A 72,089-nucleotide genomic window follows, 5' to 3' on the forward strand; every position below is an offset into this window, starting at 1 on the left:
CCAGCTCTATTTTCATTCTGCCACTAATGCAAACAAACACCAATTCTATAACACCAATCCGCCTACCTCAGTGCAGCATTTTTCATAATTTAATAAACTTACTTAAACTTATCTTCCTCTGGTTTATTCCTTCTTAAAACAATTAAAAGTTCTCGTAAAATTTCTTTAGATATCGAATCTAACACAAGAATAGATAGGCATAGCTCCACAATACAAATAACTCTTATAATGTTATATCTGCATCTTATATCTCTCTATTAATATCTACACCTATATAGCTTAGATTCGCCTTAGCTTATCTGTATACATATATGAATAAAAATAATAATTAAAAATATTAGCTGACAAAGCTTATTTAGCATCATAAACGCTTCATAACGTTGAATTGATTTCAATAATTTTGTTGGCTATATAGTCGTATATACCTATGATTATATTTGATGATAATTAGATTTATATTTATATTTAGAGTTGTTGAATCTACAAAAAATCTAACCTGACATCGGCACTAGGGCATATTTTTAAGAAAAAACAAAAAAAAAAAGTTATATTAAATTTGAACAAATACCACCCTTCACTTTTTGGAACTGTCAAAAAAAATTACGAAATTTCGTCATATGTTAAATCAAGCACTATTAGTTGACATAAATATAATAATTTGGCTTTATTTTTCGATTAATTTTTTCATGTTGGTACGTGGTTTAAAAAACGAGGTAACTTCATAGTCAATTTTAAATTCATCGGATTGCTGACATTCTGCTGAACATTTTAATGCAAGCAAATGAAACAAGTCTGACATTCCCCCCTCGCCAGGCAATACTTGTATTTATACATAGATCCAAACAAATTCTGCTTTCATTGCAACGTTCTTGTTCAATGAATCCATTTGTTTGACACTCATGGCTGTAGAAAAAAGTGCTGCATACATCTGGGGTGCGACGCAATTGGCACACAAAAACAAAAAACAAAAGCAATAACAACAACGAATTGCTACTCTTGAAACTTACCTCTAGCGCTGTTACGTGCCAATTAGCAGTTGCGCTTCCAATTGGAATGTTCACGTGCTATATCGCTGTCATCGACGTCGGCGTCGGCGTCACTGTTAGCGTCAGCTGCAGCTTCAGCGTCGTCGTCCTTTCACAAAGCGAGCGACGGCGACTCGTAATCCAAAACTTGAGTGCCGGTGCCGGTGCCGTTTATTGCAGCAGCCAAACGAAACGCACAAAAAGCAATTGTTGTTGTACTAGGATAACGGTAATTAAAGCACAGCGACGACTAGCGTTAGAGGGCAGGCGGTAGGTGGGCAGACGGGCGGGCGGGCGGTCTGGTAGGCTGGCAGGTGGATAGGCCTCTGGGGTCGCTTTCGTTGACACTTTTCAATTTTTTTTTTCCCAAACTTTTTACCCACACTTTTTGCACTCACACACACAAAACACACACACACACGCGCGCGCATACACACTCGCACAACCGCTTGACTATGCGCTAATTTTTTGTGCGCAAATTTTTTCCTTATTTTCTTGCTGCTCTGCTGCCTTACACTTTTTGCTGTTTGTTGTAAATCTTTGCGCGTTGTTTTATAGAAATTCTTTTCCTCAATGGCAAATGTTTAGGCAGCCGTCCTCAACGGCTCTTTACTTTTTTTTTTTTCTTTCTTTCTTTTTGTATGCGAGCAACTTTGTGTGTTTTTTGTTGTTGTTGTTGTTTTGTTTTTTCTTCTGTGGCGCTTCAGCAGCCGCTGCAATGCCGGGCTTTTGGCCTGGGCCTCTTCCGCAGAAACGAGTCGCAATCAGAGGCGATGGCGATGGCGTTGGCTAAGTCGAAGGCGCCCAAGCAGGTTGCCAGAGAGGTTATTGCGGCAATTGTGGGGCGCGGCCGAAAGGGGGCGGCGCTGGTGGCTGCAAACGCTGTTGCAGCTACAACGAGCACAATCTGCAATCTGTTTGTGGCATTAAATCAGTGAACCAAGACGCGCAGCCAGATTTGTTTATACGCGTTGACGAGGCGTCGTCGTCGTCGTCGTCGTCGTCGTCTTCGACTTTGAGGCAAGGTAGTACAAAAAATTTCTTGCTGCAATTTGCGCTCAATTGCCTGTGTGCTTCCTCTTCCAGCTTTTTGCCTGACTCGACTGACTCGTTGGTTGCTGCTGCTTTTTGTGCATGCTAATTTGTACAAATCAGCGTACGAGTATAGGCAACTTCTCTTGCCAATTCTTCCCCGTTCCACCTCTTCAAATTCAAAAGCACACGCGGCGGTCTACCTTACCAAATTTGCACTTACAACTCAATTAACACAACGCACTAATCCTTAAGATCATTGCACATATCCGTCAGATACAAACGGCACAAAACACCGAACACACGCACAATCAGGTGACAGATAATTTGTGTGTATGATGCGGATAGGAGGAGGGGCAGGCACACGCGTTTGTTTTTGTTTTGCCCTCTTCTTCTTCACGTTATTTATTTTGATTTTTTTGAATAGACCAATTTTGGATCGTCGTTAGCTAGTGGTTGCTGTTGTTATTGTTATCTTAGATGTAACTGGCTTGTTTTTGTTGTTGTTCTTGGATCTGAACGTCCGCGCGCCGACAATGGGTTCGCAACGATTCGAACCGGTCTCAAGTACTGAATAGTCCGCACTGGGAACAGGTCCGTTGAGGCTACGATATTGTGGTTTGTTTGGCCACCGTTTCGCAGCGGAACGCTTGGCATTGGAACGGTCGAGTATGTTGTGAGTGAGATTCCTTGCTTTGAGTGCTTATGCTGCAGCGCACAGTGGGCGAGAATCGAGTGTGAATATAAATGTGAGTTTTTGTTTAAATTACCGAGGGTGGAGCTATAATTCGAAGAAATTTGGTTATGTTCAACAATTTTGGTAAATAAAATACAAATATTATCTAGATTCACTACTCTTTGTAAGATGATAGTTTATTACCTATAAAATGGAAAATTTGCCTAACTCTTGTCGTACAAACTTTTTAAAATATCTCTCAGCCAAGGTAGATAAGTAACATTATATGGATATTTGTACGCTTGTTGAATTTAGATTATCAATCTTGTTGGCTGCAATAACTTTATATAAACTGTTGGTTCAAAAATAACAAATCTTTTAGTTGCTGATGTATCTGCAGGACAGTTATTGCAAATATGAAAACATTTTAATATCTGTTCCAGATTATTTGAAAATATTGAAAAAAATATGAATTTTTAGTTCACTATCAAGCAATTGAATTATTAAGATTTATTGCACAATGTGTACATAATCTACTAAATACATTGCTGTTCCGTGTATTAACATTTTCGAATGATTAGTTACGACACAATATTTTCTTGTTTTTCAGCCGTGTTATAAGTTTTAGGATGTGTGATTTTATTTTCTGGAATTTTAAATAGGGTTTATTTTATTGCAATATTATTCTTCATGCTACATTATCATTGTATTTGTGTTTTTATTTGTTATTATCTTAAAATAGGAGAGAAAAAGCTTGATTTTCCAATAGCATTAATAAACGCAGTTTTACATACAGTTTTTGGTTTGCAAATTTGAAAATATTATATTGGAATATTATTTTTTTTCCTTCAATATAATATTAATATTATATATATAATATATAATATTTATAAATTCAAATTCAATCATATTCAATAATATAAAAGAAAAATTCAAGAAAAATCAGTGACTTTGTCTATAATATTTAAAAATTGAGTGTAAATAATCTTCGAGTAGATGTCCCTATGCTACCTATTCTACTATATAGTATGTTCATCTAAATGTGAAATATAAATAATTTCTTAAGTTTCTAAAGCTTGCTTTTTATATTTCATAATATTGTTCACTGTTTATTTGAAAAATACGGGTATATGCTGTTTTTTAAATGCATGAGTCACGACTTCTGCCAGGAGGATAGGCACGGTAAAAAATGACACTAGTCTTGGTTCAGGTTTACTTCATTATTCGAGCCACACTTGAAGCTCAAAAACGACTCCACTGTCCAAGACCGAGTTACACTCGGAGGGCGACTCCAATTGGAGATGTGAGTGAAAACTTGAGGCAGCAAGAGTCGGTCAGGTGTTTGATGCTTCGGAAAAGCTGCAGCCGCGTCTAATTGTAAATGATTTATGTGGGTTAAATTTGAAGAATTCTTTTGGGTGAAAGTACACACACACACACACACACTTACACACAGACAGGCACACACTGTGTGTAATCACTTTTAAACGCTCAAATATTTTCTGCACTCTGATTCGAGCTGCAGAGCCGGCCATAGCTTGGCATAAAGCCATAGTAGTAAGTGCGCAACGGCTGTGCCTGGACACCAAATTGAAATAAATATTCATATGCAGAGCATCGCGGTTAAGTCCCCGACACACAGACATATGTATGCGCTACGAATGCCGAATGCTGAATGCTATGGCGTGTTAAGCGTCCACCATAAAATAAAAAACAAAAATAAAGTAAATAAAAAAGCTTGCAGGAGCCGTGGACACAACGTGCAGAAAATTGTTGCCAAGCTTAATCCCTTTCGGTCGTTGGCTTTAAATTATCAGGACAAAGGACACGGCATTAAGTGCAAAGGCAGACAGAGCCAGTCCATAGTCGAAAGCCCGCTTGGTAAACACAGGCGAGCGCTGACCGTGGCAAATAGGCGACATCGCCGCCGCACGACTAACGGTGACTCAGTCTAGAGATGACAGCGTGACACAGATTGCGTTTCTGCCAATTAATTACAGTATCGGAGTCACTAAATCAACTGCTTAAACAAACTTGTTTTCTACACTTTCTTTCGATCATAATTTTGCCGCAAATTTTATTTACTTTATATGTAAATATCAAAAATATGTAGTTGATTGATTTATTTCAATCAGAAATTTTATTCTTAGAATTTATTTATTGCCAAATAATTTACAAACAATTTGTTCACAGCTAGCTTTATGTGAAGTATCAAAGCTTAGAATATTATCTTTTCAATAGATATGAGTACGTTAATAATTATAAGTATATTATGGATTTTAAATTTAGTTTATTTTTATTTTTTTTTTAAAATTATATTTAAATATCAATAATATATTATTTTATTTATTTATTTTTACATGAAATATGTGCAATCAAAATCTTTAATCCTCGAATTTATTTATTGCCAAATAATTTACAAAAATTTTGTTTTTTTATTTACTTTATATTTAAATATCTAAAATATATTGTTGATTGATTTATTTTTACATGAAATATGTGCAATCAAAAACTTTAATCTTACAATTTAAAACAAATATTTAAATGAAACAATTGCAAAGAAAATTTAAAACATGTTTATATGTATTTCATCTTGGGCAGTTTGCTGCATTTTAGTTAAAAGGGTTCGTGCACTACTGACCCATTTAACATTAAGGATACAAATTTTGATTTATATTAAATAAATCTATAATAATATTAATCTATAAATTTGATAATGTGCTTCGAGAAAAAAAACCCCTATTATCAAAATCAATGCCGAAATAGTAAACACAACTATTTTATTTCATTTCTTGTTTTCAATTTAAGTTCCAAGGATTACCCTTTTCGTATTATACATTATTTTTTACCAGCATTTAGCTCAAGGAAAAGTAATCGAATAGAGAGCTGATTATAGTTTAAAGTTCATAAAAACTTCACTCAAACAATATAGGGTAGTATCATCTGTAAAAATGAATCTACTGCAACTTTTAAAACTGATCCTAGATCAGACAAAGAGTTTTACATAAGAATCTCTTCGAACCGAACCATAAGATACTGTTTGGGGATCGGTTTTAAATGAATTAATGGATGTTTCAATTTTAAACAAATAATATTTATTTATCTTCTGCAAATGCTTAACAATTACTTTATCTTTCCAATTCGTCTTTGTGCTTCAGAAAACTAAATGATTTACGGTAAAAATTTTGGATTTCCTTTAAAAATGTGACCTTATTCAGGCGGGAGTTCCAAAATACGAAAAGTCTCCTAGGATGTTCCCAATTGCTGTCATTCATACAAACAACTAGTTAATATTTTGAGAAAAACTGCTTATACTCTAGAAAGAGCATACAATTGCTAAGATAAAAACCCTTTTCATATTAAAGGAGCCCATGTAGCGATAGCCTGCTTATAAAAGTGCTTAGCACACCCCCACTTTTAATCAAGACTAACACACTAACTAACTAACTGTGTACTCTCCCTTCTCTAGCTGAGTCCCTGTCTGGCGCCCTTCCGGCTCAGTGTAGTGGGTAGTGGGTGTGTTAGGGATGGGGCGTATGGTGTGAGTAAGTGGTTGGACCACAGGAGAATCGTGCTTCAGCACACCTGCTTTATTATGCGCATTTCACTGCTCCACGGCTAGCACTACAATGTTTTATGCCCAAAGAACATAACGCTAGTTTCATTTCGGTAATGTGCTCGCACGAGGTTGGCAACTGCTAAACCGCAGGTGTCCTCTGGAAGAGTATGTAAAGCGCTTGAAAGTGCATTTACAGCACTGTGCTGTGCCGTGGAAAATGTTAAGCCAATTTTCACACTCCTGGCTGGGCACCTTTGGACAGAACAAAGGTTAATTGGGAAATCAGTGAAAAATTCGAAAGCCGCTTAGTTCAACTTATCAGGTTAGGAGGATCCTAATGAAGCTATCGATAAAGCCACATTTAAAATACTTGAACATATAGTTGATGATATAATTAACCTTTTTAACTTCATATTCGTATTCTTCTGAGCAATTTTCACTATTAATTCAAGTTGCTGTGCAACTTATTGGAGTTGTCCTATCTTGTTGTCTCGCCTTGTCTTAGTTAGTGTTGGATTCGAGTGATTCCGCCGGACCCTGCTGTTTTATTTCTAGGACAGCTTGGATGATTTCTAAATATTTAACAGTCAATGGAAGTCTACGAACTAGTGTGAGGCATAATCTATTTTTTTTTTTCGACTAACTTTATCTTTTATGTCGCAATTTTTTGTAGGTAGACTGATCTTTCCTGTTAACGTTTGACAATTCTTAGTTTTCTTTTTGCCGTGCAAGCAGAGGAATTTCCGATTTGGATTCGCCAATTACAGACTATTTGGGAAGAATAGGAAGAGGACCTAATGCTTCTCCTTTTGCCCCGCAAAGCAGCGCTTTTTTGAGTTTCGGCTTGGAGACACTTTTTTCAGACTATTTGGGATGAATTGGACTGACTTTTCTTTAATCTTTCAGTGGCAAGTTCAGTGCCATTTTACTAAATCAGTCAAAGTTCAAAGTCCAGTATTAGCGGCCTCTTCCCAATCCAAACTTATTTTCCAAGATCTTACAAAGTCCCCCTTCATCGTCATTTGTTCGCGATCGCAACATGACCCGCATTATGGCAATTTTTGTTACCAAACTTATGAGACAAAGGATCGCTTTCATTGCTCGTCTGTTTTACGAGGATATCAATTGCACATATATTTTTAGTAGACATTCTTAGTTTGGGTTCCATCTTAGCAATTTTATCAACCAAACTTGTTCTTAGACATAATCTGGTAGACACTGGTCATCTTTTCTCGAGTTTGTTATAAATTATTGAATAATTCGGCAACTTCAATTATACGTCAAGCTGGCACATGCTCGCTAAGAATTGCCAGAACTACTTAGATGGTATGGAAATCTATAATAGAATATATCTCAGGTTAGACTTAGTCCCAATTTAGCATCTTCACGAGGACATTTTCCAGAGCAGGGTAGACTGGGATTAAGACTAAGAGAGAGTAGATGAGTTGAGAGCTTCTACTAATTAGTTAGCCCAAATGTCTCGTATAAGTGAATTAGGACAGTATCCAGCTACCGAATTCGTCCACTTATGGGTCCTCGATCATTATTTGCTTATCCAGCCCAGCCTACCATTAATCAGTGTTTCCTTGTAGGTACACACATATCTCGTCTATTTTCGAAATTGCACAAATTGTTGGGTCTAATGCGCCATTACTTTGACACTGTCCGAGTCCTGGCGATGTCAAGCAATGATGTGAGAACGCACACTTTCAATTGGCATAGTCTAACAGGGTAGGGAGGGGTTAAGGGGAAGGGGAAGGGGGAGGAGCAGGAGGGAATCAACGGCGATTGCACGAGACAAGTTCAATGCCATTGATGGCATCAAAGCGCACACGGTCTGACAGGCACGACATCGTAGGCCCAGCAGTGGCGAGTTCGGAGCTGATGTAATGCTGCACAGGCTGAATGATTTATGAGAAATTGCGCCGCAATGTGGCAGGCAGGCAGGCTGGCAGGCGGGCAGGCGGGCAGGCTGGCAGGCAAGGAGACTGGCCAAGTAGGACGCGGTTGAAGGTGGAGCGCCGAAGTCGCCTCAGCGACAAACAATTGACATTTGATGGATGCGTAACTTGTGCATTCAAATGCAAGACGTAGCCCGGCGAAGGAACATAAATTTGACAGCCTGGATGGCTGGCTGCATGGCTGGATGGAATGGGTTGGTTGGTGGACGGGTGCTGGACGGGTGGTGGCCGCCTCTGATTGACGATGTGCGCCTAGTTTGTCGCAGGCGTTCGCTAATTGTTATTGATAATCGCGCGTTAAATTGGGGCCGCACTACGGCAAGTATACTCGTATGTTTGATGTAATTGGTGCCAACTCTCGGACAAGCAGTTCAATTAATTAGTCAATTAATAAACATGATTTTGTGGAGCACGATGGACAGCAGGAGCAGCAGCAGCAGCAGCAGATAGGCAGACAGCCAGGCAGACAGACGGACAGACAGACAGACAGTCAAACACTCTGGGCTCGAGCACCGACTGTGCGCTAATCAGATACGCGAGTCAGCTTCTACACGAGACCTTTAACTTGAATTATGTTTTGGCATACTCATTGTCAGTGTGGAAGGAGTGGAAGCTGGGCAGGCAGGCTGGCAGGCTGGCAGGCATGTAGACTTTTCCTGAAAATCACGGCTCCCATCGCCAACGTCTGCGGCTCTGCCTAACTGCCTAACTGCAAACAAACTTCTCTATTATTGATTTATACCTTTCAACGATTCTCTGTATTTATCATGAGTGCAAGGCACATTTATCATTAATAATGCTCAGTGCGCTCAGTCGCTGCTGCCACCGTCTCCAAAGTGGTAGCCAAACGAGCAACTGCAGCCTGAAGCGTCCACATCTAGGCAGCCAGGCAGTCAGGCAGGCAGCTGCGATGACTCTGGCCAGGCACAGCCACAAGCAGCGGCCAGGGCACCCCCGTTGTGCGCCAACTGAAGCTGCTGGCTAACTGTCCGGCTGTCCCGACTGTCTGACTGTCTGACTGCCTGGCTAGCTGGCTGGCTGGCTGGCTAGCTGAGTGGCTGGCTATAGTGTGCGATCATTTTCCGTACATCATTTCTATGTTGTATTTATTGCCTTGCATTCAGCGGCAGCGCAATGATCATCGCTCTGCATCCGCTGCTCTGCCTGCTCTCTACCTCCTGCTCTTCCAATCTTCCAACCTTCCTACCCACCTGCCTTCCTGTGCGATTTCAATGCAAAAGTTCAGGCCCTGCACTCAAAGTGGAAGTCGCGTCGTCGTCGACGGCAACAGCAACAGCAACGGCAACGGCGGCAAAATCCATTTTAGGAAGGTGATCTGTGGGATTGTGCTAATGTCAAATCAAGCTGTGCCCCCTTGTTATTTAGTCAGCGTCAGGCTCGTCCAAAAGGAGGAAGCTCTGGCCATCCGTTCCAGCGCTGTGAGTGTGCGCCTCAGTTTTGTTGTTGTTTAACAATCACACCACAGCACACCACACCACAGTACACAAGAACAACCAGCACCACCACAACTAGCACCACAAACAGCACCACCACCAGCAGCATCAGCAGCAGCAGCAGCAGCAGCAGAAGCGGCAACAGCGGCAGCCTGCACTAAACTCCATGTTGATTTTATTGTAAATTGCATTAAAAGATTGGATATAAAGAATTTTATTTATCACCTAAGTTGTTAGGGAAAACGCTGTTGGAGACAAAAGTTCTGTGTTGTTGGTTGCGATCGTTCGCTTGCTCCCTCCTTTGTGCCTCAATGTTGTCAATGTAGTTGTTGTTGTTGTTGTTTGTCTTGCATTATTTTTAGGCATGCTCAAGGTCTTTTGTGGCAATTCGTTCTTAGCCAAGAAGACTATCGAGAAGGTGTCGGGTGCACGCTTTTTTGTTTTGCATGATTGCGCTTTTTATTGTTGCTGTTGTTGCTGTTGTTGTTGCTGTTGTGGTTGATCTTTGCCAAATTTGTAAATGTTCTTTAATGGAATTTGAACACTTGCTCGCCGCTCGTAAGGGTCTCTTTTTGTTTTTGTTGTTGTTTGTTTGTTTATTTTGTATTCGATCTATTCCATTTTTTTGCACTCAACATTCGTTTCGCATATTTGGCCACAATTGCTGAGATTTAGTGCGCGTTGTGTTGTCGAAGCCAACATCGACTTGGACTCTGTGAACTCTGCTCGGCAACACCAGCTTCTCATTGCATTGGAAACCAACCAGCATTGGAATCCAATTCTGTGTAATGTCTGGCCATGATGTAGCCGTGAGCGATCAAATAATACTGGTAGTGAAGGGCTACAAGTGCTTGATAATATCGATGCCAGAGTCGAGCTCTATAAATGCGTATGTTAAGGTTGAAAACGGACATTAAATATATAATATGTACCATATATAGTACTACTGTAAACTTAACATCAAAGAGCTTGGTCCTTCACAATAAGTGTGTGCTGGGAAATCTGAAAAATTATTATGAGTCGATGGTAGCCTAGAACCACGGAGATACCAGTAGCAGCTTAGAGATATAAGAGCCATGTTAGCAAAAACCTAAGATAAAGTGTTCTTTTTATTTAAAAAAAATAGATTTATGTAAGGAATCGGCCTGCAAATTTGGCCATAACAAAACAGTTAAGTAAAGAAGAGTTGTTTAAAACTAACTTAGGGATCAGCAATCAAAATGCCGCCATTTTCTATTGCCCACTAAAGCGCCTACAACCTCTCAGGATGTACAAGTTCAAGTATATAGCCGACTTAAAAAAGTGAGCTGCAAAGCTAGACTCCCTTGGTTTGAAAGCTTGAATAACGAACTCTTTGCCATCATTAAACTAGCATTAAACTAGCAATATTTTGTTTCGGTAAAAATTAATCAAAAAATCAATGTTCCAAACTTTAAATGAGAAATAAGTAGCCAGATATGAGAGAGCTGTGCTAACCACTTAAGCTTAACTGTAACTTCAGTTGTATTTGAATAATCAGAGCTATTAATTTTTTTTAAATGTAAAACTTTAATTATACCGTTATTATTTACAACAAGCTAAATTAAACTTATAGAAAAATACAGATACAGCTTAAACTAGGAGTTTAGTCTTATGGATGAAGAAGAATGATGACGAAAATTTTGGAATAATTCCATTAGAAATGAGCTTTGTTAGGTGTTAACTCTGAAACCTTTTTATGTGATGTTGATGGTGAACGAATTTAACGTTCGCTGTTTCTTTATTGAAATGACAAAGAAAAGAAATAATCTTTATCCTAACAATTCTAACATTCCTAGTATAATCGGCAAATATTTTAGATATTTGTTTGTTTTTAAATGAAATATTTCTCCTTAAACTCCTGCCATCTAGTACTTTTCATTTCGACAACTAGCAAATAATTTTTATTGACGATTGTAATGTGCGTACAAGTTGTGACTGGAAAAATATGCATATAGATTTAAATTTGTGCCACGATATGCACATATTGATGGAGCATTAATTTCCATGGACTTTATAGCTCGTTGTCGAGAAATGAAACCTTGTGGAAATGGCTTATATTCGCATTTTGGTTTGCTGGCCTGGCGCAGAGAAAGGCAACAAATCTTTTGTCATTTTTCCATAACTCAACTGCCATTGATATTAAATGAAAGCCGGCGAGCAGAGCTTAGTCATTGCGGTGTGTGTGTAAGACTGAATATTCAATAAAAGGAGCTCGAAGCACACTCTCAGCCAGCCAGACAGACAGGAAGACAGGCAGACAGACAGACAGACAGACACTCGCACACTACCCAGGCTTATATAACACACGAATTGTTGTGACAACTTGGCCGCGTTCAAGCGTCGCTCGAACATTTCCTTAAGCAGTTGGGCGAGCCAAATGTACGAGTAAGGCTTCAAATGCCTTTTGAGAAAGCGAATTTGCAGACAAATAAATCAAGGCACCTATTGCCAAAGAGTGTCCATTGTGTCCTTCCCGGGTGCCGCCGACCGTTGATGCCTCTGAAAATGGCAAAGGCATTGCCTCGAAGCCTGTGGAGATTGAGAGGATTTGCCGCAGTTGTTGTTATTTTGTACAATGCAATTGTTAACAAGCAAAGTTATGCGAATGAAATCGAAGCAAGACGTTAGTGAAGGGGCGGGGGCAGGGGCAGGGGCAGGGGCAGGGCCAGGGGCGAGCAGTGAGTTGGGAGCAACATCAAAGGGCAGAGCCAAGGCAACGCCAATGCCAAAGTGTTTTAAATCTAGGCAATGAAAGAGGAAGCCAGCAGAGAGCCAAGCTGCGCGCTGACAGAGAGATACTCGTAGAGCGCAAGAGAGGAGCAGGGGGGGAGAATAAGGTGGGGGGAGAGAGAGGTCAGCAGTTGCCGGAACAGGGACCGTGGTGGGGACCGGGGGCCGGGGGCCAAAACAAAGTGGTCGCTCGTAAGGCAGTAAGGCATTAAATCTTTTGCCGGTTTTGGGCGCGCGCAATGCAAACAAACGCAGGCAACCTGAACATGGCAAAGGATGTGCAGGCAAGGACGGACTGACCGACCGACCGACTGACCGTCCGACCATCCGACAGAACAACGGACACCGGACAATTGGACAGCCAGAGAGACAATTCGATGCGAGAACGTGTAGACGAAGGTGTTTAACAAACAGCAAAACAAACAATTGTAAAACGCGCCACCAACAACAACAACAACAGCAACAGAAAGCGGTACTGCGACGACAACACCAACGACAACAATACCGACAACAACAGCGACTTGCAAAAGGGCGTGGTCGCCTGCACGCCCCAAAAACAAACCAAGACACCCGAGAGAAAAGCAGGGAGTGACCGATGCACGCGTTCCTCACGGGCGGGTGGCACTGGGGGACACTTCTCCTACACGCTGCAAAAAAATGTGCAACAAACTTTTCCGAAAAATAAACTTAAATATACCTAAATAACATTTTTTGAGAAGCAGGATGTGCAACTTTCTTGAGCAGTACTTTTAATTTTGTTCTATATTAAGAGGTCACGATCAGGCAAGTAAAATTCTCGTATCTGCACAAAAGGTTGTTTAAAATTGTTTTACAAAATTATTTTTAACAAATTGTTGAACAAATGTATTGCCTGAAAAATGGATGACTTGACGGCATGGTATAATTTGTTTAATTTAAATCCTTTAAATCCTTTACTAAAATACAAGTTTCGGTATCATATGCTAATGTTGGTAGTGCTCTAGAGTTTAATAGAAATGTATATGTTATTTCAACTCTTGTGAGAAAGTAATATTAATAGACAATAACAAAGACATTATAAAATGTGTCGATCATTTCGTTTGGAAATAATATTTATTAAATACCTTGTTTGGGGTAACGGGGCACACGCTCATAAAAAGAATTAGGAACATATGTCAGCTGGTTCTAAGCACTGCCCTTGAAAATTGTAATTTTATAAACGAAGGAGCAGACTCGTCCAAAGTAGAATGTAGTTCGATTGAGAACTTTCAAAACTCTCTTAAATTTTCTTTATAAAAGTAGTGCGTCTATGTGGTTGTGTTCGTTCGTTATTATTGGAAAATACATATTTTTTATGGTATTCCCTGTAAAATTAAAATTAACCTTAGAAAGTTATTAACTCTCTATATTCTCGCCTCTCTTTCAATAAATAAAAATACATAGAACAGAAAAAAACTTTAGGAAATTCCCTTTGCATAAAATATTGGAAAACATGCAAATAGACCAAGTCCAATATATTTCAGTAGAAGATAGTGTGAACGCCACCTCAGTAGAACAAGTATTTCCATTTCACATTTAAGTTTAGTTTCAGGAGTTATTTAGAATAGTTTCTCAGTGTGGCTTTAACGCTGCTGCCACATTTGGGGGCGCATGCAGCATTTTGGCTGCTGCGGCCGCATTTTATCAGCGATAAAAAATCTGAGACAAGCCACAAATAACCCACAAAAATAAATACGCAGAAGAAGCCACGGTGCGGCCTTTGGATTTCGGCTTTAGCTTTGGCATTGCATTTTTATGCGGAAACACACAAATTGAAATTCAATGCGAGGCAACAGTCCAGATCCAGGCGCTGGCGCAGGCCCAGACTCAGGCCCAGGTTCGGGTTCAGACTCGGGCTTAGGCTCAGGCTCAGCTCAGAGGCAGCAGATTAAATTGGCTTTCGGAAATAAATAAATAATGGTAAGCGTGTGTGTGTGTGTTTGTGTGTGTGTGTGTTATTTTAACGGTGAGAAACAAAACACAAACAAATGGACGCGAGGTCTCTGCCCCAAAAACGGCTTTCAGAATAACTGCCACATGCACGCCCCTAAACTGAGACGGCCCTTAGTAAAGCCCATGACCACGTCCATACCCATACCCATGACCAGGACGACTTTTGTTGACTTTCGTTCGCTGCCCCTGCCCCCACTACCGCAACGAAGTCAAAGTTAACAGCCACAGATCGAGCAGCTCGAAAGGCTGGTAGCCAGGCCCGAAATGCTGATAACTGCCAATGCTGACCATTCCGGCTTTGTGGCATTGTGGCGTGGCAGGCGCTTAAGGCGTGATTGCAGCTTGTTAACAAGTGTTGGCAGTTTAATTGACTCTGCTGAGTCGCCGTCGTCGCTGATCCTGCCCTTCTCTGTCCTGCTGCCGGATCTCCAGCCACCACCAGCAGCAGCAGCAGCTGTCCATGAATGCGATTGGTGTCCTACTTAAGCGCACGCATGTCTCACTTCCTGTTGGAAAATTGAATGTCTGTCAGCGATGATTACAACAAATGCCAATTTGTGTTTACAGCCACGCAACGCGCACAATTCCAAGCCATATTCTAAGGCGCTAATATGACAATAATAGACAACATGTGCCGTCCTTGTTGCAATTCCTATCCGTTGGCAAAATTCCGCAATTGTCACGTCAATCAAACGCTGGGAACTAAAGCTCTGGCCTCCATAGAGCGCGGCAATGCGATTCACACCCGCAGTCATCGCACCATGGGATATGCATAAGTGGAAGATATAAAAAAAAAAAAAACGGATAAGCGATTTGATTTTGAGATAATTGAATTGGATTTCATAAAGATAGTTTTCGTATTTAACAACAAATAATTGTAAAATTGTTAGATCCTCTACCCATAAAAATAGCTCCGAACAGAAGAAGTTAGAGTAGGCCCCATATAAAACTGCATCTGAATATTAATATATGTATTCGTCACGACTGACTGATTTTTTAATATCATACTATACAAAGAAGAGCCGCTGGCCCATTAGATTTTTCTGAAGTGCTGGTAAAATAGCGCCCCCAAATGGGGTACAATTGGTAAAAGGATTCATTGTTTTCATTTTAAACTCGTTAATGTTTAATGTTGATTCACATCTATTTATTTTTATTTCAATTTCTCTTCTAAAAAACATTTATATTAAATTTATTAAGCCAGTATGCTGCTACCAATATGGTTGCTTAAGCTAGTTGAAAATTAATGGGGAATACAATAGTTGTCCATAGTATACATCTACAGAACACATTTATGAATATATACAATGGAATATTTACAATATTATTCGATTAAATATGAAACATATTTTATGATATTATATTATATATTTTACAAAAGGGATCTTGGCTATAGTTTTCGCCAAAAAAAAATCCAATCATATGAAAATTTCTTTATGTTGGCTGATTTACAAAACAATCCCCAATACCAGCTAAGGTAGCTCAGAAAATATTTTGTAGTACATAGAAAAACTACAAAGCGATGCTAGTGAGAAGTGGCGGTTCGATTGAGGCAGTAACATTCTGGAGGAATGAAAACTTTCAATTCACGCTCTCATATGTTGCTCTCATTTCTGGGAAAATCAAACCTATTAAATACCATTAAACAATAAAGTCCATTAAAACTAAATAAAATATTTTAATATATACATAGGGCGAACAGAAAGTTAATGAAGGATATGCAAAAGTAATGCTGCAAGACTTTTCTATCACACTTGGAATGTAAAGTAAACATTGAATTGCCAAACTTTAAACATCTGAATATTCAAATTTTCAAAAATCAACCTTTTGCTGTTATTTAATATTTTAATTTTAAAAATAATAATAATAAAAAGAAATCAAAAATAACAGATTAAGTTTTTATGAGTTAATTAACTTTTACGATGAATTATTTCTAAATAAAGAAATATTGCAAAGCAAAAATTATTTGTAAATAAATAAATATTTCAAAGAAAGACATTTTTCTAAATAAAGAATTATTTCAAAAAAAGAAGTATTTCTAAAGAAAGAATTATTTCTAGAAGAAGTCTGCTTCTCTCTCTCTCTCTCTTTTTCTCACTCTTCCCTGATATACTTATATGTACTTAGCTACAATAATATTGTTCCCATTGTACCAATTGGTCTGGTATGTTGTGTTGGTGTTCTACAGGTATGTATTCGAGTAACGATCGATCTCTAGACCGACGAACCGCAAAAGAGCAACCGATTAAGCATGCGGAGCTGCCGATTAATTGAGTTTGAGCATTTTTATTAGGCCATGCGGGTAGGCCAGCGAGACGACGGCATTTTCCGGTTAGAGGAGCAGAAATGGCGCAGAAAAATTATGGCTACCGATTATGTCGGCGCGAGCGAAGGAAGTCGCCGACACCATAGCGACGACTAATAGCGGCCGGCGATCAAAACCTGAACTAACTGTGTTATAAATGATCTTATTAGCTTTTTTGAAACAAGACATTCTAGAGATCATTTTTCAACAGCGTCTACAACAAGAGCAACCAAGACCTGGCCGCAGAGATTCAAGCACGCAACGGATTCGAGAGTCGAGTCTGGTGATCACGGGAAACGGTTTGCGTGCGGCGGCTGCAATTAATCATCGCACGCCTAACGTCGCACAGCCGAGTGGCGGCGGGAGATGCATATTTGAAAATCTGCAAATCATAACGCGACCGACTGAGCGGATGAACGGATGAACATTCTACAGCTACGATCGATCTTGCAGCCTCGCTCTGGCCTGGCCCGGTCTGATCAGAACGACCACTTGCTGGTTAGTCAGCCCTGCCAAAACGCCCCCAGCCAGGAGAGCTGCGATGAGCTGAGCTTGTTCGATTTCGACCTGATCACTGATCGCATTCCTTGATATCAGGCAGCCCATCCAGCCAACCAGCCAACCAGCCAGCCAGCCAGCGAATGCAGCAAGCCTCCTGCTTCGGCTTCCAGCTCCTTGCGCCTGGGAACGGAACGGCTTGCTGTTCGGTATGGCGCATTCGGTGCTTTGTACGTGACACTCGTTTGTTCCGCTAACTCCCGACTCCGCCGACTTCTCCCTGGTGGCAGAGCTCCTGAAGCACTGCGCTGCGTTCCCTTAATAATTAATTAATGTAATTGGCCTGTCGTTGTTGCGGCGATAATGATCTCATCAAGATGTGTGTTTGAGATTTCGAATTCAATTTTGAATTGCACTCGCAGACTCTGCAAATTGTTCCCTCTGTTTCGCTATCCAGCGAGTTAATGACTCGTCGGAGCTTTTCGGCACTCATCGAATGCCTTTGTCTGCCTGATTCTGATTCTTTTACGCCGATCTGTGCTTCTTTTTATTATTATTTTTGTGTGTATTTGTTTGGAATTTGAATTTTTAGAGACGTACATCTTGAAAAGGGCCAGCTGCTTAAGTTCAAAAAAGTAAAAGATAAATGTAAAGCTGATAACAAGATAAAAACTTTATCGGCCAACAATTTCTACGAAAGTTCATGATCTTGTTTCTAATATTTCATTTCATTTATTCACAAAAATTGGCATCATAAATTGGAGTGTATCTATAATAAGTTAATAATAAAGAGCACAGGTTATAAAACCTTATCAACTTAAATATATATAAATTGTGTTTTTACAGTTTATGACTGAACGGACTGAACTCTTTCTAATATGTAAAAAAGAGCGGGGGAAAATTCAATCAACAACCCATGAGTTGTATCTAATATAAACAGATTCCTTAGCTATAAATATTCCTTGATTAGAGCTGCCGATCCAATTACTAGTTCTGTATGCCTGATATGATTTTGATAATTCCACCCACTACGATTCATTTTCTTCGTCAGCCCCATTTGTAGACTAGCTTCTCTTGTGCTTATCTTTCTGATTTATAAAGCCATTTTAAAACTGTTCTAAGCATGTGGTTTTCATCAAAAGACTACGATATTTCACAAAGATTTTAATGGGAGCTTCTTCTTCTCTTTAGCGCTTTTCCACTTTAAGGAAATCGATGAGTACGACAACCAGTCGATTTTCAATCTTCTATGGTAATAACCCAAGACCCAACCCCACCAAAGGCCTCATCTCACCTTACTCAGGAACTCTACTCCTTAGGCTGAACTAAGAAAAGAACATGCGTGCAACACCTAGCTCTTAATCACAAACACCGATCAAGGATCAGAGGCCATCAAGTAAGCCCATATTCCTTATCTGTGATAATATCTCTGCGAAGTGAATGGCTTTAAAATTTATAATGTCTCTCTACCTTTCAACATTCCCAACCATAATTCTTGACAAGCACTTTATGGCAACCAAATCAAATGTCACAACCGAGGTCATAGCGCACACTCAGCCTAGCCTGGCCCAGAGAAACCCATAACTATAAATTTCACGCACCTAAAATGTAAGACAATAGCGCCAATTTTCATTTACGAGAGGCAGCGTTATGGAATGCTAGAACAAATAATTGAATTGCATTTGATGGCGCGAGAGCCGGAGTCAAATCTCAGTGCGCTGAATGCATTGTGGCTTAGAGGTGGAATGAAGGCAGGGGTAAGGGGGGTTGGGGATTGGGGATCTGCTGTCTACGCATACGGAACTATCGGCGGCACATGCCCCGCTCAGGTCGAATGGGGCAAATGGTCAAACAGCTCGCATAGATTTCACAAGTGTCCAAATATAGAAACGCGTTGCGTGGCTCTGCGACTCCCCAGCTCCATAGCTCCCCAGCTCCATAGCTGTGGGGCTCCATGGCACTGTGGCTCCATGGCTGTGTGGTTCTGTGGCTCGCTAGACAAAAGACAATGCGGCATACGCACAATTCTCTGGTTGCCCAAAACGGGGCAGCTGGCTGGGGCAGCGGGCAAGCGAGCGAGCGAGCGGGCAAATAAATGGGAGAGTCCCCTGTCTTTGTGGCCGCAGCCTTTGGCCAGACAGTAAATACTTTTCGTGTTTTCGTAACACATAAAAAAGTGTGCAAACTTTGACTTGATCGGGGTGCACAAAATGGGGCATGCAACTGTCAATGGCGTTTTGTACGCACGGCTAACAGTTAAAAGCCTTTTGTGGTCCCCAGAGTTGGCAGATAGGCGGCCGATATGGCATTAGATTTTGCCCAATACCGGGAAGCATATCGCGGCTTAGCCAGCTAGCTAGCTTATGAATATATTACAAATGCCTGTTTAATGCCATGGTATTTAAACAGACATGAATTGTCTTGGCAAGTACGAGTATACTCGCATGGTAGTTGCAACGGCTGCACGGCATTCCTGCCCCAGCAATCAGCAATTTCATCGAACTGGGTTCAATGTTCCAGCCAGCTAGTCGGCCAGCCAGCCAGTCGGCGCAATAATAATTCTTTCAACGGCGCGCATTTCCTTTGTCCACCGCCCTGGCCAGGCAGAGGAGGCGCAAGGCAGACATAAGTTGGTAGGCAGCAGCTCAATTGCACATTTATGCATTTTCAATGAACAATTTTTATGCAAAAAGTGAACAAGTTGCACAATTTACTCATGTTAAGTCCGAGCAGGCAGACCAGGGTCCGGTGACCAGGGCCCAGCAATTGTTGCTCTATAAATGTGGCAGTCGGTGCAGTCGACTCTTAACTTTTGCTGCATTGGCTGGCAAGGCTTGCCAGACTGGCCAGTTGCCAGTTGCCTGTTGCCTGCTGCCTTCTGCCTGTTGTCATTGGGGATTAATCTGGGCTGAGCTGAGCTGAGCTGTGTGCAGTGGGCAGCGAGCAAAACACAAGACCTTGCCCGCCTCGCATCGAGGTTGAGGTTGAGCCAAAGCATCAGGTGCGCTAAAACAGACGACGACCACGACCACGACCACAATGAGGGATACCTTGTGGCCAGCACTAGAGTCGGATGACGGTGGTTGCTAGTTGTTGTTGCTGGTGGTGGTGGTGGTGGTGGTGGCGGTGGCACAAGCAGCGACGGCGGCAAAACGGCAACGCACTTCATTTGAATTTCATAATTTCTTTGTTAGCTCCAATTTATGGTCACGGTTTGCTGGGCAATTTATGGTCATAAGCTCCAGAGCGTTTACACAACTGAAAACTAAAACTGAAAACTGAATGCCATGGTAGAAGAAACACGAAATGCAGACCAGACGACAAAAAACAAAAGGCGCAGCTAAATTGACGATAACGATTGGAAATGCATGCCAACATAATATCTTTTTGTATTGATTTGGTTGCTGTTTTAAGTCTTTTTTCCTTCTTCTTCTTTTTTTGAGCATCCAAAATTATAATAAATATCGCTGCAGACCAGTCAAAGCTGTTAAGGTACAGGCCACATTGGGTTAAGTGAGTTTTCCCCTACCCCCACTCCTCCCCCACCACCACACCATCTTAATGTGACTTGAGTTATTTAAATGGTAGGTGGAGTGATAAATTTTAAATTTAATTATGCAAACGTGCCTGAGAAAATTGAGATATTAAGAAGCATTTCAGTGAGGAGGGGCTTGTAAGACCAGCTCATTAGCTTTGTCCCAAATTTGAAAACAATGGCCGAAAGTGTAGAAGCTGATTGCCTTAGCCCAAAGGAATGTTATTGTACGGTTTCTGAATCTATGATTTCGCCAATATATCATCCTGAGTTGAGAGCTGGCAGTCGGCTAATGTGGAAAGTTGAAGAGAAGTATTTTCTAGATAAAGGCTAAACTACTCTATTGACATTCAAAGTTCTCAATATCTAGATCCATTTCCCTTGGGGAGGTTTATTATATTTGTGGAAATAGTGCTGACGTAATGTATAATCTGTTGGACTCGCAGTGCAATGCTTCTGAGACCTACCCTAGGTTAATTATTCCTCACAACACTCAAGAATCGTACTATTGTTAACGCTATAAAAAATATAAATATGTTTAAAACTAAAATGAAGAAGTTTTTGTTAGTTCTTTTAAAAATTAATTTTTAATTTGCAATAATTGTTTTGTAATTCATTTATCTTAAAAAGATTCATAGAGGGAACAATTGTATGTTATAATAATAAATACGCTTACAACTTAGTTCCTATTTATAGAATAGAGTATTTAATAGTTCGTAGTTATTTTTATATATCAGGCTTCTTAGAGCACAAAACCCAGATTTTAATCGAATGAAATATGGTGATTCTTCATACAAACGTTGGAGTCCATTTGCCCCATTTGGAGTTCGAATTTTTTCTAGTGCCAGGTAGCAGTACTGTAAAAGGAAAAGGTGTGTCCAAAAATTAACTTTCTAGTACTTACTGTTGGGACTGTGCGTTAATCAGTCAGTATCTCTTCCAGGAACAACTTTTTTATTTATACTTGTATACATAGACATCTAGGATTGTAGGACAAAATCTAATTTGTTTTGTTACATCTGGAGTCCCCTGCTACAATATTTTTGAAGCATTGCACTTTAGTCTTAGTTTGGTTATTAGTTGGTTTTTGACTGACATCAGTGAGTGTAGAGTGTAGCTATCCTTACAATATCCATAGCTCGGTACTTGTTCAATATATTATATTTCTTGAGAGATTGTTTCCACATTTTATGCATGAGTTTTTCTTATAACATATTTTTTTACACTCCATATTCGCATTTGTTCTTCAACATTTCACAATAAATTGAGATAAAATCTAGTATACCCTTTTACCCTTTGGGTACAGGGTATTACAAATGTGTCTTTTTGGATATTGACAGTATCAATACATATTTATACATTATTGTTCAGCACTCTTGGCACTGGAAACAAATAACCGATCTTCTTTCTAACTGAGGTTAGCGCCTTTTCACATTGCCAGCCCCACCTACTGTTTCCATTTGAAATGATAAGCTTCACTTAATAAGCCAAACACTTAGCCACACTCCCAATGTTGTTGGCCCATCTCAACACTTTTGTTTCTGCTCTGACAATTTAAGCGTCTGGGTACTATCTATGTAGAACACCATTTAACTGTCTGCCGAAGAGAACGACAACGATTGGAGAGTGTTAAAAGCAGCGCCCGAAACACGCCTCTGATTAGAAATAACCAACACCTGTCGCGGTCTTTGATGGGCTGGCCAAGTGGCTAGCAAGTCGATAAAAACAAAAAGTCGAGGTGTATATTTTTACAAGACATGGCACCATTAGATGTGGGGGGCTAGTTGTCATCGGCGTCGAACGCGGAGTCGCAGTCGGAGTTGGAGTCGCCGTTGCGGTTAGCTTCTGCGGTTGTGAGTGGTTCTTGTGAGCTTAGCAGCCGTGGCACTCGTTTAATCGAACATGGAACCTTGAAGAGCGCGTCTCGTCTGCAGAAATCCCTTCTGGGCTGACATGGTCATATACATAGATATATACAGGATTCAAAAACGAGGCACTTGGCAGGCATATTTTCTAAACAGCTTTGCGCATAAATCATCGATGCGGGCCCCACCTCCAATGCCAGCGACTTGCCAATGGCTCGGCTAACAGCTAACAGCTGACGATTGCCGGCGACGAAGACTTGAAGTGGAAATCTGCGTGAGCCAAGAAGAGGCACCAGAACAGACAGAACTGAGCCTGCGCCCGAAACTAATGAATTTATGATGAGATTTTGCAGGCTGGTCGGACAGATAGGTCGGTTCGAACGAGCGGCATGCCGAATGGAGCCAAAAAGCCAGTAGCAGTTGCCAACTGAGTTGCAGTTGTTGCAATTGAAATGGCAACACGGCCAGCTGCCCAAAACCAACATGCACGGCCAGTGCGTTTCAGTTTTGATTTAGGAGTGAAGTGCGTGGCTCACACAGGCTGGGCTGGGCTGGGTCGGGCCGTTGACCGTTATCGTGGCATCTTTATGGCCAGACATGCTGGCATCAAAAATTCTATTACGGAGCAGCAGCAGCAGAGTGCTGAATAAAATACGGGGACGTTGCTGAAACACAAAACTTTCGTTGCAACCGCAGCCAAGGAAGGAAGCGAGCTACAAAATCGGCAGCGGCCAACCACAGGCGGCGGGTCCTCGGTCTGAGTGGCTATAGTGGCAGCGTTCTGCCCGAACATGTGTGTTCATAGCTTGATTTCAGTTTCTGTATTTTTGTTTTTTTTTTTATTTATTTTTATATTCTTTTTCGTCCAGGCTGAAGCGGAATCTGAAGCTGCGACTGTGACTGTGACTGTGTTCCTGTCGCCATAATTCAAAAAACAGCAACATTCGCACGTAAAATGTAAACGAAACCATTCGAGTGCACAGGCGAGGCAAGGCAAGGCAAGGCATGCCAGGCTGAGGCAGTCGACCCGACCCGACCGACCGACCGACTGACTGACACACAAACAAACAAACAAGCGAGACAAGGCTGAACCTGGACAAAGGGCAGCCGCTGTTGAAGCTGCCGGCCAGCGAGGGTTAAGCGAAAACACATTACGGAGCCTGCTCATACGCATATAACAAGCAAATCCTTTGGGACCCTGGTTATCGACAACCACAGCCACAGCCACAACCACAGTCTCAGCGACAGCGACTGCGATGTCCGAGAGCTTAGCTACACACAATGCAATGCAACAACAACAACAACAATAACAAGAACGAGAGCAACAGCCACATCCAGGAAGACCAAGACCTTCATTATGCCACACAGCCACCACAACCTACCGCCATCTCTTTCTGTCTACCGATCTGCTCCTGCTCCTGCCTCTGAATCTGTTCGTACTTACGTTCCGTACACGTATTTGTTTTGCTTTTCGGCATTTTTCGGCATCAGCCATGCAACAACAAATAATTGAAAGGGTCCTCCATCTCCATCGCCTCTTCCCCCAGCTCAGCTGAGCTCAGCTCTGGTCATTCGAGTGGCCACTGTCGATTACGTTTCAAGTAGTGCAGCAGCTCTCGAGTGCCATGGAAGGGTTAAATTGCATAGACAAATTCGTAAACTTGCGTTCTGTTTATATTTCATTTGCAGAACTGATTGGAACAATTGTTGGCCAAGTAGCACGAATCAACGACAGAGACAGGGAGAGACAGAGAGTGTGCTTCGACCATTTTGTTGGGGCAACAATTAAGTTTAGAACTGATTTCCTCCATGAAAGTGAAGTGTATAGGTTGTTGTTTTCATTTTCGATACTACGGACTTTCGTTAATTTCCAGCAACAATCTAAGAGCTTTAAGGGCAGTTTACTCTGACAGTCGCAGGTCGAAGTTGACCGTCACTTCAACATTGTTGTTTATTACTATGTCGACACCATTTGGGCAGTAGAAGAGTGCAAAGAAATTCTATATTTTGAGTAATTCCTGTTGAAATCTATTTATACTCAAATAAAACAAACAGCTCTGCTCGACTTTTAAAAAAAATTTGAACAAATTTTTAATTTTAATGAACAAGTAAAACACAAAAAAAAATAAAGACAAGCTCGATCAACTAAACAATGCATGCAGGAATAAACTTATTTACTTGATTTTCCTCGGGTGTCAGTTAGTTGAACCTCCCTCTCATATTAATTGATCTGCACAATACTGGAAGATTTGAACATGATGAAGAAAAGGATACACAATTTTATAGTTTTGTGAGCTTGAGTATTTTAAATTAGAAACCGATTATCTTATTTATATAAATTCCAGTAGTACTTATTCCATTATATTTGGAATCAAAGGAAGAAGAATTAAAATAATCAAATACCAATTTCAATTGGTATCTCGGCTTATGGTCAGAATACCCCTTTTCCATCAGAAAAAAAAAAATGTTAAGTTCTTAAATTTAGGTTATCTGATTATACAGAATTTTACATTCTTTTTCGTGAGTGAATTTCTTAAATTCTGTTAATTAAATTAATAAATAGTTATTATAAATTAATATTTTATTTTATGGTCAGAATACCAGTTTTTCATCAGAGACAGAAAAATGTAAAGTTCTACAGCATGGAGTCTTCAATTTAGGTTATCTGATTATAAAGAATTTTACATTCTTTTTCGTGAGTGAATTTCTTAAATTCTGGAAATGAATCTAATAAATAATTATTATAAATAAATAAATTCATATTTTATTTTTTAGAAAATCTTTTTTTTTTTTTTGAGACTTTTTATTGACTTTGTAATTTATTGGATTCGGTGACAAAATACAGCCTCTTACTGAAGAAGGGGACGACAACCGACTTAGTTTGTATAGTAAGTGTAGATGTGAGAAGTTAAGAAGTTAAGTGAAATGGAGCTTTAGATTAGTTGGAAAGTAATCTCGGCATACTGTAGAAGAAGTGTGTAAAGTAAGATTTTCTATTTTAATTTGGTCACCGAAAGCATATAAACAGTTTGGTTTGATATTGTGGATGCGAGTAAAAACTAAATAAGGAAAAATGGAACCAAATTAAAATGATATTTTACTTAATATAATATATCTTATCTTTCCCATTCTATGTATGCTACGATTCACTGTCGTTAATAGATCTACAAAAAAAACAATTCTGCTTTTTAGTTAAGAATCGATTGAAAATAGGTTTCAACTGACAAAAGTTGCTCTCCAGTTTGAAATATATTCGAATTTCATGAAGCAATTATTTTCAATTTTAAGCAATTATTAGCAGCGTTAAATTATTTGTGTTTTACAAATATTTAGTAATAAATAAAGTAAACTAGAGATCATAAATGATTTTTTTCTGGATTTCAGCAAATATTTATTTCAATATTTATGAAGTAAGATTTTAAAAAATAAGTATAGGGCTACAATTAAATGCTTGGTTGGCAGTTTTGCAGGCACTTAACATAATTTTGACTTATATTGAAGTCCTAGCCTTTTTTTGCTTAAAGAACTTTATTGTAATGGGTGTATTTTATACTCAACAGCCTATTAAATAATAAACAAATTCATTAATAAGAACAGTATTTCCTTATTAAGTTTAACGAATGAATGCACATTTCTTAAAATGTCATTGGCAGCCTCAATCGTTTTACTTTCACTCCAAGTGAAAATATTTAAAAGTGTCGAGAATAAAAAAGCCAAGACCGTCCTCCTCAACTTACAGACCTACTTACTTACGCGTATATGTCACTCTTAAATCGCTCGTTTGACAACATTAATGAAGATTTTAGCAACACTTTTATCAGCTCAGTGCCATGCGTGAAGTCCATGTTGCCGGAGACAGTCGTAAAATGATAAAAAAAACAAAACGCAACAAGAAATGAGAAAATATATTCAATGCCTAAAGTGCCGCCACCGTACGATTTTAGCGGTCGTTTACAGCCGCTGTGCATTTTGGCTTAATTTGTTCGCGGAATCAGCAACAACAACAACAACAACGAGTTGTAAAACAAAAATTCGAAAACCAAAATTATGAAATATTTCTTAATGAAGTCATTTTGCGGCTTAGCTTCCCGCATGTCGCCATCTTCGCTGTCGTCTCTCCTCTCCCCACACACAATTTTGCGTCGGCGTATTAAAAAGTCGGCCCGATAATTTACGAACATAAAATCCAAGGCACCTACACAACCAAAAGCCCAGGTAGTTCGAGACAGTCCCAGTCTGAACGGCCGAAACAAGGCTGATTGTGTGAAGAAATTGTAACAATGTGAAAACTATGGAAAATGATATTGATTATTGCGATCTTCTCGAATCGCCGACGCCCCCATGAGAAGAGAGAATTCAGTTAATTTCTAATAAGAAGTAAAACGAGAAACAATAAAATGCATTGTGAAGATAACAGTGTGGTGTGAGCCCCAGAAAATGTGCCGGCAATTTCCTGGGTCACTCGCCAACGCAACGCAACTGAAAACCGATATGTCTCAGACAATATTAAAAGGGCGCTTCACAGCGGACCCAGATGTGCCCGAATGGAGCCTAATCTTCAAATATTTGAAGCGGCTTAAAACAATAAATTCAGATTTTTAACAATTAATTTCCGCCACACACTCTCTCCCTCTCTCCATCGCTCTTCAGACCATTTGGAGAGCTTGTGCTCGCACCGGAAGCTGTGATATTGTTAGCAACGGTATTATTAACAACATAGTCTTGAAACAACCTGACAAGGTATTAGCGTGGGCCGATTCCGAAATGTGTTTGGTGGGCGCCGCTAATTAAGTGTAAATGCCTCGTAAATAGCTGTTTAATTAATAAATCATGTTAATTGTTTTGCAAGTGGGACAGGAAATGCTGGACTGGACTGAGCTGAAGCTATGAATATGCAAATGCTACGAACACTCATAAGTATATACTGAGTAGTGTGTAGACCAGGTCGCTTTGACCCCAAACCCAAAAGAGTAGTCGGCTTTTGATAACAATCGCTTGAAATTTGATTTTGACCATTTTTGGTGCGTCTGAGCAACGGAACGAGCTTCGCTTCCTCACATACGAGTACGAATACATAGTATCCCCTCCTTCCCTTCTTCTTCTTCTTCTTTCCACTCCAGCTCATCCACATGGGCATCGTGGTAATCAAATGCAGTTGCTCCCGAAAAATTCAATCAACATATTTCAGCAGCACTAACGAATTTACAAAATAGGCAAAGCAAAGGATGCGCCGCCAGAGCATGCCATGGCCGCGGCCTCAGTCGCCTCAGTCTTAGTCTCATCACCGTCAGCCGGCCAACGGTCAAGCACCACCACCATAACCACCACCATAACCACCGCCACAACCACCACCACCACTATAACAGCAACAATAACAACAACAACAACTAACGCAAACGCTGATTTTGTGCATTTTTGGAGCAGCGTCGACTTCGACTTCGTCCACTAGTAGCTAGTAGCTACTAGCGACTAACTGCTAACTGCTTCTGACGACTGCTAGGCAAATCTTCTGGCCTAACATTTGGCCAGTTAGCTGGAAACTGTGTGGCCAACTGCTGCTGTTACTGTTGCTGCTGCTGCTGCTGCCATCAGCTGCGTCTCAGCCATATTGCAATTTGTAAACATTTCCATATTTGGCGCTTGTTTGGCCGCCGTTTCTACTTCCGTCTTTTGTGCCTGCGCGCTCGCACTCCTCTAATGGCCAGAGTGCAAAGTCGGCCGCTGACTGCGAGGTTCGCGCGGGCTTGATAATACAAATATACTACATATACTTGTATATTGAACTTATCATCAGAGAGTATGCTTAAATTTGTATAGACGGCTTCGTAGATTGTATTTAAGACATACAATTATATACCTTCCTCTTAATGGTAAAGCAGTTTTTAACGCAAGTTTTTAAAAAGATAGAACGATGTGTCATGTTACGTTGAACGGGAATGTATATTCTCAGCAGTGATGCCAGTTTTTTAATTAAAAAAAAAGCTGTTTCTAGCTGGAAGAAAGGGCAAAAAAAGCTGAAAATCTATAGAAAAAAAACTAACAAAAGCGGTCATGATTTTACCAATTTATTTGTTGTAAGGTGATATTTACATTAAATCATGCAGTTCTGCGAGGTTCGCATTCGTACGACATGGTCGTAAAATCATGCGTAAATAATTATTAGGCAATAGGTAGTCAAAGCAGCATAGTTTAGTCAGTCAAATTGACAGTCTATTTTACTTCTGGTGAATAAAACAGTTCATTGCACTTGTGTGCTTCTTTGTCGTTGCATGAGTGCGTATTTATTCAATTTGTTTTTTTTTTAATCGTGCCAAATGGAATAAAGTCGTGTAATAATATACATATATAATTTTAAATTTTCACACCGTGTTAAATCAAAACCATGTAAAAACAGAATTAGGTATTATTCTTTTGATATAGTTTTTATGTGACAAAATTAAAAAAAAGCGGGGGAAAAAAGGTAACACATTTCTAAAAAAAAAAAAAAAAAAAATCCAGAATTCCCGCTTCCTGCAATTCTCAATTTTTTTTTGCCGCAACAGGCCTTACAGAACAGCCAGATTTGACGGAAAAAAACGAAATTGGCAGCTTTGACTAGGACCAACAGAAGCACTACGACCCCCTTTACCAACACAACGAAGGCACGGAAGCACCCTAACAGCAAATTAATAAAAAACAAAAAAAAACATTTTTATCCGTAACAACAACAAAAAAAAGAAATTCTGTGATTAAGCAAAAAATAAAAAAATCAGTTATATAAAAACAAAAGATGTACATTATAAATGAAGGTTGGAAATTTTCTTAAGGAAATAAACTTTATGGGCGCAATGTTAATTGAATGTGGCCGTAACCAGTTGAGAATTTGAAAAAATGGCTTATCAAAATGTTCAAAAAGTATGCAATTGTTTTTGTCCCTCTTCACACTAGAGATGGGCCGACTATTTTCGACCCGACACGACACAGTCACGAAATGAACTTTTAGAAACACGCACGTACGATGAAAATGTTTCTAAACAACTCGAGGGACTCTTAAAATATTATGAATTATCGGGAGTTTGAAATATAAAAGGGTTCGAAATTTCTGAGAGAAAATAAATAAATTGAATAAGACACACTTTAATAATGACGTCTTACACTTTGTTTTGAATATTATTCATATTAAAATCACTAATTGAATATGGAATAACTCAATATCACGCCAACAGATTTCTCAGATTCTTTTTTTATTAGAAAGGATGTACTTCAAGGGTACTTTGATAAGAGTTTGGTTAGGTTCTGCAAAGGAGAACGTTCTTAATTCGACGATTCGGTGATTCTTTTTGGTTTTGAAAGCTGATGCTTCATGAGAAAACAACCTTAAACATAGCTCATTTCGTCCAAATAGCTGGTAATTCTATTCCTGAACAGGATGCTTTTAATTTAGAATCATCCTCAAAACATTAAGTCACTTAAAATGACAAAAAAATCATTAACCGAACTAGATCTGAAATCGGTTTTTTTTTAAATTTTACTTGTATTTACATTAAGCCGGTTAAACCGCTTAAAATAAAATTGACGTAACATCGCTGCTATGCGCTTCTCAAACCAATAAGTTCTTTAAAGTTGTATTTACAGCCGTACTTATTTATGATGTCGCAGAAATACTTTTGTTTTCGTGGAAAATAGCACTTAATGAGATAATTTCGATAAACGCCCACTTTTGACATCAATCAGATCGATGGGAACTAATGCAGTGGCTGTTGTTGAATCGAATTAACAATTCCCCCGCCTCAAATAATTGACTTTTCAGAAGTCCAATTTGCAGCTAGTATTGATTTTGTGGGAACATTTTGCAAGTGGAGCACATAAAGGACGTTGCTCCATAGACGATGTTGAACGCCACACCACACCAAGCCACGCCTAGAGTGGAGCTCATTGAGAAACAATAAGACTGTGGCGATGGCGTGTCTTTAAAGTTGAAACTGTGGCAGCTCAAATATGCCAAAAGCTGTTGTTCTGCTCGCTGTAGTTGACAATTTCTTTGTTCGGCGACAACAAGCGGCAACAATCCGCGATCCATACAAAACAAATGCCAGCAGCCGGCAGCCGGCAGTCGGCAGTTGGCAGAGGAGGGACGCAATCTATGGCGAACAAGCCCTTAATCAGAGAGGCAGAGGCAGCTTCGAATGGGCCAGGTCGGGCTTGTACGAGTATTGGCAGGAATCTCGGTAGGCTAAACAACTGCAAAGATTTAATTGCCGTCCCTGCCTGGCAAGATCTTGAAAGGAATGAAGCAGCAGCAGCAGCAGCAGCTACTGTATCTGTTGGATGCGCTAAATAGTTAGCATCATTCTTATGCCTTACTTTATCGACCCTTCCCCCCCAGCCGTCCTGAGCTTGCCACAGCCACAACCACAGCCGCCGCCGCCAATTCAGCAATCGGCCAATCCGCTAACTTGGCCGCAGTTGCCACAGCGCATGCCAATTGGCCTGGCCAGAAGCCAGAAGCCAGAAGGTATAGGACAGAGGACAGACAACAGACGGCAATGGGCAACTGGCAGCCAAGTAGCTAAAGAATTGTCATTTAATTGCGTCGCGTACGTGATCGAAGCATTTGCAAAGCGGTGGCGGCCCCCGCTGGCGGTCTTCGTCGGCTTCGACTCCAACTCCAACTCCAGCTCTAACTCCGACTTCGACTCCAACTCCGACTCTGACGCTGACTCCTTCGTGATTGTGTAGGGCAGCGATTGGCGGGCAGGCAGGCTGGCAGGCGTATAAATTTTATGCGTCTGCTCGCTCGACTGCTTGCAAATATGCCACTCTTGTCTAGAAAAACAGCCGCCACAGCAGCAACAACACCAACAACAACAGCAATAACAACACGAATAACAACAACAACAACAATTCGTTAATAATCCAAATTCCCACATTTGCAGCGCCTGCCTGTCAATTATTATTATTTTTCATAGAGAATGCTAGAGAAGCGGGAAAAAAATGAAATCAAGCAAGGAGAATGGCTTGCTGCTGCTGTCTTCATTTTTATTTGTATTTTTTTTATTTTTATTTTTTTCTAATGCGTTTTTGCCACTTACCACTTAACCCATTGTTGGCCAATGCTGCTGTGCTGCTCTCGTGATTAAATCTGCTAAAATTGGCCTTTGTTTTGAGCTGAGAGGCAACCGAAAAAATACAACAACAATAACAACAGAAGCCCAACACACGCACATCGCTTCATCGCTTGGCCGGCCAGTCAGCCAGCATATTCGGCAACAATCGGCGACCAACTTACCATAAAGCACCGTTACATTCTTCCGCCAATATTGCAGAACTGCTAACAAACAAACTGAACAATGCAATGGGCCATGAGGACGACGACGACGATGATGATGACGACAACGACGACGACGACAACAACGATGGCAACTTCGAATGTAACTGCGCATGCGTAGCCTTAGTCCCAGCTAAGGCTATATCCGTAGCTATAGCCAGCATCACATGGCAGCTTTCCACGCTTTTTCCCTTGATAATGAGAGGCAAACATTGCGTTCGTTGCGGCTCGTTTGCGTAACGACCAAAGGCGCGAAATCCCAAAACACACACACACACACACTCATATATATACACTCACATGCACTTACAACTATATATATATATATATAGTATGTATATATATGTTTGACCAAAATGCATATCTCACTTGGCTTGAATTCCAGTCGAGGCCACTTGGTCACTGGATTCTTTTTTATTTTTTTCGCAGTACTTTTTATGGTGTGTTTTGTTTTGAATTGCTGGAAAAAATTAGCCAGTCGATCTAAACTGAAATGCATTTTGGTTAATTAAGCGCGCGGCCGACGATTTCCCGCTGCTTGCCATTTCGGGATGCAACCAATTAAGACACCGCCGGCATTTCCATGCCATGCCATACCTATTTTGGCGCTCTCCGCTCTCTAGCCAGGATATTTCCTGCCTGTCACTTCAGTGTGTGCATATATGTGTATGTGTGTGTGCGAGTGTGTGTGTGTGTTGCTGTAGACGCGTATAAATATCAACTACACTGAAAAAATGAGAACAAAACTCAATTACAATTCATTTAGAAACACAATTCATATTGTTAAAGGCTTTTTGACACTGCACTTTCAACACTAGACTACAAAGAAACTTGAGCAAGAAAACGTTAAAAAATTAAGAAAACTAATTATGTCTAAATTTAGGGCGCTACAATTAACTGGGTTTGTCTAGCATTAGGAATGAAAACTTCTGTTAACAAATTTCCTTCGAAAACGCAGAAATTATTGCTCTGAAGAGCAGAAAATGTCTAACATTTGTCTTCTTTCTAATCCGCAAGCTCCATTGTTCTTTTAATATTTGGGAAATGAACATTTGTTTTGAAAATATACTTTCAGAACTAGCTGTTAGTTAGTTGTATTATTAATACAATTTTCTAAGTCTAGATCATCTAAAACATAAGATGACATATTTTTTATATTTAGAGAATAATTTTGGCTTTAACAAGTCATTATTAATAACGTGTTTTCGGAATATACTTATACATAATTAATACGAGTATATGTAAAAGGAACTGTAGTTGATTTGAAGAGTCGAATGTTTTTTCGCTTTTATGCATATAATTGTATTGTGTATTCCAACAAACTTTATACACTTTTTTTATTATACTCTGTTTTTGTTTAAGATTTTAAGTCACTCGACTATAGCCTTTGTTAATTATTTTGTTGGCATTTATATATATTTTATTATTCATTCTTTAGATTTTATTGAGGAAGCCTATTGAAATCCTAAATAGACATAAGAAGAGCCTACTTCTACTTCCTACAAGACCAGTGAAGAAGCCATCTACCTCATAGAATTTATAAATATATTTAATTTTTCAAATCTTTTGAAAACTTTATTAGCATTGGTGGCTCGTGAATTAATGAAGTAATTTTATTTTAACTTACAGTTTCCTGTGATCAAATCACACAGAGTGTTATGGGCATGCACAGGTAAGTCTTAGTCATGACTAATTTTTGTGGTGGGTTAGACTTAGACTTAGTCACCCCATAAGCTTAGAGTCGAAATTCCACGATCGACGATATGAAGTTTTGACGCACATCAGATGCTAACAAGCGCTAGAGCTTAGAAAATATATTTTATATAATTTATTAATATTAACCTAAAAACTTTAGGCCTACTAGAAGTCTCAAACGATGTATTGGATATTATCTTGCTTTACGGTATTTATTACGTATTATGATAAATATTTTACTATTGCTTCTTAACAAGTATACTTATAAACCTTTTACCGTAATGGCTACTGCAAAACTAAAATTTGTTGAACTTTTATAATTTTTAATTCAATTTAGATTTAGAATTTCAATGTAACGTCTTGTGTTCTTATTGTTAAAATTCTTCGAAATTAAATTATTCTTCACAAAAAGGAATTTATCAATATTAAGATCTCATGTCCAGTTAGGAATAACCTAGTGGCGGTCGTAGCTCTCATTATTTCTGTTACCAATTTTTTTCCAATGAATAAACTTTTTTTTTTCTTTGTGCCTGCTAGTTGTATATCTACTATATACGCCTATCTTCTATCTATAGTCCAGAAAGTTCTGCACCGGTTAAGCTGAAATTTTAACAAATTGTAGTATTTGGCGCCAGGATTTTAATGTTTTAATGTACCCATTGCTTCAGTAATAAGTTCAACAGCGATAGTCAGAAAGGAGCTATTTTTTACGGCATCGCCGGAACACTCACAATACTATTAATTGGAAGGGCAATCGCATGAGAACACGTGGTTGGGAACTCATAAGAAACGTATCTACTTGCATCCATTTTATCTATGCGATCGGATCGGATTTTACAATCTTATTCCATTACTCATCTTCAACGAGGTATTTTTGTGTGATGGTTTAGCTATACTTTTCTCTAGATCGTATGTGGACGCTATATTTTGTGAATTTTATTTTGAATTCCATATTTTTGAAGCTTTCCAATCCGTTCTGTGCTCTTTCTTGATTGTTGGCAATATGAAGTTTTGAGATCGATGAATAGAATAAAAATCAAACTTGCGCCTATAAGCCATTTGATTATAAAATACAATTATATATACAATTATATTATTATAAAAAAAATACGATAGCCCAAGATGTTTTTTAATGCGAGAGGTGTCTCGAAGTTGACATAATGATTGAAAAAACACAGTACCAAGAAAAACTTTTAGTATGACTGATAAAGTTGAATTTGGAAATACACTAAAGATTTCAGTGTCTTCTCAATTGAACCACAATTTACATCTTAATTTAAGTTAAGATAATTGTTCTCAGTGTAGGAACGACAGGCGGCTGCGACTCTGTCGGCAGCTGTGCGCCAACCAGCCCACGGCTTTTGCGACTGCTCAGCTTTAGACTCAGATTGCGGCTCAAACTGAGTCTGGGTCTGTTCTGGAGCTTGGCAGTTGCGCCTAAGAGTAGGTGTCATATTTATAATTTACAACATTAGCTCGCCATGGGGTAGCTTCGCAATCTTGCAGAATTTATGCATAAAGTAGTTGAGGTTATATATTTGCAGAGGCCCTATGCCTAGCACTCGACCCCACCACACCTGCAGCCTGCCCAGGAGCCGCCTGCTGTGCCCGAGCGGCGGGCATATGTAACACACGTTTACGAGCATGTAAAATGCGTGTATTTTATTTCGCCTTTATTTCTGTGCCTGCCCAGTTGAGGTCCAGTTCCAGGTCCATTTCTATGTCCGTGTCCATGTTCACATGGCTAGGGCTACGGCTACGGCTACGACTAGGGCTAGGGCTGGAGAGGTAAACTAAATTGGTTGTTGCATACTCGTTAACGAGCGCTCTCCAGATGATTTTGCATAAATACATTATTTCCATAATTAGCGCTGACGATTTTATTGTTTTGCTTGGAAAGCTTCAAAGGGCAGCCTGAGAAAGTACGCATGACTTGACTTGCCAGAGTGAAGATTGAATGTTTCGTCCATCAACATGCCGTCTTCAGATGGTGGAATTCTCTAAAATGTCTGACTCACCATAACCAGACGGCATGAAACTCTCTTACATTCAAAATGTTTTTATACATTAGTAGTTTAAATCTATTCCAAGAATAAGGAAGTGTGTAGAGTGATTGGTTAAAGATAGTTATGACTAGATACTGCCTTCAATCTGTCGGGTATTCCATTCTACAGTCGTGTCTTTAATATTCCACAAAGATAAAGGGTGGTTCGAGAAAAAAAACCACAAATTGTAATTCCTTGAACTTGGAAGAATGTTTATACAAATTTCATGGACGCCAAATATTCTTTTTATTTTGGAGATCGTTGAGATCATACTCATCTCGTCATGACGATCACTATAGTAAATAAATGCAATAGCTTTGAGCTGTAACCCATCAGATAATGTGGAAGAAGAAAGGTCATCTTAAGAAGTCGTATATCATCCCCAAAAGTTGGTTTGGCATACAAGTATTGGTTGTACACTGCAAGTCACTTGAATAAGTTCAGTATATCCCTTAGAAAAGTGGTCAATATATTCGCAAACTATGCGAATAATATTATTATCAGTGTTTTAAAAATTGTTTTTCTATTAATCATAGTACTATAATTGAGTATATTTTTCGATAATATGGCTTAAATGCGAGCGCATTTTACATGTTTAAAATAATAATAATAATTTAAAATAATTTTAAAAACATTTTAGTCACATTTTCTTTAACTGCAGCAATTATTGATTGATTGGGTATGTAACATATCCCAATATGGCCAAAATATAAAACTATGCGCAGTTTATTATAATTTTGAGACAAAAACGGAAAATAAAAGAAATCCAAACCTCCGAATCAATTCGATAATAAATTTTCTTTAGAAAATTTGTTTGAACTGATTTTCGAATTGTGAAAAGTGAAGCACAAAGTAAGCAATTGCGAGAACGACATGAGAATGAAAAAATTATATATAGTAAACCCCTTTCCATATGAGCACAGTTTAAATAGTAAGCGTAGGAGTTCATTCAGACGAACAAAACAGGCAGGAAGAATTGGTATTTATTTTTAAATCCACAATTTGCAATTATGTTTTGGCAATTCATATAAATATTAAAGTTCAATTTGTTATTTAATAAACAATTCAGCAGGTCGTAGCGATTTCTGATTATCGATTGATGATTTGCTTCTGCCGCTTGTGATGACTGTTTTTATAAAATATTCTGATTTTAGTATTTTTGGTGAAAAATTCACAGCTTGCTGGGGTGCATTTTGCCATTTTATATATTTCCGCAAAGGTCTCGACGAACTTCTGACTATGTAGTGTCAAAATCGAAAAATCTAAATCAAATAATCATAATATTTTCCCGATTTGTGTTTTGTGATTTCGATCGTCATTTTTACTTATCCGAATCACAAATCACAGCGGTTAGTAGGTGAAATCAGTAATGATCGATCACAAATCGCAAATCACTACAACCTGCTGAACGCGCCCAATAGCTTTGTTTATTGCTCATGTTTAATCTGAATTAAGATCCTTTTACGAATATTCAATGATATATGCATTCTACTATCAGTATAGTATTAATAGTACTTCTGCCACGCCCCTTTGGCACCAATCGACTGGGCAAAGGGTAAGGTACATAACAGAAGAGAGGATTAAAGGTGCAGTAGCAAATTATTTTCAATGTGAAATCATTTCCATCGTGATTGTTATCAGCAGCGGCAACATTGTTGAACGCCAGTTGGAATCTTGAGTGGTGCACAGAGACAACGGCTTGTAATTGAAACTTATCTCGAACAACGTTCTTTAAGTGCAGCGGAATGCAAAGCCCGAACGAAAACCAAAGCCAAAACCAAAAACAAAGCCAAGCCCAGCTTAATGTATGCGGCTTTGCACATTTTGAAAAGTAAACCTTCTCGATCATTTGCGAAACCAACTCACACTTTTGTGCGTTTGCTTAACGGTTTAAGTGGCAATCATTGGCATTGGGGCGCGCAATGCGCAATGATAACAACAACAACAGCAATCCGAACTGAACTGAGACCCGAAAAATCAGTGGAAGATCAGTTGTGGTGGATGTGGATGTGGAGAGCCGGCAATTACCAAATTCCGAAACATGAAGAAATTTTCAAATAAACGAACTGAAGTGAAACACAAGTGAGAACTCAACTGAAGTTAACTCCCCGACAGAGTTTTGGGCTGGGAGTGAGGCCAGCAATTACAGTCAAGCGAGTAAACGAAGCGAATAAACGAACCAACTCCAACACCAACACCATCTCCAGCACCAGCACTGGTTGGGGGAATTGGCGCACAACTCCCGCCATTTACTTAGCCTTTTTTCGCTGGAATTCATCATCATGCGAATTATCCAGCAACCGACGGCATCATCGTCGTCGTCGTTGGCGGCGCACAGTTTCTTGGTTTTTGGGCCACAAAAATGCGGCGCAGTTGTCTGGCTTTTATTTTTGGCAATGAGGAGCCCCTCAGATTTTCAAAGCCTGTTGTTGTTGTGGCTTGGCAGCACGAATACGAATACGAATACGGCCATGGCAATTTAGTTGTCATAGCACTGGAAGAATTATCGCTTGTGGCGGGCGACCCACCAAAAATTTTGTTGTCAACTGGCCAATTGAACAGTGCCGAGTCCCGAGTCCCGAGTACCGCTTTGGATTCTTTGGATGCGAGCCATGACAAGGTCGGTTGCGAAATTGCGAGTGTGAGTTTATTATTATTGTGTTTTAGGCAAAGCTTCAGGTTCAACCTCCGCTCCAGGTCGGTTCGAGTCGCGGAAGCGTGTGTTTAAGTAATTTGCTAACCTGGACACACCGTAGGTGTCTGGAGCCTCCCCTGCTCTGCCGCATCCCTGCGTAGCTTTCAAAAATGATTATGTTTGATGTGCAGTTAATTTGTGGTTTTTGCATTGGAGTAGGGTCCGCAAATACCGCTGCTCCTCCACCACATTGTCATTTGTTGGCTTGAGTTATTGAGTTCGAATTTTGGGTGCTGTCTGCCTCTTCCTCTTGCTCTTCTTTTGCCCGCCCCCTGCTTTTATTCAGCATTAGCAGCAGGTGACGACAGAAGCGCGAAGCCGCAACGCATTAGAAGTGTCCAAGTGTGAGCCGAGAGAGAGAGAGAGAGAGATAGGAAGAGAGAAAGAGTAGAGGAACAAGGAAGAAGGAAGAGAGCGAAGAAGCAGTTCTGCTGCCGTCTGCGCAACTATCAAACGCTAATGAACAAGTTTAAACATCGATGAGAGGCCCTAAATAGCCGTTATGCGGCATTATTGCGCCTTATTTCATTACCCGATGCGACGACGTCTTCAGAATGGACTGGACTGGACTGGACCGTACCTCCACACATGGCAGTCAGGCAGTCTGCATGTCAAGAGAAGACTCGCTCGCTGGCTGGCTGGCTGACTGGCTACAGGAAGGCATAATCTCTATAGGCCACATTTATTTCCATGGGTCAGTGATACGGCGGCTATCAAAACACGGGAACACTTTTAAAATCGCAATGAAAAGCGGCAAATGGGATGCACGCGCTAATAAAATGCCGATATTTTATGGCAATGCAGCAGACAACGCAAGCAGCTGAAGCTGAAGCTAAACCTGAGGCTGAGGCTGAAACTGCACCAACGATGCCGAGGAGGACGTTCAAGGCGCATGTGATGATGATGATGATGATACGCCGCGTCGTCGACGCATCAAACGTCAGACCGTGGCTTGGTAACAATATCCATCGACCAAAACTAGAAATCGTTAAAATGAAATTGAAAATGCAAGCATGTGGGTGTTCTGCTTGAAAAACAACTCTATATTAAGTTGAACGAAAGATGGAACATACAAGTATTGATGGATTTATAATTAAAGCGACTTGTAAGTCCAACTCCTCTCCTCGTCAGAGTGTTATATTTTGTTCATCCATCAATAGGAATGATGGCCAACATTATAAAATAGCAGCGCTACGAATATGTTTTATGTTCAAAAGATCTTGATTTTCCTACAGTTGTTATTTTTCGTAACTAAATAGTTCGGTTGCTCCATTCGGGAACACTGTTATAAAAGTTATAATAGTGCCAACTAATAGTTAGTTATATAATCTGCCAACTAAACGTCGTTATACCTATTAGCAGCTGCGGCAAGTTTCTCTTCTTCCTGTCGAACTACTTTCGTGTTTTGGAGCAACATTTTACATAACAAATTTTTACTACACCCTTTCACCCTTCGGCTTCAGGTTAGGGACACTTCATGTGACGTACAGTCTTGGGGATTGAATAGACCGTTAGCAGTTGAACTGCTTTTCATCTGTTACCAAAAATTCTAGATAATTGTGCCATTTTCTATCCCAGTCGGGTCTAAAACAACTTTCAGGTCCCTCTGCATATCTTGAGGAGTCCCCGATTAATCGGAATCTGTTCAACTCCAGAGTTTGAAGGTAGATTGACTGTACAATCCCAAATGAAAATATTAAGCCAACAACAGCCGACCCAGAAAGTGATTTTCAACCACTGTGCGTTCAATATGTGCAGTTATTGCCGGCGGCGCTGGCGGCGTTGGAGGCGGCAAGTGTGAATGCATACGAGCCGCTGGCGACTAGCTGATGAGGCTGCCTGAGTTTTTGGCAGGGGCGCCAAGTCTGTGCCCACACAGCAAATAACTCGCAGGCAGTTGAAGTCGCAAGTCGCAGTCGCAGTCTTGGTCGGAGCCGCCGAAAATGAATTGCAAGTCATCGGTGTAGCCGCGCGCGCTCTCCGCTGCCATATCCAGAACACACGTCACTCTGTCTAGGATAAAGCAGAGTGGCCTCCACGAGGATGCAGTGAATCGTCTGCTCTGCTCTGCTGTGCTGTGCTCGTTTGCTTAAGTGCACATTACTTGGATCATTTGTAATGCTAATCAAAGCTTGTTTGGTGTTTGGTTGTCCGTTCCTTGGGTCGCTCGCTCGACTTTGACTTCGACCAGCATTGGCCATGTGTGGATGTGGATGTGAATGTGGACATGGATGCGACTGCTCGCTCCTTCTGCCATATCTTGAGTTGTGCGCGGAATTAACCTACATATAATGGTGTTTTCGCTTGACAAATCTGCACGCCTACGTTGATTAACAATCGAGCGGCAACAAACAACTGATAATGAGCGATTGGCTCCACAAATACTTCTGCACACGTCTGTACTCGTATACTTGCCTGGTACGTAAGCCTCGTGCGTGGTACTTAGCGTTTGACCAATGGACATTGGCCATTGGCCTTGGAAGGGGGCTTCGGGGAGCTAGACTTCAATTAGGGCGACTGGACGTGCGACGTAGTGCTTTAAGTGTGATCACTGATTAGGTTTCTGTGGATGCCAGTGGGTGTGGGTAGAGCTGTGTTGAGACGATTTTAGTCAACTTGCGGTTGATTGCAAGAAGAGCAACTAAATGCATGTGTTGTAATTACATTGGAATGTTTCTGGGGGCAGTGATCTATATATTTAAATGTTAGGTAAGACCGAACTTCAACTTATCCAGCACGTTAAGTAACCACGGCCATAAAATTCTAGACTACAACAATCAATTGTTGTCCGGCAATTACAAGCACTTCTGCTTAACAAGAAGAATGGGCGAGTAATTATCAAAGAAGCATTGCAGAGCATAATTAAATGCTTAGTCGATATGGCCTAATCCCCTTGAATGAGCTGCCTAAGAAGACCGTTCTTTAAATCACGAAAATTATAGTGGATCTGGGTTGTCGAACAGAGCACTAGAACCACTTGAATCTATCCTCAATAAACACATTTCTAAAAAAAAAATCCAGAATTCCCGCTTCCTGCAATTCTCAATTTTTTTGCCGCAACAGGCCTTACAGAACAGCCAGATTTGACGGGAAAAAAACGAAATTGGCAGCTCTGACTAGGACCAACAGAAGCACTACGACCCCCTTCACCAACACATCGACGACACGGAAGCACCCTAACAGCAAATTAATAAAAAACAAAAAAATAAACATTTTTATCCGTAACAACAAAAAAAAAGAAATTCTGTGATTAATCAAAAAATAAAAAATCAGTTATATAAAAACAAAAGATGTACATTATAAATGAAGGTTGAAAATTTTCTTAAGGAAATTAACTTTATGGGCGCAACGTTAATTGAATGTGGCCGTAACCAGTTGAGAATTTGAAGATATGGCTTATCAAAATATTCAAAAAGTATGCAATTGTTTTTGACCCTCTTCACACTAGAGATGGGCCGACTATTTTCGACCCGACACGACACAGTCACGAAATCCAGGCGTTCATCCAGACAGACAGACGGACGGACATGTATAGATCGATTTCTCTCGTCATGCTGATTCAGAATATATATACTTTATGGGGTCGGAGATGCTTCCTTCTGCACAACATAATATACCCTTTTTACCGTTCGGGTACAGGGTATAAAAATCTTTCGATAACTGAACGAACGAACAGAAGTTCAACACCTTTTTCCTCTAACTATTTTAGTCAAAAGTTGAAAGTTAAAACGTCTGGCTGACTTCACCATCTTCGATCGAAATCGTTTTCACTGCGCCTCAGCCATTATCGACTGATCTGGGGTAGGATTGAAAATAAATCTTCAGAGCTTACCTGTTCGCATCCATCGCACCTAATGTGTACTTGGTTTGATTATTGTCGCTGACAAGTGCGGTGCGTGCCTGATCGATAGACGAGCCGACAGCAGCACCAACTCCTTAAAAGTGATGTGCAGGTTGGCGTGTGTGCATCTGTGCCTGTGCCGGTGCCTGGGCCTGTGACTCCCCGCGCCTATTTAATCGCTTCCAATGACGCCTGAATGATGTGATGCCTCACTTATGTGTGAACCTACCGGACTGCTGTCAAGAGCTGCCGCTGCCTGTTTGTATCGATCGATGAAGATGATCTCTGGGCGCTTGCGCTTGCGCTTGCCTGCCAATGCCAATAGAAATGTTGCTCACTGCGATTGTTTAGGCGACATGGACATGGCCACTGGACTGGCCCTGGCACACACACACACACACACATAGACAGAGCCCAGAAAGTAAACACATTTTGCTGATCATGATTTTTGATTTGACAAGATGTCACCGCCGGCGATCGACAGACGATGTCCGCTCGACTGACAGACGGACCTAGAATGTTGCTGGCATGTTTCGTCCTTGTTTAGCAGCATTTTGTTTTGGTTTTTGCGCTCATCACTTTCTTTGCCACATGATTCTGTTATGTTTGTAGGTTTTTGTTTGCTGTCGCCATCGTCGACGTCGTCGTCGTCGTCTTCTTCTTCGCTGTCAGGCCTTTCAGATCGTTAGATCGATTGCAGCGATCGCCAATCGATTTCTTTCCTCTTGCTCTGGCAATTTTTGAGCAACTAACACAGATTGCGCGGCCGTGATAAGAGCCAACAGAAAATTCAACGAGCGCCCAATATTGTGGAGGCCTCGATCGTGGCTTGGTCTGGACTGGCTTGGACTGACTTGGACTGGCCGTAAAGCAGGTGCAGCCCACATTTTGGACATGCTTCAAATTCCTCAGACACTGCAACGTGCATGTTTACAAGCTCGAAAAAATCAAGAAAGAACAAAAAACGACAATGACGACCACTCTGGAATTTTAATCAGCATTAGAAGTTCGAGCATGAAGCAACAGCAGCAGTTTTAATTCAATTACATGCCACGCTTGAAATGCGATAGTCGAGCAGACGGACAAACGGACAGACAGGCAGACGGACAGTCGGACAGATGGACAGATGGACAGTCTGGCAGAGCAGGCGGCTGGCTAAGGTTAACCAGCTATTTGACCCAATGCTGGCACCCCCGCATGCGGGCCGGCTAGAGATGCGTGGGCCAAATCGCATTAAGCGTTCCTAATGCTCGCGCTTCTACGAATCGCTCCATTCGGTGTCATCAAGTAGAACGCGGCATGCTCTTCAATCAGAGCGTAAAGTGTCTGCTCGCTCCATTGATTGATTTCGATAAAAAAAAAAGAAGTGGCCAGCCGCTCTGTGGCGGCGACCGCCGCAGCGCCTGGTGACAGCTTTTGTAAATGGCTTCCGGCAACACTTTTGATTGCAATTAAAAACGAAAAATAGCAGAAAAAGGGCAACAGCAGAAGATCGCAGTCCCGATGCCGATGCCGATCCCGCACCCGTACTCGCTCCTCTCCTCTCGTCCATCTGCACTTTGGTGTTTGGCGCTCTCCAGCTTTCGGCTGACTATTGGATTGCTACTCTTCACCACCATCTGAAGTCGTCGTCGCACAATTGCGCGATTAATCATTGCGCGCTCAGTGAGTTGTCAGCTGCAAGTAAACGGACAAACGTTGCACCACCACCACCACCACCGCCGCCGCCGCCGCCACCGTCACTGTCATGCTATGCCACACCGACTTAGAGTCAGAGCGAGCCACAGATCGCATCGTTTTGGTTTGGCTTGGCTTGGTTTGGTTTGCTTCGGTCTGTCCGTCACAAGCGATTGGACACCCAACAGTCAGTGAGTTAGCCAGCTAGCCATCTAGCCAGCATGTCTCCCAGTCCGCCAGTCCGCCAGCCTGCCAGTCAGTTGGGCGGCAGTCAACGGTGAGAAAACGGGCGAGCGCACATTTCAAATGCTTTGAACACTTTTTATTTCTATTTCCATTTCGATGCCGCCTTTGCTACTCATGCGTTGAAAATTGCCAGTGACTGTCGATTTGCAGCGCCGTCAATTTGCCCTTTGCTGGGCGCGTTACTCGCCCCGCTGCACAGTGGGACCAAACACGCACGCAAACTGAAAAATGAAAGTGGTTAGCTGACTTCAATTAGATGGAATGTAGTCAATTATATTGTGAAATTTAAATACAATCGTTTTTTCGCCAAAATTAGAGTTAGGCAGATTTTCAACTAATTCAGCACCCCATTAAAAGTAATTAAGTTTTTTTTAAAAAAAGAGAATAAAACAAGATGCACATCTTAATCTTTCTATCTACCCTAAACATTTTTACGGAAACAACCCAATCCGATTTATGTGCTGTGCATTGTCTTCATGAAAAGTTAAAAATTGATGTCCATTTTTGGATCACCTCAAAAGAAACTAGAACTTTGTATATTTAGAGAATTTAATTCGTATGCGGGCAGAAAGCTAAGTAGTAGAACTTTATTCATGTTTTATTTTTTTTTTTTTTTAAAGAAGAATAATTATTTATTATTTTATACTTTATTAGTATCATTACCTATATAAATTGGTATTAGCAAGTATTGGTAAGCGATTATTAATTCTTTGGAGGTGAAATGCAAGCATTGTTCCACAATATTTCTTTCATTACTTGGTTTCTCTCCGCTACATGTATACAAATCGGAACTTAGACATTAGTGACTCAAAAAGTATCTGCCTACAAATGTATACCAATAGATTTTAAAAGTGGGGGGAAAATCAAAAAAATAAAACCAACTCGTATAGCACACTTAAGGCATCTTTGTGCAAAATTTGATGTCACTAGCTCTTACAGTGTCTGAGATCCAGGTGTTCATACGGACGGACGGACGGACGGACGGACAGACAGACAGCGTCTATCGACACGTCTTGTCATGCTCGCACTAGCAACCAATAATAAATGAATAATAAATAATTATAATCATGTCACCAGGTAGTTTTGTTTTTCAATTATTATTATGATTATTTGAGTAATAACTTTTATTGGCCTCGCAGGTTTCTAAATTTTTATACCCTGTACCCAAAGGGTACAAGGGTATATTAGTTTTGTGCGAGTGCACATGGAACACACAGAAGGAGACTTGGTAGACCCCACAAAGTATATATATTCTTGATCAGCATGACAAGCCGAGTCGATATAGCCATGTCCGTCTGTCCGTCTGTCTGTCCGTCTGTCTGTCCGTCTGTCCGTCTGTCTGTCTGTATGAACGCAAGGATCTCCGAAAGTATAAGAGCTAGAATAACCAAACTTGGTATACACATTCTCCTGAGACCGAGAAAGGACGAGTTTGTTCATTTTTTCTGATCCACCCCCCCACTCCTCCCCTATTACCGATTTTCTATAACTCCCGTAATTCTTGGAATTTTGAACTAAAATTTGGTAGTCACATTAGGTTAGTAATTATATATCCGTATACCAAGTTTTATTATGATAGAATGATCGGAAAGAAAGTTATAGCCATATAACCAGGCCCAATGCACACATACATACATATGTACAAGTACACAAACACGCATAAGGCACGATTCTGATGTAAATGTAAATGTATGTATGCATGCATGGAATATTTTATATTTAATTAGTTAATATTTAGTTAATTAATTTAATTATTTTTTTGTGGGGTGGTACAGGGTATTTAAGAGTTGAGCCTGCTCGACTTTAGCATTCCTTTCTTGTTTGTAATTCAAGTCGTATTTTTACGTGCGACAAGAAATACTGAAAGCAATATTTTTATGAATCATAAGCATTCAACAGAGGTTTATTTATTTATTGATTTATTTTTTTTATGTTAACAAACATATGACTATCCACATAGGACGAGAATATATAAAAATTATAAAAAGCATCTAATAAGCTAGAAAAGCCTAAGAAGGAGAAATCGAATCAAATTACAAAACAAGTAAAAAAGCTAAAGTCGGATGTCCCGACTTTGAAATACTCTGTACATATGTTTACAATAATTATGGAAAATAAAAAAAATTAAGAAAATTAAAAAAATAAAAAAATAACTTGCGATTTGGAACCACTGTGCCATCGCTACCTTCAACCGCCCAACCCGACCGTTAATCAGCAGCCATTTGGGGTCTGTTTTGTTTGCACTTCTTAGACGGCAGTTTGTGTTTAGGTTTCGTATATACTTGTACTATATACTATATATGTGTGTGTGTGTGTGTGTGTGTGTGTGTTTTGCTCCATTTGAGCCGTGTTCGAACTTCCGCGTGTGTGCATGGCCTCCCCACTCTCCCGCTGTCGCCTGCCGCGCCCACTTTTCGCCAGTCAAGCGAGCCGAGGCCGAGGCCGAGAACGGCGTTGCCGGCTCTGCTGCCGCTGCTACTGCTGCTGCGCCAGCTACTGGGGATGGGTTGATACTGGGCCCGGACTGGCTGAGGACTGGCTGCGTGCTGCCTGGCAATTCCATGAAGTGTTTTATTTAATGGAAAATCTTTCAATTGTGGAAAATGGTGTTAATTAGCCGCCATTAAGATCATAAATTAGTCGCTACAAACGATTATGACGCGATTGTTTGTGCTGTTCCCGTTGGCTGCCATTCTCTATGCTTTCGTTGCCTGCCGGCCGGCATTCCACAAAGCATTTCACGACGTCGACTTATTTGGCTATATCGAGAGTGTGTATTTTGTAATCGCTTCACGGTCCATTGACCTCTACGATTATACGCGTATACTATGTATGTGATGCGATGTCAAGTTCTATGATTTATTTAAGTGATTTTTATGACCCATACCCCCATATATAGATTTCATTTGCATTTTACATTCTCTGGTCGAATGGTTTGCGAGTTGCAAACGTTCCCTCCCAGACTGCAAAGCTGTCTCCATTACTTTTTACTTTAATAAGTTAAGTTTAGCTTTAACAAATAACTTAAAATGTAGTTATGACAAAGGCGTTATTAATTGATTTATAAATGTGACAACAAAGCTGCGCAAACTTATAAATCAAACAAAATTAATATAGAGCCGAGAAATGTTACTCATATATCATGTTTTAGATAGAGCTCGAGAGTTATTCTTTTTAAATCAATTATGATTTGAATGAATATTAAACTTCATATACAAGGCTGACACATCTGTAAAACTCCAAGTTACTAAAAATATAATTTTATTTGAATTTATTTTAAGTTTAAATTTAATCAAAAGCGAAATTTATGAACAAAAGTGAGAGATGATAATTTTTTAAGAGATACATTCAACACAAATTAGACGTAGAATTTCCTTTGTTATAAAAGAATGAGTTGGAGGCCCAGACTAAAAAATTAATAGTTGCAATAATTAAATAAATAAACTATTAAAATATTTAATATTTAATTAAATGGTTTGCCGTGAAGGGAAATATACTGATTGTACATTTGTCTAGAAACAATAATATTACAATTCTTTCAATCATGAAAGGAAAGCCATCAGCTTATGAAATTATTACAGTTTTGTCGCTCAACTTGTTTTTTATTTTTTTTGCTAGTTCAAATGTTTAAGTGAAGATACTAATTTGTTATAGTTTTTTCTGAATATTTAACAATAAAATTAATGATTTTTAAATTTGTAGAACCTGTTATTTAATACACAAATAGAATAGGTAACAATTCAAAAATGAATTTCTATAACTTCCAAAATGTAGGCTTTGTTGTGATTTTTTGTTTCCCCTTTGTTAAAATTAATTTTGGAGCAATTTTTTTGTTTCTCTCCCTACCATTATTGTGACGGATTATGAGTAAATTGTATGCTCCCTAAATACACTTTTTTCCTATCCTGCTTAACTTGTTGCTTCTGCTAATGTCTAAGACCTACGCCAATATCCATTCTGCAGGCCATTAAATGACTTCAACGATTGTGTTTCAAGCATTAGCAGTAGTTATTGAGATCCTAAATGAAGTGCCTATTATGTTCGGCTTTCAAGTCGACATCAATTGTCTATTTAGGAGCTATTCTCAACAAAGCCGCCACGCAGAATATCCTCAAAATTGTTGCCTCAGTCATAAAATGTGGAGTTGTGACCATTTAATTCCAGAAGAGCCACATAAAATGCAGCTTGTAGACCTAACTCGGTCGCAAACTAGTCGGTGGCGTCTTCGCTGCCATCGTCATGGTCGCCGTCGTCGTCGTCGTCGTCGTCGTCGTCATCGTCACCATCATCATCGTCGTCGACGTTGTTATAGCCGTCGTCTTCATCATCTTTCTATAAGTGCCGGTGTACGATGCCACGGTTATAAACCAGCTGGCAGGCAGGCTAGTTACCGATTTATTGATTTTAATTGCAATCCGAGACGTTTATTTGCAATAAGAATGCAAAAAAAAAAATAAAAACAAGAAGAAAACCGAAACAACTACCAATGAGAAGGAAACGGAGCGAGGCCAGCGGAGTGTCCATGACAGTGGTCGTAGTTTTGGACGAGCTGAAGAAAAAAGAAGACCAAAGTCGCAAGTCGCTAGTTGCAAGTTGTTTGTTGCAGCAACACCAAATACTACTACTCTGGTTGTTATTGGTGATTTTGATATTGTTGTTGTTGTTGTTGTTATTATTGTTGTTGTTGCCGCTGTCCTGTTGGCTGTCCAGCAACGCAAACAAACCACGTCCCACAGAGCGTGGGGCATATCATGACATTTTATTGTGTTGTCAGATGGAAAAGTGCTTATTACGCATGCGCGCCGGCGCACACAACAGTGACGTCGCTGTCGCCGTTGCCGTCGCCGTTGCCGTCGCGGTTGCAGTTGGCGTGCCGCTTTTAATTGTGGGGTGCCGCAAAGGATTGGCCAGCAAGCAGGCAAGCTGGCAAGCAGGCTGGGAAGCAGCAGCAGCAACTGGCCAAGTTAGTAAGTTCGGTTTGCTTGTCTTTGGCGTTTACGTAGCGATTGTTTTACAAATTAATATTATTTTATGATATCGCGTTTGTTTTGCTAATTGTTGCATGTGTGGCGTAGATTGCATTTCAGCCGCCAGCCAACAAGCCAACCAGACAGTTGGCCATCCAACCAACCAGCCAGCCAGTCAGCCAGCCAGCCAGCCAGCTAGCTAGCCAGTGAGGACGGACTGTCCGCCATTGCCATTTCCTTTGCCTTACGGTAGCCGGTGCTTTTTGACAGTTTTACGAGCTCAACAGCGTTGAAATGAATACCTGCACCGCACAGCGGTCCGCGTTGTGAATTGTGAGCGTGTCGCTCGCCTGGAATGTGGCTCTCGTTCTGGCCGTGGTCGTGGCCGTGGCCGTGACGGCGATGGCTCAGCGCCACCCAAACGAAGGAAGCTCCTTCTAATGAATGTTTGCACAAAGCATCATAAATTGGAAACATCAGAGCCTCTACTATGGCCAGTAATAAGTCAACTGCAGCCAAGTTTCTGGAATTATGAATGTGTCTACAATTGGTTTTAAATTAAAATTTTTATTTACAGAAGACACTTAGAAACTAAAGCCGTTTAATAACTATGAGTTTGGTTTATTTTTCAAACTAAAGCATTAATTATTTATGTCCACATAAAAAGCCATTGGTATGTAAGTAGTTCTTTGAATGATTCGAGAGATCCATTTAGGCCGTGCATATTTATTAAGCCATCTAACTTCCAAGTCGGGAGTAGCTATTAACGTAATATAGTAGCTATCAATTGGTAATTGCTTTTTTTAGTTACCTCGGATGTTACTAATACATTCGAAGCTATATATAATGGCGCCTCTAAAGCATTTACTTGAATGAATTAGCCTTAACTCCTATTGTCGATTTGCAGGCTTATAAGCATTGGAGGTTCTTTGTATTAGTGGGGAAGCTTTTTGGTCTCTTGTTGGACTTTTATGAAGCAAGAGTAATCAAAGTATTTCGTGATCTGCAGTTGATCTGTTTTAATCATCTTTTAATCTTTTAATGTTCGCTTTGCTGCTGTTGCAATTTTCTTTCTCGAGTGACTGCCTTCTTCACTGCCACGTCCTTGTTTGAGCTTTTTTTGACAAGATCGAAGGGTTCCTTTTCCCTAAAAATCATATGTTTCAACAATGATCATGGGTTACCTTATTTTTAAAATTAAACTATTTTCTCGTAGCTTATACGACAATAAATATTCTGTTAGGAGTGTTTATATAAATGTCTGAGTAAACAGTGTGGGTCGTGTATAAAAAATTAATAAGGACATATTTTTTAAATAGATCGTTTTTTATATATAGTTTTATATAGACATGTAACGTACCAATAGTAACGGGAAAACTTGTTAAATACAAGTGAATTTCTTTCTTTATATTTATGTATTTCTGAAAGAAATTGAAGGTTATTCTTGCGTCTTGAAGCAGGTCATAGCCTAGAAACATGGAAAACAGATTAAACATTTTGCATTATCATACAAAGTTCAACTAGGACATAATTAGAAGTGAGAACTTTCAGTAAAAGTAGGCCATAACAGAGTTGTTCGAATAAATTTTGTGAAATAATCTTCCAATAATTATCTTCTGAAAAAAATTTTAAATTTACGTTAATCTTCATAACTTGGATTCCATTGGCTATGCTTATAAAAAGAATCCTATAAAGGAACAAAGCACTACTTACGTTTTCTTTTAGAATAGAATAATATTCTTGTTTCTGACATTATATTATTTGTAATTTTCATAGACGAGATTTCAGCTTTGGACGTCGTTGCATTAGTCCTCCTTAAAAGTGAGATTTTAAACTAAATAAAAGTGGTACCATATTTTTGAATTACTGGGAAGATCTAGGAACAGGCACATTTACATAACAACAGCTTACTGAGGAAGAAACATTCCTGACTCCTGACTAGGTTGCAGGATATTAAGTTAATGCCGTTTTATTTACATTCCATGGACATCTGAATACATAAGTGTCCTGGGAAACGTGTCTTTCCGACATAAGCAGTGGGAGTTGTACCAGATGAATTGATTCTCTAGGTGGACTGCTGAGTGGACCACAGTTTCATTAGCGATATGTATACGAAATTGGAAATACCATTCTCCAGAACTATTGTGCTTTCCCGCATTCAATTCTTTCGAAACGAAGCAATGGCAAGTATTCTCAAGCCTGTCTGCTCTCCTTTTTGTTGCTTTCTCGGCACATACCTGAACGGAAGGTCAGCATGTTTTTCCCAAGTTTGATCCGAAATCCATGTATTTTAGCAGAAAAGCCTGCCCTAGCACAGCTTCAGATTCCTTTTCCGTGCCATTAAAGACATCACTACATAAACTTGAATTGTTCATATGCATGGCTATCAAGGATAACCATTTGTGACAGTTTCATTGCATTGGCAGCTTTTTTCGATAAGGCCAATGCCATTGTCCTGACTCGGCGCCCACGCCAAGGGATGTTCCCTTGTCTGTTGTGCACACTTTGTTTTGCTTTAATTGTCAAATGTTGCCTTTATCTTTATTGTTGTCATAGCCCACACAACAACAACAATAACAACAACAACTCAGAGAATGGCAATGACGACAATGGGTTGTGAGAGCCAGAGCCAGAGCCGGAGCCTGGCCAGGCAGACAGCTTGGCTGCATCGTCAGGGGTGTCCGGTCTTAGTTCCATGTCCAGTCCCTCCACGCTCGCCTGTCAACTGTCAGTATGTCAGTCAGTCCGTCAGCCAGTCAGTTTTGCTGTTGTTAATGTTAATGTTAATGTTGTTGTTGTTCTTGTTGTTGTTGTTGTTGCTGGTGTTGGACATCAATATGGCTCAGCCGTTTTCATCCGTCTTGGTATGTTTGGCAGCATGTTGCTTCGTTTTCTGATAACTGATATTTGACAACTTTTGATGCCCTGACATTGACGTGCAGTTGACTTGCCACAGTGCCTCTGTGTGTAAGTGTATATGCGTATGTGTGTGTGTGAGTGCAACATTTAAAAAATTGGACATCTGCTGCAGTGTAGGCGCTTGCCAATAAAAGGCGGCATGCAAACGAGTTATGTGTTTTTTTTCATTTTTTTTTTAGTTTCGGCCAATTTTAGTGTTACATGTTGTGAGAAGTAATTACCAATTCAGAGTGCCAATTACTTATTTAATTATTCAGTTATTATGTCTAAATTCTTAATAGTTTTTTCCTTTAATCCATTAGCTTACATGTTTCAGAAAGTACTACAATTGTAGTGTTTTTGAATAAAATTGGCCCCGTTTCTATATTATCGATATGCTGTATGATAATTGTATTTCTTTGGAATTAAATATGATTGATAAGATTTTCAGAACAATGGCGGAATCTTAAACTAATCTTCAGCTCTTAATCAACTCTAATGTTTATATGAAGATGATAGTAATATTTCAACTGATTATTGCATTTGCTCCAAATATTTATTATTGCCAGCTTATCACATTACTTTTTCCACTCTGTTTATTTATTTATTTTTTTAAATTAAAACGAAGATATAGAGAAATGTTCATGATAGTTTGTAAGCTATTTCCAGATATATGTATAGATGCTAATATTTAAATCACCGCCAAAACTATGTATTCTTCAACTTAATTTTCCGTTCATTCATTTATTGTAATGGAGTTTGATGAGTAGAATTGTGAATTATTTATTATTTTACACTTTTATGTCAGAATTGAGCACTTCATAAGTAATATAACTGACCAAAAAGGTTACTTAATATTAATTTAAAACATTTTCGATATGAAACATAAGTATTATAATAATCGTGAGTTGTTAAATGCGATTTCAGTTTATAAAGTGACCGCATCTATAAAATTTTTCGGAGACTCTCTCTTCCCCCTATCAATGATTCGTGCAGCATTTCAATAAACCCAGTGCTGCGTGTAACACCCATGGCCATTTCAATAATAACCTTTTTGCTTCTTTGTTGCCTGTAATGCGAAGCCGCAAAAACTCGCTTTCCGGTAATGATTATTATGGCAGAGCGTCCATTCCGACCAGGCCGATGGTAATATCAGTGCAAAAACGCTTTATTGAAATGAGTGGCGATTGAATTGTGGTCTAAATGAACTTGTTTTCATTGAAACAACAACAACAACAACCACAATGAGGAAGCAACATACAATTTGGTTGGGCTTTGAAACTGCCGCGCGCAAAACTTTTTACGATGTGGTCAAGATTGTGCCAAAAAACGACGGGTAATTACAAGAACTACTGCGGATGCACAACACAGATACACACGCACACACACACAAGCGGACACTTAAGAATATGCTCTGTTTTAAGCACCTCGACTGCCGTTTAAATTGATGAATATGAATATCTCTCCGCGAAGTTTTACGACCTAACGAGTACATCAGCTGCGGGCTGATGCGTTGATTGCGGCTACATTATGAAGAAGAGTAACTTCGTTGAGTTGATGAAGCGATTTTGCTACTCTGCCTATCAGAGATGACACGAAAATCTCATCCCATTGATGGTCAATCTAATGAGAATTCGCTGGTGATACAGAATTCAATTATTTTTCTTGGGCTTAACAAAAGATTTCGTTTAATAAAGCTCCAAAGAAACAATTTTAATAATAAAAACTAAGTACAAGAATTACTGCGGATGCTCAACATAAGAAGAATATGCTCTGTTTTAAGCACCTCGACTGCCGTTTAAAGTAATAAATCAGCAGAGGGTTGATGCGTTGATTTTATATTATGAAGAAGAGTAGCTCCGTTGAGTTGATGAAGCGATTTTGCTACTCTGACTAACAGAGATGACACGAAAATCTCATCCCATTGATGGTTAATCTAATGACAATTCGCTGATGATACAGAATTCAATTATTTTTCTTGGGTTGTAAGTCTCTCATCTTTTTCGTTTAATAAAGCTCTAAAGAAATTTTGATAATTTCCAAAAATTTTAATAATAAAAACTTGACTTTATTCTTTTAAAAAATTTACAATTTAAAATTAAGTATTATATAATGGTAGTTTAACATTTTTATGTGAGTAAATCTGCTCCCAGCAGGGAAGAATAATATTCAAATATTATTTTCAAAATTAGCGATGTTTTTCCTTTTCTTTTTATTTATTTCTCACTATAAAAGATTTCCTTTAATAAAGTTTCATTAAAATTTAGAAACTTCAGACAATTTTAATTTAAGTAAAAAGTTCACTTTATTTCTAAAAAATCGGCGTATAAAAATTGAATATGTAATAGTTTTAGTTCAACATTTTTATTTATATAAATCTGGGAAGTTAAAACAAATAACAGAAATGCAATAAAATGAAATGGCATAAAATATTGTTTTCAAAATTTACAGAGTTTTTTTTGTCGATTAATTCATTGTCTTTTAAATATAAAAGTGTGCAATAATGATCATCTAATACCGATGCCGTGCCAAAACGTTTCTGCAAAATTCGAAAAAACTTTAAACTTGTAACTTTTAAGAAAATTTGTAAAATCAGTTTGTCCAATTTTGAAATTCACATAATCTTTAATATATATGACTTTAACTTTAATTTAGCGTTCTTATCATCATTTTTAATCGGGTGATTTACTAAGAACCTAAACTAATCGTTATTATTAAAATTTGAAAATAAGAATGTTGCGAATTATAAAGTCAATGTAATAAATACCCAGATAAATGGAAAAGATATACTGCACTATAGTACTTTATATCTTCAATTTCAAAGAAGCCTGAAATCCTTCACTATTAATTATTACGAAATATAATCAATTAAAAATTAAAATGAAAAGTTTCAGAAAATGTTGTGACATCGAATGATTTAAAATAGTAAATTGTAATTAAAACTGAACACCTAGTTTAAGTTGTATTTGTATTTAACTATAAGTTTAATTTAAGACTTAAATCCTTCCCTATTAATCATGACAATGAAAAGTTTCAGAAAAGTGTTGTGACATCGACTGAGTTTTTGAATCACTAGACATCATGACATCATTATTTCTATGCATGCATGTATGTATGTATGTACGTGTATGTAAATCTGTATGTGTTCTTTCTAATTACTGATAATGAGGCAGTGCCAGTCTATTGTGCAGGCGCATGTTAATTGGCAGCCATAAATGAGCTGCGCTGAATATTTCGGAATAAAGCTGCAGGGAAGTGTAGGTACAAGTGGAAGTACAAGTGAGAGCGTCAATCTAATTATTAATAAGCGCCAACTACAAAGATGTCATTGCCAGTGCCCTCTGGAGCCCCTCAGCCCCCCGCCCCCCTGAAGCTCCATCGTTCGCCCATGGCTGGAGCTTGTCATCATTTTAATGCCAACTCGTTACTTTATTTATTATCAACATCATTTCAAGCTCAACTGACAGGCGGACGGACGGGACAGGCAGTGGGAAGAACAGACAGTAGCTGATGCAGTAGCAGTAGCGTCGGCAGTCGTTGCAACTACATAGAACAACAAAAACAACAACCACAACAACTTGTACATAAGATGCATGCGGCATGAATGGAGGTGGTAGGGATGGTGCCTCAGATAAAAGCCTTTCCATGTCGTTTCAAATTTAAGTTTTCAATTAAAAAAGACATAAAGTATATGTGTGTGTTTGTGTGTGTGTGTGTGTGTGTGAGTGACGTCAGGCAGACAAATATTGTTAAGTAGTTTGACACAAGCGTCATAACTGTTTTACTGTCAGCCAGAGCTTGACAAGCGGAGAAAAGGAGAAAGAGACGAGGCGATGGGAAAGAGAACAGAAAGCAAAAGCTTACAACAAATTAAAGTTAAAACAATTTTTATTGTCCGGCAAGAAGGGTATCCAGAGCGCAAGCAAGCATCCAAGCACTCTACCGCCATTTCATTTGCATTCGAAAAAGCGGCGACAAAGCCGTTGTCGTTAAACAAAAAGGGCACCGAATGTGGAGCATTTATCAATTTTTATGACTTTATTTAGTGTTAGTGCCTTGGGGCGCCATCGCTCGATATGCAAATGGCCGAAACTTTGTTTTCGGTCACATATTTTGTAAATTTTTATTGTGGTGCTTTTCACGACATCAAATTAATGCAAAAAAAGAAGAAGAAGAAAAATGGGAACAGACAGCAGAACTGGACTGAACCGGACGCTCTGGACAATGAAATGCTGCGCGATTCGAATTCAAATTCAGATTCAGATTCGGATTCAAGCGTTTGGTGAGCGCGCGAAATGGGCGCGTGATTTAGCCGCCCATTGTCGTGGTATTCGGTTCTGTTCAGTTCTGTTCTGTTCTCTTTTGGCCCGGTCTCTGAATGGTCTTGAAAATGTGCTGGAAAGTGTGGCAATTGTGTGGCTTTCATTGTTAGCCAGCCTTACCTTCGCCGGCAGGCTTTGACCGCTCAGCTCTAACCATACTTTTTATGCTGGTGCTGGTTTTTTTTTCTGCTTAACTCTTGAAAAGATAAAGACAATTATTATCGCCATTATCGCCAGCATCTGTTGTTGTTTGGATGCCGTTGTCGTTTGCCACTTCCTCCCCCCCCCCCCCCCCCCCTGTCTCTCCCCCTGTCTCTTCCTCTGTCTGCATGTTTGAAAATGATATGCTGGCCGATGCCAATACCAATGCCAATACCAATGCCAATGCCAGTGCCAATGCCAATGCCGCCGCAGCGCATACAAATTGGCAATAACCATCAATTGGCTGCAGCGGCACCAGTCCCAACAACAACAGTAACAACAACGTCAGCGGCTTTGCCAAAGGTGCCAGTGTTTGCATTAGAATGAGCGATGCCATGGACCAGCAACGGCAGCAGAGCAACAGCTAGAGATGACAAAGACTCTGCACTTCAAATCACTTTGAAGAGCTGCCCAACACAATTTACTGAACCAGAGTGAGATTAATTGTGATTTGAAATACAATTTGTTGAACAGCTTCTGAGTTCATACAATCATCACCAAATATGGTCACAATTGTTCTAATACAGGTTGATTGAAATTACCGTCCTGATGCAGACCTTTAATATATCTTATCTTAATCGCTTCAGGAATATCACTAGTGTACTTTAAGGCACTAGAGACTGCATTAATTTCTTTTTTTAATTACTAGACAGCAGTATTTTTAGAAAAAATTTATTGTATACTAGAAAAAATATATTTTTTTTACTTCGATGCACCGTTCTGTTGCTGAAATTGCTAAAAATCCATCTTGAACTCTCTGAATGTGACCACACAAAAAAAAAATAATAAAAAATTGGCAACAGCTCTGGCATGTTCAAGTATTTTTCATTTAATTTTTCAAAGCTCTTCTACTTATTTGGAATACTGGAGCTTGGCTTTCTGATAAATCGAATAGTTTTGAATCATATAAAGAATATTATAGAATTTCTTCATGTATGTTTTAAATGTGTAGGACTAGACTAAACAGAACAAACTAAAATAATTCAAAATTTGAATGAAATAGTGAATATCAATCTTCCGTACCCCTAATTGAACGTCTGATTGAATTGAAGTTAACAAAAAAGTCTATATATCTTCAAAGCCAAAACTTTCCCAGAACGAAGTTTGGAATTTAAATCGTAAAGTGAAATTCATATCTTTAATTATTATTATTATTCTTAATTTAAATAGATTTTCAGATGCTTACAAACTAAAATGATTTTTTGTTGTAAAAGAAATATCTCTATACAGTATTTAGTAGATTTTTAAAAATTGTAATAACTTCTACACTTGTGGAAATCTATTTTGCTTTATATATTTATACTGAACTAACTCACTGGATCTGTGCGTAAGATCCATTAACTTTGTTTCCCTCTCAAGCTACGGTCAGACATGCAATTAATTTGCCATAAGTTTGTATCTTATGTTAAAAAGAAAATACAGCAAGAAACTTCAATTAAGTAGAGAATTCTTATTAGTTTTAATTGAAATAATTAATAATCCATTACATACTTTTAAAACAGACAACAGATTGGAGTGCAAATTATTTGCTTATGTGACCATAGCTTTAGAGATGCTTTGTTTCCCCAAAATAGACAGAGTTCAGTTGGAAATGCTGTGAATTTTTGCTCCTCACTAACTGCTTTCGGAACGGGAATGTCGATTACAGTTTATATCGCTGCTGATTTGCTTTCTTAGGCTTTGTCTTAGGCCTTGTCTTTGTCTTTTTATTCGACTTAGACGCTGACTTAGACTTTGTCTTTGCTTTGGAGCACTCTGGCGACGATGAGATCGTGTGCAAAGATCGCCGCGATCGACGAGGTACTCTCTCGAAGTTTAGCAGCGGCGGCCATAATTGTATTTTCGGCATTCGATTCTACATATTCGCGATGCCGCAATCTCGTCGAGCTATGCAGCCACCGCAGCGTCGACATCTACGTTTGCAATTTGGACAAATGGCTGCGCATGCGCACCGCACCCATCGCTAATGTCCCGCTCCTTTGGCTACCAATTCCTGCCATTGTTCGCATCGATTGTTCATTCGTGTGTTGCCTGCAACGTTGTTGGTGTTGTTGGTGTTGTTGTTGTTCTTTTTACTATCAAATATATAGCATTCCGGGCGGCGCATAATTGTAGACTCTGGTATGATAATTTCTGCACACACAACATACAAATGAAATGTTTGAAATACACAAATATATGTGTGTGTATGTACTCGTATGTACATATGTGTTGGGCTAGATCTGTAGCATAGACTTTTGTAGGCTGGGAGCTGACATTTTTGGGTGCAGGCAGCAAACAACTGCAACTCATCAAAAATGCAAGCAACTGGCATTCAAACTGTCAACTACTCTCTGGTGACAACAGCCCAGAGTCCCCATTCAGAGAATTGCAGAGTTGCTCGGACAGAGTTGCCCAGAGTTGCTCAGTGTCGATCCATTCGATAATTGCGCTGTCACTTCCACCGAAGACATGGCAATTTGTGGGCATAAGAGCGCGCAAATTTGTTATGAGTTGTTGGCTGGCTGATGTGGGGCTCGGACTGGGATGATGGCCTGCTTCATGAAATTGAGGAGCCATCTCCTCGCGAGCAGAGAATTTAAAGCGCATACGCTCGCATTGAAAACCATTTAATCGAGCCATCATTCCGCATCCATGTCCACACAGCTATTTTTTTTTTTCTTCTTGTCCACTTTTCTTCCATTTGTTGATTTATGAAATTTTTGCCCATCGTTTGCCGTTGCGATGCAAATTAAAATCCATTGCCAGCTGGAGAGAGAGAGAGACGCGCACGCGTTTGCATTTGCGTTTGCGTTTGTTTATCTATCCTTTAGATTTAGACTCTCCGCACTCTCCCCCCTTCCACTTCCTCTGTCGCTCATCCCGCCATCGATGGCAGCTTCAGTATCGCTTTGGCTTTAGTTTATGGGCAGCCTAAGAGCCCATACTCACTGCTAGGCAGCTAAGAGGCGTTGCACATAATTTGCTTTGATCGGTTTCGCATTTGGCGAGCTGTCAACCACAACTGGAGACATCCAGGAGAGCGTGCCTGGCAAGCCTTAGCCTTACAGCAGTCGAGGACTGACAATAGCGGCGGAACGGACCGGGACGGGTCTGGAGATCATTTAGGCGTAGGCTTTTGCCAATTGCACACTTTTCCACAATCAACCGGCATGTCGAAATTAATTTGTTGCAATAACAAATTGAAAGTAGTCATAAAAAGCAATGAGATTAGCATGTGTGTGCCATTCTGCCTCTGTCTGAGAAGGAAGCGGGATCTGGAACAGACTTGAGTATGAGATGCACAGGAAAGATTTAGATACAGCGATCAATGGAGCTCAGCTTTTAAAGCTCCTAAATGACTGACCAGTTTCTGAGTAAGGGAGAAGGAAGACCTCAAGTGGATAATGTTTTGCAGAATACGAGCCAAATGCCAAAAGGGGTGCTAAGAAGAGAAAACCTTTTGTTTTGAAGAGTTGACTTAAAATTGATCAAGATAATTTATTAAGAAGATATTTGAGTTCTATAATCAAGAACTCTGCTCTTAACTCAATTAGCTCTAGTTCAATTGTTATTGTTTTCAAGTGTGTCTCAATTAAGCAATTGTTAACTCAATAAACTCTAGTTTAATTGTTATTGTTTTACAAGTGTTTCTCAATTAAACAATCTAAACATTTAATACAAGTATATCTCAGGTGTGCCCTTTAGCCCTTTTTTAGGGACAAACTGCAACATATTGTAGAACTGAATTTCAATTTAAAAATGTTCAATGCTTTTGTTAATACTTTTAAGAAGCATTAATTATTAATTAATTATTTAGTTCAAATATTTCAGTAAACTCCTTTTGTAAGCTTTTAAATTAAGTTTGTTAAGCTGTAGTTCAGTTCTCAGTTTTTCTATCTTCTTGCCAGTGCCTAATTAATTGAATGCTGTCCTGTTTGCCCAAATATTTGTGAAATTAAAACGAAAATATTCCATCTCCGCTTAGATATTCATGATAATATATTTTAAGACAAACTCTTCCATAGAAGAATGGGCTTTTCAAAACATCATTCTCCATTGTTGCCAGGTTAAGTTCCGCAGAATTTCTTGAAAGAATGTAAATTTGGAGCTCACTCCCTTTATCTCTCCTTTCCTCAAATTCTTTATTTCCAACAACAAGAAAAACTTAAAAAAAAACACTTGGAGAAAAACAAATAAATAAATATGAAAGCACATCACGTTCCAAAATCGTAAGTGGTTTCGACAAAATGATTCTGACTACAAACGAAACGAAACGAAACTGTAACAGATAGAAAATATATATGTGTGTTAGGAAAACAAAAACAAATCTTCAGATCTATGACAAATTGCGTCCAATTCAAGCTGGGGGCCAAGCCCAAGACTCGAGCAGCGTGCCGGTTGAACTCCAGAATGGGTTCCAATCTACAAACATGTGTGTTGCCAGCCACTGGGAGCTCGAAGTCATTATAAATGTGATAAGCCGCCGATCGAATTGCGTACAATTATTAGAGAGTGTGTGTGTGTCTGTATTTTCTGTATTTCCCTCCTTTACATCTGTGCCCCTTCAGTTCATTTTTTGTGGCTGTCCAGCGACGACGAGCAATGATCACAGCTGTCAGTTGGTCTGTCTCCGTGAATGTGGAATACTTCGAATGCACTTGAGACATATCTCTTGAACTTCAACGCCTGCCACGCCGCTGTCAAAATATTTCAATGGTTTTTTTTTTTTGTGTGCGCCTCGTTGTTTTTATCACTGAGCCGAGGCAGCCATGGACGGGCAACTTGTTGTGCGGTCTTTTGATGAGATCTCAATATGACGGCCTGCCTGTCTGTCTGTTTGTCTGTCAGTTCGTCCGTCTGTCCGTCCGTCCGTCCGAGTGGCCCATTGACAGCGTGTGTTCCTCATACATATGTCTGTCTGTCTCTCCCTCTGTCTCTGTGTATGTGTGTGCAGCAGTTTGTTAGACAAATTAAATCTGTTATTTTCAATTTTCAATACGCAACGCGATAAGAAGTGGCATCGCGATCGTTCCAATGCCTAGGCAGCTCGCTTCTCTCTTCGAGAAACTTGTTCTGTCTCGGGCCCCTTCCTGTGCTTCCTCTGTTCCCCAGGTTGGGCTTGGGAGCAACATTCCCATGTCGGGCCGTAACCACAGATGATCGCCTCATCGGATGATCGAATCGCAGCAGCACCAGCAACAACAACAACAACAACAACTGGCAGGAACAACAACCACAATTGTTGAAGCATTTTTTGTATTTATAAGGTTTCTGCCATTTCTTTTAAGGATTGAGTTATTTGTTTACTTAGTCGTGTGTGCCATGGGGATGTTTTATGCGTATGCAGAAAATGTGGTTCTTGTTGTTGTTGTTATTGTTGCTGTAAGGCGATACTTTTATGTCGATTCGATCAATATCAGCAAAAACATAATGACAACATTTGAATAAATTATAGCAGCAATTTTAATTATACAACAAGATGAATTCAATTATGCGTATATGGTAAATCATTTATTCTTCTTCTATTACTATATGCATAAGGTAATCGAGTGTGGAGGTAGAACTTAATGTCTTGATCAGCTTGACAATACGCGAGATCAACTTTGCTTTCTTTAAATATAATTGAAAAATAAAAACGTTTGACTTGGACGCTATTTTGTTAACCAAACAAAATGTAATCAACTCAGTAATTTCTTATGCAAAAATTCAATAAATGCAATAAGGGTAGAGTGCAAGTAAATAGTCGGGAAAATTTATCTTTAAGCCAAGAAACACTACGTGGAGAAAGCTGTCTCATTAAATAAAATGACGCCTGAATATTAATACCTTTTATAGACAATTTTGATTCACTCGCAGCTTGGAACTAATTTTATATAACTAAAATTTTTAAATATTTTTCTAGCAATTTAAGAAATGATTTAAAGCCTGTTGTTGCGAATGTCAAAACTAAGTTCTAGAATTTAAAGAAAGCTAGCGATGCAATAACTTCCACCTATTGATATATCCCAAGGCCTTCCGTGTTAGTTGAATTTCCAGTTAACTGATTAAATTTCTGCGTCAGCCAATTTGCGGAAGAAGTAGGCAGTAAAGACATGATTCCATAAGTAGAAAGAATCCCAGAGAGTAGATATACAAGTAGCATTTTCCGAATTTTCAACGTTTCATACAGACTAAAAAGAGATTACAAAGTAAATCTTTCTGGACAAACTGACTAAACCAAAGCCAGGCATGCGTCTTGAAGTATTTTAACCTATGCTTGAAGTTCTCTTAAAAGTTTAGTGCAATAGGTTATAGTTTGTCCAAAATATACAGATTGTAATAGAATAATAAAAGCATTTAATAGACTATATTTAAGAGTTGAATAGCCACAATTAGACATTCAAGGCAGTCACAAACAAATATCAATTATCCGCCAGGGTCAAAGGGTATTCAATTTTCGCATTATAACTATTATTAACTGTGGTTGGTTTTAAGTGCATTTGCATGCGCACTTTGATTGCCTGATTATCGCCACATCCAATCGAATTGAGAACGTTATCCGTTCAACAGTTTTAAAAGGAGACCAACGAGGTGGAATTCATTGAAAACTACCAATTATTTGCCTTGTTAGGCAACTGTCCCATGCCGAGCACAAACAATAAAATAGCAATTAAAGTTGAGGCAATAAACTTGTGATTGTTGTTTAATGGCAATAAAAACAAATATCCAGCAGATACAATAACATACACAAACAGACGGACAACAGCCGGACTATAATTTGACCAAATTGATCAAATTGCAATAAAGTTAATTTGGAGCCTGAATCTGAATCTGACTCTGAATCTGACTCTGAATCTTAGTCTGTGTCTCGGCTTTAGTTTAGTTTAGTTTAGTTGAGATGAGTTGAATTTGCTCTACTCGGCTCTGCTTTTATTGACATTGCGTTATCATAACTAAAATCATTTGCATGTATTGCACAAACACAAATACAGGCCAAGAGACCAGAAAATGTGCAAATGGCAAAGGCAAACAAACAAACAAACAAAGAAAGACACTAAGATATGTATGTACATACAACCAGGACTAGGACTGGGACGACATGTTGGTGCTGGGCCAACATGAAAATTCAATAAGCATAAGAATTTCAAATTTACGATGAAATTAACAATAATATTGCAGTGTATACGCTCAGGCGTTGAGGAGGACAACGCTGGAGACTGGAGACTGGAGACAGGAGAGAGGAGACAGGAGAGAGAACAACGAGAATCGCGGCACCCTGCCGCTTACTCGTCGTACCTCTAGGTCTTGGTCGGTGGAAAGGTTGCGAATGCTATGCTGTGTTCCTTATTCTGCACTTTAATGCATTTATTTAATAAATTCTTATAGAATTCTGACATCGTTGCGACATCGCACGCAAAGTGGAAATTGTGGGCCTGTCGATTGTAAATAATTTTACGAGCCCTCATACAATAAGCTACGCAATTTTATTGACACTTGATCGTAGTCGGCCCTCTCTCTCTCTCTCTCTCTCTCTCACTCTCCCTCTATAGTGTAGTTCTGTTCCTAGCCAAACTTTCTCTCCAATGAATCCCAATCTATCAGCGCGCTGCTTGATGGCTGCTGATAAGCCCAAGTCTCGGTGTCAGCTCGTTGACATGGGAATGCTGCTGTGGCAGCTGCGATGTGATTGTGGCAACAGGTTGTCCCATTTACCTAGCCTCAGGGCTGGCTACACACATATATATGTATAGTAAGTATATATAAATATATACTTGTATATATCTGATTGTCACCTAACGTTTGACTAATGAACTGTTGAAGTGGAGTGGAGAGTGTCGTTGTGGCTATCGACTGTCGACTGTCATTGTCAGTTGTTGCCTCCGTGTGTCGTCGTTGGTCGGTCGGTCGGTGTTGTTCCCATCGTCGATTTCGTTGTCATTGTCGTTGTCGTTGTCATTGTCATCGTCAGGCATTGGCTGGCACCCATTTTAGATAAGGTTATCTTAATTTTTGTCTTAAGTAAAACAACGTATCTGTTTATGGTATCTACTGTGTGCTTAATTGAGCACTAAACCCGCTATCGTTCGGCAAAGAAAAGGCAAAGCAAAGGGGCCAAGCAACGGCAAAGGAACACGCATTTAACTTCAATTCAATGTTTGCATAATTAAAAAGCCTGAAATGCAACGAGTTATTGCCCGACTAGCAGCTAAATACTAAATACCTACCTATCCACTATACCACTAGTAAGCGACTACAGCCACTCCCCTCCCTTCCCCCCCATCGGCCATCATACTCTTTGGTTCGACAACCCGCACTTACCCACTGCCTTGTCATTTCCAATTTTAATCGCTTGTCATAAACTGCAATCGCATTAATTTCCAGCATCTGACATGCAATTATATGCATATATGAGAATAAATATTTATTTAAATTCTTTATTTATTTATGGCATTTTTTCCTTTTATTTTGCAATTATTATTTACCACACACAGCAAATAAAATAAATTCCGTTGATATTTATGAGCTGCTCTGCTCTGGACAGTGCAGTCGGGAAATGCTTTCAAAGATTTCACAACTGACTCTATAACTTAATTGGGTATCAATTATTGGATTTGCATAATAAATTTCATCCTTGAGTGAATGCTGAGTATATACCTGCCTGGGTTTGGTCAGTTTTCGATGACTAGATCGGACAATGGCGCTCGCGACTTTGGCCCAATTGTCGAAGATAATCAAAAGGTTTTTATCTGCAGAATAAACTTTATCTCAGAAAGTCTAAAGTTTAAATCCCGCGAATTTTGAAAATTAGACTACTGCCAACATATACAAAACCAAGCCGAAAATATTTATTTGAAATGATAATTGAATATAACCCACAACATCTGCTAAATCGTAACATAAAAGTTCCTAAACATTCTTATTTGAATAGAGATTTTTTCTTCACCAATCCTACAATACATTTTTGGAGCTCAGTAAGTTGTATACAAATTTAATAAAAATATGGTTGGAATGCTAATGTACCAAAAAAAAAAAAACAAATGTATTAAATAGAAAAAGGTTAAATAATTAAATACTATAAGTAATGAAAATTTTTATTTCAACTGCAAACATTATCTATATGTTGATGGCCTTTAATATGATCTTCAGTAATTAACCAGAAAGTAAAGAGTGTTCGCTTGTCCGTTGATTTTCTCAAGCCACAACATCTAAAGCATACTTCAATATCAAAGCTCTATTCAGAATAACAATATTTATAACATAAGTTCGGAATGAGAACTTCAAAGAAATAATGGATACAACATACAAGGGGTATAATATTTTTCTTAGTAATGAAGTACTTCGGAATATTTGAGGTATCAAGTGATTTAATTAAAATAAATCAACATAAGTACATCCTTGACAATAACAAATAATTTTAATAAATAATGCCTGAGAATGTATGAAGGTTCTATTAAAATGGAAACTAAACACGAATATTCTAAACGAAAATAGGAACTATATCTGCAACTCGAGAAACTATCATTGTTGACGCGTCTCTACATTAATGATGACTAATGATCCAATAACTCACTTACAAGTACTTATATAATAATACACTACATACTATATATCCTAAATATATAGATTTGTCAGATGTTTTCCTTATGCTTCTCTCGGATTATTAGTTAAACTATTACTTGCTTTTTAAAATTAGCATTAACTCAATACATTTTCTTCTTTGGAGAGTAACAAATTGAACGTATAATACTTTTATGTACAGTGCGCAAATAAATTCTATTTTAGCTTATTTGATTAATGTCTTTCATATTCGAGAGAATGTTCATTAACTTCGTATAAAAAATATGATAAATAAGATGGAATGCTACAGTCGTGCAAGCCCGACAGTAAAATATCCTGTACTCTGCACAAAAAAAAGGAACATTAAAAAAGAAATATATTTATTTTTTTATTAATTATTATTATTATTAATTATTTTTCCAAGGATTACGGCAGTGGGAGTGGGGGGTGCATCGAAAAAAAACTCAAACTCGTACTTTCTCGCACTTAGAAGTTTGGTTATTCTAGCTCCTATACTTTCTGAGATGCGTTCATACAGACAGACAAACGGACAGACGGACAGATAGACGGACATGGCTATATCGACTCGGCTTGTCATCCTGATCAAGAATATATATAATTTGCCACGCCTCCTTCTCACTGTTACATACATTCGCACAAAACTAGTATACCCGTATTACTCTTTGTGTACAGGGTATACAAATATAATAAATTCCCACAATTTTAACATATAATTTACAAATGCACACTTTATCTCAATTTTAGGATTTAGCTGAATTTTAAGCGTTTTACTTTCCAAATTTCTCACTAAATAGCACCTTAAATTCCACACCAATTAAGTTGTTTTCCCTCGCAACAGTTCTTTACTGAGAGTTTTCGATAGTGTTACGACACATTCTCATTTTTTCTTTGCTTTTGTGTGTAGAAAGGGGTTTAAAATGTGTCTAATTTATTTCGATTAACTACACTTTTTAATTTAAACAGCATAATTATTAACCTTTAGCATTTTCACGCTTGATTCTATGAGAAACGAAATTTGTATAAAAACCAAATTAAGAGGTACGAAGAAATTCCAAAATTCACGATTTAGGCAGTCGAGAATTTTTGTTATTTATGAGTGTCTATTTATCTCTGGATGTGCAGGCAGGCAGGCAGGCAGGCAGGCAGGCAGGCGTGACTAATCAGCCCGTACGAGTGTGCTCGGTATAGTCCAAGTTTTATGCTGCCTGCTGCTGCTAATTGCCATGAAGGCGCCGCGCCAAATGCCTCAGCAACTGCTCCTGCCCCAGACCCCAGACCGCGGTCTCCCTGCCCCCTGCCCATGCACTGCTGACTCATTAAGGCTGCGGCAATGCAAATTGCGGCAACAAGTGCAGCGCAGAGCCATAATGCGCGCCTACAAGTGTCTGTGTCTCTGTCTCTGTCTCTGAATCGTCCGCAACTGGGCCTCCGGCTACCACCAATTGTATGTACAACCAATCAGCACTTGCAATCCAATAAATGAGCGCCAAGTGCTGCTAAAAGCTCACACATGTGTCACCGGCGTTGGCCAACGTGTTGCGCTAATTTTATATGCAAATGCTGGCAAAGCGCGGCTTGTATGCTAATTTGCCTCGCGCCTCTCTTGGGCGCAGTTAACACTCCCTTAATGATGTGTACGCGGCAAGTTCGCCAAATATTCGAAGAATGCAGCGGTTCATCATCTTAGTGCCAACAGCATAGCTCTCTGTTTCTTATTTTTTGTTGTATTTATTTTTGTTTTTATTTATTTTGGTTTATTTTGTGCAAAGTGTGAAATTTTGACGCAACGTCAGAGCAATTTTTCGCTTCACTTCGCCAGATATGTGGATCAAGCGTGGTGTTGGCTGATTGCCTTACCAACTGGCTAACTCTTTGGCTGACTGGCGGGTTGGCTCCTTTCACCAGTCCAAGACGGCGAAATATGGCTGTTAATGATTTTTGAATGCACCATGCTGGGCTCATTTTAACACGCACACACACACACACATAAACCTTTTTTTTGCATTTTACCTTACACTTGGCATCTTGACACGTTTTGGGGCATGTTTTGCATCTGGCTGCCGACATACACACGCCTATATGTATCTGTATGTATATAAATACATACATACATGCTGGTATTTATGTAAATCTGTTTTTGTAGGTCTTAATTAGAAGTGCCAGCGAACGTGGCACCCCAAGATAACACATGTCTAAAAAGGTATTTAAGGCTTTCACAGCCAGCGATATACTCGAGCGTGTATGTGTGGCTTTCAAGAGGTTGATTGTTTGCTGAATACAGTTATATATTTACATATCCAAAAATATCATCACAAGGCATGCTTGAAAGATCAGACGACATTTGAGGTTAAATTAAAAAATCAACATCTTGAATCGTCATTACATTTTTTACAAATTTGTGTCAACAACAATGACTGTCGACATAGGAAGTATATAAATATGATAAAAAGCATCTTATAAGCTAGAAAAGCCTTTTAGCCTTTTGGAAAGGCTCGATAAGTTTATCACTAGGACTCTATCGTCATGTGTTTTGAAATTGTATTTTCTTATCTCCGAAAACCCTATTTATAAAGCATAGTCGTCGCTGGTTTGTAACATTGAATTGGAATTATTATTATTCTAAAAGAAAATGTAGAAATTATTGTCAAAATTATCAATTTCTTCCGGAAAAATTGCATCCAATGATGTAATAAGTAATATTTAGAGGGGAGAGAAACCTGTAAACAGGATTTCCACAGTACAAAATAAAATGTCTTCTCTTTAAAAAAAAATGATTGTTTATTACTTGCACAACATTTTAAATTATTTGTGACATCACATTTGAGCGCAAAGTTTTTGAATTAGAAGATATTTTGTCATTTGATTTGTTCAACAAACTATTCAATTATGCTTCACAAAGAGTTTGGAAATTTTAATTTGGAATTTATTTGTAATTTTTTCAAAATCAATCAATCAATTACAAGAAACTAATATATTAGCCTATATTTTCAATAAGTTTATTATTCATTTCTGCCAGTCTAGCAACAATTTCCTGTACTATACAAGTATATGTACCTGGGTTTAAAAGCTTAGATATAAGGAGTTGGTGTCCACCGATCTCTCAGCTGTAACGGGCTTGAAAGAAGAGAGCAGCAGATGAGGTCAGGAGAGGTCGCTCTGTCGTTCACAGAAACAGAAATTTTAAGTTTATAAATAAATAATAAAATAATGGATGGTAAGTGAAGTTCGTCGCAAGCCAGTCTTTCGTTTGAGAAGCCTTACATCATATCTTCGGCTTAGCCTTCGCCGCATGTCATATCTGCTATTATTGAATACCATTCGAACTATTATGAAAATCTTAAGTAACATAATAAATTATTTAATGTATTTAGCCACATTTATGCTTGACTGGAATTTCAGTCTCAAAAAGTCTACCGAGTGTTCAAGCATCTGTGTCTACATATGCCGGTGCAATTGTTTATCTATGCCGTAGGTCTATTTAGTTGGCCTAATCCAATCAAAGCTGTCCACATTTAAAGCTTAGTTATGCCACCAGCAGCCACTCGAAATTCCCGAAAATGAATTTCAATAAAAAGCCATTTAATTCGACGTTTGTGGCCTACAGAAAAGAAAAGAAAAGAAGCAAAACACCCTGCGATTAGCCAGCCGAGTCATTTTGGCCAATAAGTGTGGCCGGCTCTTGGCTTGGGAGCTTTCAGCAGAGTGTTGGCCGTGTTGCCACAACCGTTTGAACTGAGCGCGCCAATTGGTCGGCCGCGTGCGGGGGACACGTATAAATCTCCGGTTGTAATTGCCCCGATAAGCGCGCCCAAAAGAGTGGACCGCGTCGAGGCGACGGTCGGCTAAAACCGGTGGCCCGCCTCAATATATTTTTGGGCAAACTACATAAATTTCGCGTGAAATGCATTGGCTGGCGATAAATTCGGCGCAAAGCGGCTGCGATAATCAACGCAATTGCAATCGATTTTGGCGTAATTTAAGTTTGGCTTAAGTGCCTGCCGCACTCTTGTCCTGCCGCCTGCCTCCTGCCTCCTTCACCACCGCAATGCCACAACATCCAGAGTGGGCTAACAAGTAACTCTACTTACAAATGGACACTTTGATTGAAAATACCGCAAGAGCTGCGTTTATTCGTCGTTGCTGATCCACATACGACTATACTCGTATGCATGTTTGTACTCGTTCAATATATGTGTTGGCCCACACCTGAACTCTGTCTACAACAGCCAGAACAACAACTACAAAAACTACAGCAACAACAACAACAACTGCCAGATAGAACCAGGAACAGCAGCACAAACAATGCCCACAATTTAAATCAAACAGCGTTCGACGCATGAACAACCTTTTCAAATTGTTAGATAAACTACCGTTAAACTCACTTTCGCAGCGGGCGTTCCCTCATAGAGCTACACGTGATGCACTCAAAAAAAATGGTGTATACTCCTAGATATATGTATATATCAAATCGTTTGTCTGTCTGTTAATGACACTTTTAAGTAAGTTGTCGGCACCATCATCTAAGAATGGTAAGTGTTGATTGATGAATTGAGAAAAGCATTCAATCATTTTATGTTAAGCAATACCTTCCGAAATTCCTTGTACTTTTGTCTGCTGTTTTCATTCCTTTAAATAAACTCTCAGTTGTGATTTTAGTTTAGATGTTCCATAAAATTAGGCTTCTAAATAGTTGGCATCGCTTTAAGCTAATTATCGGCAAGTCTGATATTATTAATGGAGTGAATTATTACCAGAATTATTCTCTCAAAATTTATATATTTCTTTCATCACTATTTATCTTAGACTAAATGGATTCTTTACAAAAGACTTGAATGATAACAATGGGCGCGTTCAGCAGGTCGTAGCGACTTGCGATTTGTGATCGATCATTACTGATTTCACCTGCTGACCTTTGTGATTTATGATTCTGATAAGTAAAAATATCAACCGAAATCACAAAACAAAAATCGAAAAAATATGTTGATTACTTGATTTAGATCTTTCGATTTTGACACTCCAAATTTTGTCGAGACCTTTGCAGAAATATATGAAAATATTAAAAATATAATATTTTATTAAAACAGTCATCACAAGCGGTTGGCAGAGGCAAATCAACAATCGATAATCAAAATTCACAAATCGCAAATCGCTACGACCTGCTGAACGCGCCCAATGATTGCGCACCAAATAAATTGTATGCTGATTATTTTCTATCTTTATATCCTGTCTATACATAAACTTCAAAGGCATGTTGATGCTTTTCTCTACATTTTCAATTATCTATTGTTGCTTTAAAACCACAATCAGTATCTCTTAAGAGTTCTCCATAAATTTAAAATTATTCGTGGACAAATATTAGCAGACACGTGATTTATAAATTTAATGATTCCACAGTCCGATTGCAGGTTTCCCAATTTTCAATTTGCATCAACTTGTAATCGAGATGGTTCTCAATCAAAGAAAATCTTAGCAGTAAAATCCATTTAAGGAACTTACTGAAATGTTTTATCAGAATGTTAATAAATAACAATACACCTTTTTTTACACGTTTTGATTTAACACTTTGAAAATTAAAAATGTTATATATGGTTACACGACATTATTTCACTTAGCACGATTTAAAAAAAACATATCAATAATGTTTTTTTTTCACGGTTTTTTATTTACACGACATTTTCTGGAACCAATGTACCGTGTAAAAACAGAATTAGGCGTAATCACTAACAGAAAGTTTGAAGTTTCGTTGAACCGATTTCAACGGAAACTCCGAATTTCTGGGGCTCTTAACTTTAGAATTTACGACCTTAAATATAAAATTGTATAGCAAAACTACAATCTGGAATTTATTTATAAAAACAAATCTTGGACTGATTATTTTAATCAAAGACTCTGCTCACACAGGCAAATAATTTGCGCTCAAATTCATGGAATTTCGCAAATGCGTTTACTTCTTATTTTAAATAAACCAGAAGGAATTGTATTTTTTATTTTACAAAACGCTTTTGGTACATAAAGTTTTCAAA

Source organism: Scaptodrosophila lebanonensis, unplaced genomic scaffold, assembly GCF_003285725.1.
Source record: "Scaptodrosophila lebanonensis strain 11010-0011.00,11010-0021.00 unplaced genomic scaffold, SlebRS2 tig00001415-arrow-pilon, whole genome shotgun sequence".
NCBI classification, from domain to species: domain Eukaryota; kingdom Metazoa; phylum Arthropoda; class Insecta; order Diptera; family Drosophilidae; genus Scaptodrosophila; species Scaptodrosophila lebanonensis.